The sequence below is a fragment of the Silene latifolia genome, chromosome 9, assembly GCF_048544455.1.
Source record: "Silene latifolia isolate original U9 population chromosome 9, ASM4854445v1, whole genome shotgun sequence".
NCBI classification, from domain to species: Eukaryota; Viridiplantae; Streptophyta; class Magnoliopsida; order Caryophyllales; family Caryophyllaceae; genus Silene; species Silene latifolia.
Window position 1 is genome coordinate 34,340,996 of NC_133534.1, and position 72,089 is coordinate 34,413,084.

Genomic DNA, 72,089 nt, shown 5'->3' on the forward strand with positions numbered 1-72,089 from the left:
GTTTGAATGAGGATCTAACATGTTTGCAACGGGCACATGAGTCACACATTTTCTCTTGCTCGAATTTAATTGATGTCAAGCTTTCAACTAAATCCATAGACTTAAGTTTCTTTAAAATAATTGGACTAATGTGTGCAAACCTCTTGTGCCACAAGCAAGACTCATCTAGGGTTACTTTCATACACGAGAAGGAATTTATATTGACAGCATTTCAGTTAATCATATACACATTCCTCCTACGGTGACCCTCAAGCAGAACATTACTAGTACCTTCAATTATGATACGACAAACATTGGCATGAAAAACAACTTTGTTACCTTTGTCACATAATTGAGAAATACTAAGTAAGTTATGTTTAAGACCACTTACCAGATATACATTCTCGATTGAATGAGAGGTTGAAATTCTAATTTTTCCTACTCCAATGATCTTGCCCTTCTTGTTATCTCCAAAGGTGACCTTGCCACCAAAAAAGGGCTCTAGTGAAAGAAAAAAATTTATGTCTCCTGTCATGTGTCTCGAACATCCACTGTCAAGATACCATAGATTATTTTCTTTCACCACTTCCTGCATATGAATCAAATAAGGCTTTTAGGTACCCAAGCTAAGTTGGGTCCTTTATGGTTAGTGACTCTGTAAATTTGATCCTTTCTAACCCATACTTATCTTATTATTCTTTTGGCTTTAACATAGGGTTGTCTTGGTCTTTGTCTAGGAAATGGAACATGAGATACTCTAGGCTTTGTCCTAGTGTTATGAACTTTAGACTTAAATGTATGTTTTTGACTCTCATTCATTTTGTTTGATTTTGGAGGAAGAGATGAGTAATCGAAAGCCATATCATAAGTCCACCTAAACTCATTTTTACGTTCTTCATTGTTATCAGATTCATCTATAGTCGAGACATCATCTTCAACTATGAAATCACAAGATTCAATAGATTCGACATTCTTTTGCTTATCCAAAGCAAGTTTGACACAATTGACTTGAATATGTCCAGTAGAACCACAGTAATTGCAAATCAAATATTCGGGAAGGTTGACATATTTTCTTTTTCTGAAATCACGATCAGAAGGATTGGATTTGCATTTATCATTGTCTCTACGGCTATAACATTCATGACTAAGTCCCATCTTCATGTTATTATCAGATTGTTCGGTAAGGAAGTTTAAAACTTTTGTGCTTCCTTCCCACTTATCATGAACTTTTCGTGCATGTAAGAGTAATTCTTTCAAGGACTCGATTTCTTTTTCACATTTCGAATGATCTACACTCGAATCCTTGGAAGATTTATCTTTCTTAATATCTTCACGATATTTATCAAAACGTTCATTCAAGATACGTTTCTCATTATCATGTTGCTCTCTAAGTTTAGACATGCTGTCTTTGGCTTCTTCTAATTGTTTAGAAAGAAATGTAATTTCTTTCTTGTGTTCGGAAACCACACTATTTTTGCCATCTAATTCTGATTTTAAAATCTCATTGACTTTCTTCAGCTCAGAAGTTCTAGCATCACTAGCTATAACTTTAGCTTGAAGATTCTTAATGTTGAGTTTTAGCTTCGAAGTTATAGCATCACTAGCCTTAACTTTAGATTCGAGAGCGTTTTTCTCAGCATTTGTCATGTCCGAAGTTATAGCTGAAGTAGCTGTAACTTTAGATTTGATCTTTTTGGCTTTAGCTTTCAGAAGTTGGTTTTCCTCAGCAATGTCTAGGATTTGTTCCTTTAGGTCACTTAACTCTAGACTTTGTTCATGACAATGATCAAGGGTTTGTTCAAAATACTTAATTAAAGCACTCTTAGAAAGTTTCTTAACTTGCTTATTGAGTTCAAGAAAACTTACCTTTTCATCATCGTCTGAGTCTGAATCTCCAACAAGACACATCTCAGCATCAGAATTATTACTTTCATTGTCGCTGTCGGTGACTAGGTCAAGACTAACGTTGCTTAGGCAAAGATTGGCAACTTCTTCTTCTTCGAACTCGTCATCTTCAGCGTCCAAGTCTCCCCAACAATAAGCCATCATGACTTGCTTGAACTCCTTCTTTGTTTTGTCACGTTGATTTTTGTCTTTAATTTTCTTCCATGTAGGGCAATCTTTGATCATGTGATCATTATCACCATACTTGAAGCATCCACAATTTAAGAAAGACTCTTTTGACTCGGAAGTTTTCTTGGGAGTTTGCTTTATTTAGTTATTTGTTTTATTTTGATTTCGATTGAGGAAATTTTTCTTAAATCGTTTGACAAACAACACAGTTTCATCTTCAATATTTGAAGAATCATTCTTTTTGCTAGACTCTGCTTGTAAGGCCATTTTCTTGCTTTTACCAGCATCCTCCTCATCCTGATTCAGAGTAATCTCGTGAGCCATTAAGGTTCCGAGTAGCTCCTGATAGGATAATGAAGTTAGGTCCTTACATTCCTCTATAACAGACACTTTATGTCTCCATCTGCAAGACATACTTCTAAGAATTTTCCTAGCAATTTCCTCGGAGTCGAAAGTTCTTCCTAAGTTCTTTAACTCATTAATGATACTAGAAAAGCGAGAGGACATGCTGTCAACTGACTCGTTTTGCTTCATGGCAAACAGCTCGTATTTTCGCATTAGTAATGCCATACGTTGCTTTTTGACAACAGCGGTTCCCTCATAGGCTAATTCTAGACCATCCCATATTTCCTTGGCAGATGAACTGGTTGAGAAACGATCGAATTCAGTTGGAATAATACCGTTTTGCAACAAACTTATTGCTTTTGAATTCTTCTCAGTCTTTTTATAATCCGCGTCAATATAATCCTTTTCCTTGTTTTCGACGGTAGTGCCATCTGTGGTTGCAAGTAAGATCTTATTCGGACCATTCTTGATAATCAACCAGCACTCCCAATCGTTACCCTTAATAAAATGGGTCATCATATTCTTCCATAAACCATAGTTCGTCCCATTGAATATAGGACACTTAAGGTGTTTGGAATCCATTTGATAAAAATTAAATGCAGCGGAAAAACGCTAAATAGACTCAAAAAAAAAAGATCAGACTCTAGCGGTTAGGCTATCAAGAGCACGAGGCTCTGATACCAATTGTGGAGTCTATTGATCGAATACGAAAAGGGGGGGGTGAATTGAGTATTAAAAATCTAACCCTACTTTTTCGAAATATATGATAGATAATTAATTACTTGATTTTATGAATTAAAATCAACTAAATAATTATTTCAAGCAATATAAAAATAACGAAAACAATAAAATAGAGAGAGACACGGGATTTTGAAGTGGTTCAGTTTCACAAGTCGAAACCTACGTCCACTATTCTCGATTAATAATTTTTAGTACCTTTCTACGGATTACAAAAATTATCAATCCACTCGTATAATCAACACTATGATTATAACTCAGATTGAGTATCGCTAAATACTCTAATTTGCTTCTTACGTTAATAAGAAAAGTACAACGATAAATACTAATCGCACGTTAATGAGTGAGTATAAAATCCTTGTGTACTTAGTATCCTATAACGATTTTCCTTTGAGTGATTGACAAATTTGATGCGCAACTTTTGTTTAAGAAATAGATAATGAAAATGAAAGCACAAGACTATTTTGCTTAAAAATAATTTTTTCAAAAGTCTTTAAATGTTGAGTGAGGAAGAGTATTTATAGGCTTAGAGATTTAGGGTTTTAGGGTGTAAAACCCTAGACGACTTGCTGAGCAAGTCGACGGCTCTCTAGATCCTTCTTGGTTGTGATAGGATGGACACGGTTCTCTAGAACCTTCCGTGTGCTTTGGCCGAACCCTAGGGTTTCCTTGGGTCCAATTCGGCCTCATCTAGCCCACAACAAATCGAGATAGAATTTAAATAAAACCCTAGGTTGCATGACGACATACATATCGTATTACAAACCAATAGTTCATTCAATTTAAATTCTAATTAAATAATTCCAATTATATAAATACTCTTTCATTTTTATAAAACATTTAAAAATATATTTTCCAAAAATTAACGCGTCATTTTTGTCTAGCAGTGAAGTTATAGTTGTGAGGTCATAACTTTACTAACATTTATCAAACAGAGTAAAACCATTACCGGATGACGACCTATACTATCTAATCTTCGGAAGATCTTCGGTACACGAATCGTCTCTTCACAAGTCTCTCATCTTGAGTCTCGTGATTGGTTTCTGATCTTGATCTTGCTTGAATACAATGATCAAGTGTTCTTTGAAGTTATACCTTCTTGGTCCAAACTTCAAGCTTGCATCTTCGAAGTTGTACCTCCTTGGTCCAAACTTCAAGCTTGCGTCTTTGTAATTGTTCCTTTCTATATTAAGACTTGAGCACACAATTACACGCATATGTTTATAATATTAAGTTCACATACAAATCATTACTGTCATTATCAAAACAATTAATTAGGACTAAAGGTCCAACTACCTATCTTTTTGTAGTATGCTGAAAACAAGGGCCAATGCAAACAAGAGGACCCGTGCCAATGTTTAATTTGAGACGGGTCAATCCAGCCAAGAACCTGTTGTTCCACCGGTGGAGGCCTATCCATCGGTAATCTTTTCTGATTTCAAGCAGCGTAAGGCCTTCATAGCCTTAATGAGTCGTCCTTTCCAACCTACTCGGTGTGTGAACCCCGAGAGTTTGGAGACCTTAGGGATTAAGAAAGACATAACCCATATCTTTGAGACCTTGGGAATGAATGGGTCGTACCACCTGAGAAAGAAGTCCTACCCTCACTTGACCTTGGAGTTTTTGAGCTCGTTTGTTTATGATGCAAAGGAGAAGACGGTCTCTTTTCACCTCATGTACGAAGACCATGAGTTGACTTTGGATGAGCTTGCTGGCCACCTGTGCCTAGAGGCATAGAGGACGGGGTATCTGAGTGATGTAGCTAAGAATAGTGGTGCACCTCTTTACCTTCCTTACTTGACTGGCCGACCTGCTCCTAGTGCTAGTGTTATGCTGATTAATGATGTTCAGCACGTGTCCCTCCGTATGTTCCTTAGGATGATGACCTGTCTGTTGTACTCGAGAGATGATGTGAGCAAACTTAATTCTCATGAGGTTATGTTGTTGATGTCTTACCTGAACCTATACCGTAGGAAGCCCTTTTACTATAGCGCTCCGGGGGTGGTTTGTGCTAGCTTGGAGCATATGGCACAGTCCCCGAACTGTCACATTGCTTACGGGGCCATAGTGACCCACTTAGCCCAACGCTTGACTGACTTTGAGGCTCCACCTCCATCGGGGGACGAGCTATTTGAGGCTGTGCCGACCATGAATGCCACATATTGGTGTAACAACAGGTGGTTGCGGAAGATGGATGATGGGTCTTATGCCTGGAGGGTAAGGGGATCATTGTGGATGGTACTTCCTGACCCTGCACGCCTCCATGTGGTTGACCACTTAGCTGAGTGGGAGCTCGTGGGCGGGATACCTAGACCAGGACCTCAGTATTATTTGATCGACCCCACCATCCTTCTGGACTTACATGAGCCTTCAGCGGCATCTGAGGGACAGGAGGCTTCTCCCCCACCTCGTGAGCGCCGTAGAGTTAGACAGCCTAGAGTGGACCCAATTGAGACTGAGCCCTCTTACTTCATGTCGAGCTACTACCCACAACAGTACTCGCCCTACCCCATAGTGCATGACCCTAGGATGCAGGTTAGCGACTTGACTGAGCGGATCTCCACCACCTTGGTGCTCTGCAACATGCATGAGATGACCCATAATCAGGGCATAGGGACTGAGCTAGCACAGCTCGTCTAGTGGAGAGGACCCGGAGTAGACACGGGTGTCTTCCACAACTATGGAGTTGACCCCAGCTTTTGGAGGCCACCTGAGGAGACCGAGTTTGGCTGCCTCGCGGGACCGTGGGGATCCAACTATGGCAGCCAACTAGGAGGAAGAGATTACTCAGCAGCGGGTTATCAGAGAGCTAGTACCTCGGGAGCAGGAGCATCAGGTGCAGGCGGTGATGATGAGATGGAGGAGGGTTCTGGCTTTTGATCGTTTTCTTGTATTTTCTAGACTCGTTTCATTTGGGATAGATACTTATCTTTTGGGTTGAACTTTTTACATTTGGATGACTGTACTTGGCCTTAAGGCCATTACTTGTTTTAGCATACTATGGTTATGACTTGTTAGATTTGGACATGCACTTTGGTTTGGAAATTGCGACTTTTGCAGGTTAGCTCGTGGGTGAAATGGATTTCACTACGGATTTTGCCCTTTGCCCGTGAAAACTCGACCGAGTATACAGCATACTCGACCGAGTAGAGCCTACTCGGTCGAGTACACTCTTATACTCGGCCGAGTATCAGGGTATTGCGTGTAATTTATAACTCGTGTAGTTTTACGTTTAACGCGTCGTGTAGTAGGAACGTTAATGCGTCGTACGTTTGGGTTGAGATGACAGCGGAATCATGATGTTTCATGTTTGTGTAGCTCTTTTAGTAGAATGAATGTGTGCATCTTTCCTTGCTTAGAAGTCGTAGTATAGTTGTGGAATGAGTAGAGACGTGTTGTGGCCGTATACTAAATGCATGATTTGTGATAGTGTCCAATTACGTGTAATCGTTGTCTTTAGGTGCACTGAACTTCGAGGACGAAGTTTCTTTTTAGAGGGGTAGATAATATATCGCGATATAAAAGTTCATATAAATAAAAGTTAAAACAAAGTCCTTGATGTGTTTAGCCCTCTTCCCTTATATGTTTGTCTCTTATGTTCATCTTTCCGGCTATGTTGTCATGAGTTAAAGTGTGGAAACTGACAAGGGGATCAGAAATTGAGGATATATTTGTGTAGTTTGATCGCGAGTTTTGCAATAATCGCAGTCTTATGCGATGAGTATCTTGTGATAATACCTGGAGTGTTGTCTCGTAGTGGTCGAAGCCTGTGGTGTGTCTCGCAGTGGTCGACGTTGGTACGTCTTTATGTATGTAGATCGTCTTCAAGGTGGTTAACCTCGTTGTTGAGTTGTGTGGGCTGAACTTCGGGGACGAAGTTCCTTTTAAGCGGGGACGACTGTAATACCCACGATGTTTAAGGACACTTTTGACCGACCCTTTGACCAGGAAAGACCTTAAGAAGGGATAGGAGAGAGACTAGGTTAGGATAGGTACCTTACGAGAGTGTTTGTACTCGACCTAGTAGGGACTACTCGGCCGAGTATTGTTTATACTCGACCGAGTAGAGCCTACTCGGTCGAGTATGGAAGTACTCGACCGAATATGGTTGCTGTGACGCATCGATATAAAAACGCAAGTTTGCAAGATTTATTTCATTTTCCCATTTTCGACAGTTCCTCTTCCTCTAACCCTAGCCTACCTCTCTCTCACCTATCACCCCTACCTCCATACACTCTCATATAAGTAGCCTACACCTCAACCATGGGAAGGACGGGGTTTGCATAGGAAGGATGCGTGCGTGGTCATCGTCCGTGTCACCGTCGGTCCGCGTTATTAGGTAAGTCGCTGTTTTGTAGTCTCTTTCATTAGATTGTTGGAAGTAGTTTTATAATAGGATGTGTCATCATTATAGGATGCGTCTCGGAGTCTTGCTTGGCTGTGTGTGGATGCATTTTCATGGTTGGCGATAAGGTAGGGTTTCCCTACTCAGTTACTATTAATTGATTTAAGAATGTGATTGTATTGTGTTTTACTGTTCTCTGTTGATCATCGAAGTGTTGGTGTGGTAGTAGTGGTTGTGCCGATGTTGTGATGGTTGTGGTGGAGTCACTTGCGGGAGTGGCTTCACGCCCTAGTTCACCCTCCATGTAACCCGTCACGGGAGGGGATGTACACATTAAGGGACAGGGTTATCGCTCGTTGATGAGCGGGATTTTGGTGGGGATTGGCTGCGGTCCCCCACTGGCGACGTGGGCTACCTGTTGCGATGGTTAGTCTGGCAGGGCTACACACTTCGGTGTGTAGTCGGTTACTGTGTGAGATCGGGAGACCGGAGATGGTGGATGATCAGCTGGTTACTTATCATATTTGTCTTATTTTGATTGTTCAGTAACTGACCCCGTGTTGTGTTTTCAAAACTGTGGTGATCCATTCGGGGATGGTGAGCAGTTGGCTTAACATGTACAGTGGTTGTTGATGTTGGGCATGGAGGGAGTCGAGTCATCATGCTACCGGCTTAGATGTTCTATATACGAGTTCCATAGTAGTCATAGTTATCACATGTAATCAGCTTGTATTTGCTTGTAAAGGATTAAAGTAATTAATTAATAAATGTCCTTTATTGTCTATTTGATCTACTACCTCGGGTGACCGAGATGGTAACACCTTCATACACTGGGATGGTCCTTGGTAAGGCGTCCTGGTGTGCGGGGGTGTTACACATAGTCTTAAGTTCAACATTTTCCTCCCGAACCTTAACAAAATCATTGGCCAAATCTGTCACGATGGTGGTGAGCTTACCGATTTCACCAGCCAAATTATCCAACTTAGCAAGGAGAGGACAGAGAGTTACATTGCCACCCTCCATTCCCTTTTTCTTGTCCCAACGAACCAACCGATCATTGCAGATTCCATGTTCATTTTTGAGAGAAGACCGTTAGCCATTTCATCACCTAGACTGTCAAAGGAGGGGATATCCTTAGCAATTAGCTTCATCTCAGCAAAGATGATGGACAACCATAGAGCATAAGAAATAATGACATTGCGATCATATTTCCCTTTCTGAAAGTCAGAGGCCAGTTCATTTATGTGATAAAGCATGAGGTGGGGTAGGTTGATGGGCTTATGTGTGATCAAATGGTAGAGCAGAAGCATCTCAAGAAGAGAACAACAGCCACGGCTGTTGTTGCTAGGCTGAAGAACCCTAAAAATTAGGTTAAAAAAACGGTGAGGGGGCTTGTAGTTCATGGGCATAGGCGTAGGATGGCCCACTCATGTTCTTAGGGCGAAGGGTTTTGATAACCTGAGTGGAGGTTTCTTCATCAATACCGCCCCAATTTCCTTTTGGGTATGTAGTAAGCCCAACTTGAGAGACTCCAAGGTAGTCAGAGAATTAGTCAATAGTGAGGACCAACGCCTGCTGATTGACAAAAGCAGAGAGGGTACCGGATGCAATATCCACTTGCACTGTGGCATAGAATTGGATAACCTCAGACAAATACTGTAATACCCGCCCTTTTAGAGACCCGTTGACCAGCGGTGACTGACCTTGGGAGCGGTAATAGTCCTTAGAAGTGCGTACCAAAGTTATCATATGCCTTGAGTTAGGGGTGTACTCGATAGAGTAGAGGCTACTCGATCGAGTAGCTTAGATACTCGATCGAGTAGGGGCCACTCGATCGAGTAGGGGCCACTCGATCGAGTAACGGGTTTTCAGCGAGGGTTTATAATCGTGTTTTGTTAAATCCGCAAATCATTTCCGCCTCATTCCTTCAGATCCTTAGGTCGCCTCCTTCCCTTCCCTTCACCATATAACCTCCATGGAAGCCCTTGAAGGTCCTTGTGCCTTAGGAGAGCATAGCTGGAGTCGGGTAGCGGTCCTTTGCCAGGTTTCTTCTTGTAGGTATGTCGTCATCATCATCCGTATCCTTGTCTTTACAGTTAGGGTTTGCTTGGTAGTGATAGATGGTTGTGTTGTGTATATAGGTGTTGCTTGATTGCTGGATATTGCGTGTGTGGATATGGAATGGTTGCAGTTGCTTAAAGGTAGGTTCGCCTACTCAGTCTCTGTGGATGGTCTAGTGTGTCGGTTGTTGTGTCGTGGTTGTTGTGTTGTTGTAGTGTTTGTGTGGCAGCGTATATGCGGTAATTGGTTGGGGTGTACAGTTTGTTGGTTGTTGTTGTATTGCAGCTGTCTGTGATTGTTTGTCTCTAGTTCTCGAGGTGCGTCCTCGGCTGAGTGGAGTCACTTGCGGGAGTGGCTTCACGCCCTAGTTTCACCCTCCGTGGAACCCGCCACGGGAGGGGATGTGCACATTAATGGGACAGGGTTATCGCTCGGTATGATGAGCGGGGATTTGGTGGGTTTAGGAGTGTGCATTTTACCGGTCCGACCGGATTTTTGACCGGAACCGGATAAACCGGTCCGGTTCAGGGGTAGACCTGTTGCGTACAGGTCCGGTTTCCGGGACTTGAATTTATTCAATTCCGGGTTTACGGTCCGGTCTCAGAAAAACCGGATTAAACAGGGTTAAACCGGAAATAGCCCGGTTTCTACTTAAACATAAATCTGCTGACTTCGTCAAAATATCAACTTCTCAAACCCATTATCTTTATCCATTTATCCCACTTTCCCAATTCAACCAACCCTCTACAATCCCTAATCTATCAAAACTCTATCAAATCGTCTTCTTCTGTTAACCTCCAAAATCCAACCCCTAGTAAAACTCAATCTCCTTATAAATTAATCTCCTTCTTATGACGGTCTCTAGAAACATTCCTATAAAATCCCAATCTACTATTCTGCTTCGAATCAATATAGTCGATTTCTGCAAACTGAAGGTAAGTTACATGCTATTTTTTACTTATTTATTCATACGGAGTACTTGATTTAGTAATGATATTGATATACTTCACTTTGTTAATGTCGACTTGTTTTTGATCTAAAGTTAATTTTAATACTTTTGTCCGAGACTTTGTTGTGTTAGTTTATGGAGTACGAATCTTGTGATTAAACATAGCGCATGTCTTCTGATTTTGTTTGTTTACATTTAAAGTGGCTTTAAAATCTTGTTTCAATTGCTGATCGATTGATATGGAGTACGATTATACGGAGTCGAATTTGGTCTATTAATTTTAGCGCTGATTGTCTGATTGATTATGGTTTAATTAATTAATTCAATTTAATTGTTGTTTTGTGAAGTTCTGTTCTAATTGTAAAATTCATATGTTTCAGATGAGCTCCATTCGATCCAAAAAAGCTATTCCGTTCACCGACCTCTCTGTCGATTCCCAGGCGCTCACAAAAGAAGAGCTCTTTGAATTGGAGAGTACATTATGTTCGGCAAGAAGCTTACGGAGGGCCGCTTGTATATCAAAAGAAAAAGCAAGCGAAGAGCAGAGTATTGGAATTGCTTTATGGAGTATTTAGAGGCACAACCAGACGGTACTAAACTTCTTCGTCTTTGAGTGTAAGTTTTGTGATAAGACTTTTTTCTTGAATCTAATGTGAATGGTTCAAAGAATGTTAAACAACATTGGGAGAAATGCATTCGTAATCCTGCTAATAGAGGTAAAGGAAAACAAAGTGAGTTGTTTTTTGAACCTGGGGATTTAGGAAAGGATGGTGAAGAGGGTGAGGGTAAATTGAAATATGGGACGATAAATCTCAAAGATGTTAGGGATGCATTGACTTATATGATCATTGTTGATGAATTGCCATTTAAACATGTTGAAAAGCAGGGTTTTAGACATTTGATGAGTGTTGCTTGTCCTAGATTTCATATTCCCTCACGAACTACGATTTGCACGTGATTGTTCTAAACTTTTTTAGAAGAAAAGTCGAGTTTGAAAGACTGTTAATTAATTGTCAAAAAGTTTCGTGACTACGATACTTGGACATCAATTCAAAGGATAAACTATATGTGTCTTATCGCACATTTCATTGATAATGGTTGGAAATTACGTAAGAGAATTATCAACTTTTGTCCTATATCTAGTCATAGGGGTGAAGATATTGGTAAAGCTGTTGAGACTTGCTTAGAATCTTGGGGTATTGAGGATAAGCTTTTTTTGTCACGATTGATAACGCTAGTTCAAATGATGTAGCATGTGCGTATTTGAGAAAGATGGTTCAACGTTTTGGGAGCATTAATGATGGAAGACATTTACATGTAAGATGTATGGCTCACATTATTAATCTTATTGTTTGGGATGGTATTAACGAACATAGCGTGTGCATTGCTAGAGTTAGAAATCTTTGTGAAGTATGTGAAAAATTCTCTGCTAGACTTCAAAGATTTAAGGATCTGGTTCAAAAGCTTAATATTAATTGCAAATTGTCTTTGTCACTTGATGTGCCTACTCGTTGGAACTCAACCTATCTTATGCTAAAACCGCTTTAAAATATCGGCGTGTTTTTGGTGGGTTTAATTTACCTGATGGGGACAATGTTCCACCTAATGAATTACCTCCTAATGCCGATGATTGGAAAATGGTTGGGAGGCTAGTTGTGTTTTTGGAAGGATTTTACCTGATAACTCGTCGAATTTACGGTTCTTTATATGTTACGAGTAATAAAGGGTTCTTTGAGATTGCATCTGTTTGTGATATGCTAAAAAAATGGGAGAAAAATCCTGAAAAAGAGTTTAAAAATATGGCTATTTCGATGAAAACGAAATATAATAAATATTGGGGGGATGTGCAAAAAATGAATATGATGATATACATGGCTGTGGTCCTTGATCCTCACTCAAAGTTAACGGTTCTTGAGTTGACACTTACTGATTTATATGATAAAGAAAAGGGAGAGGAATTGGCTAGTAATGTCAAAAATTTTGCTTATTCTCTATTTGACGAGTATAGAGCCATGTATTCTTACCCTCAAAGTGGACCAATAAATAATGATCAACACCAAGATCAGGAAGATATGAGGTTAGGAGAAACCATGAACTATGTGCAAAGCCTTAAAGAGAGGGCCAAAAGACTCAAAGGGTCAGGTGGGAATATGAGGAGTGAGTTTGTGAGATACTTAAATGAGGTGTTAGGAGAGGATGAAGAGGGACTTGACGCATTGACATGGTGGCGACTCAATGCCCATCGATATCCAATTGTTTCACGCATGGCACGTGATATATTGGCTATACCATTGTCTACTGTTGCATCGGAATCTGCTTTTAGTGCAGGAGGTCGACATCTCGATTCATTTAGGAGTTCTTTGACCCCTGAGGTAATGAATTAATCCTTCTCTTCTCATTGTTTATTATCATGTTAATTGAAAAGATTTTAAAGTGAAGCTGTTTTTATTGTTGTCTTACATGATGAAAGATGGTACAAACTTTGATATGCTCTTAAGATTGGCTTCGAGCGAGAGAACGAGAAATGACCAGAGAACAAGAAACGAATGCATCTGTAGAGTTGGACGATCATGGACTGGCACAAGAGTTAGAAGACCTTCAAAAAGGTAAATATAGTTGGTGAATTTATAATCAACATGCTGATAGTTGAATTACTTTTTATTTTCTGAAAACTAACCCATTTCCTTTGTTATTTCAGAGTATGACCAGGTCACTTTGGAGAATGACATTATTTATGTGGCGGAATGAAGTTGGCTAGTTGGAACATGGAGACTCACAGATGTGCTTGAAGCCTTGAACGGTTTAGGACTTAGGATTTGAATTTTTAGATTATATTTGTTTGACAAAATTTCTTAATTTGGACTTTTCTAGTATTGAATTTGGACTTTTGTGGTATTGGTAATAAAGGCATAAACATGGTGCCCAACCCCTCATGTTTGCTAAACGTATTGGCAATAAAGGCATAAAGAAAAATAGTTTTAATATTTTTATTCAAGAAGTGTGTGTATCATATTCTCAAACCGGTCTAAAAGGGCTAAACCCGGACCGACCCGGTATTAACAGGTCCGGTTCAGGACTGGACCGGAAAAAATAGGTCCGGTTTCCGGTCTTCAAGAAAACAGCTTTTCCGGTTGCGGTCTAAACCGGTTCAGGACCGGTCCGGTCCGGTTCAGGACCGGTGCACACCCCTAGGTATGGCTGCGGTCCCCCACTGGCAGGGCTGGTCCAGTGGACAGTCGGTGACGGGGATTGATTGGAGTGGGTGTGAATGTGTGTGACTGGTTGTGTGTAATGAGTTGATAATTGTTGTTAGTCCATGTTGAGTCTTGCCTCGGTTACTGACCTTGTGTGGTTGTCTTGTTTGTTTATGTGTCTGCCGTGATCCCTTATGGTGAGCAGTCAGTCTTAGCAGGTGTTGATGTCGTTGATAGCTGGAGTCCTGGCGGGGATGAGTCCTCACGAGTTTTGATAGGGATAGTGCGTAGCTGACGAGTTGTACCTTTATTTTGTTAAGTTGGTTGTAATGCTTGTAATATAACTATAATTGTTCTTTTATCGACTTTTGATGATTACTTACCTCGGGCAACCGGGCTGGTAACGCCCTTATATACTAAGGAAGGCCTAGTTAAGGCTCCTCATAATATGGGGGTGTTACAAAGTGGTATCAGAGCGACCCTGCGACCGTGTGGTGAGCCTGTGCTCGGGAGTACCCGGGTCACACACCTAACGGGGGAGGATTCTGGGTTTGGCCGCGGTCAAGTTGGAGGCACAACGAGGACGTTGTGTTCTTTAAGTGGGGGAGATTGTAACACCCCAAGTTATTGAGAGTAAGGTTGTTCCACATCGGGGAATTGAGGAGGTTGTGATATGTTTATAAGGGATTCCACCCACCACTTAGTAACAAGGCCTTGTGCTTTTGGGCTTAAGTGAGGACAAATAACGGGCCCAAAAGTGCAAACCCATCTTATTGGGCTGTGTTACGACCGTGGTGGGTCGGGTTGTTATAAAAATGGTATCAGAGCGACGATTTTGGAACCTGTGACTAATGAATCTAATGAACGTAGCGAGTCTAATAAAATGAACCTGGTGTATGTGTAATGGGAGCCCCAGCCGATGATAGGTTTTGGGTGAGTAGGCGCCCTCATTTCAAAACCTTGGCCCCATTGTACTTAAGCCAGTCACTGGGTATGGGAATGTGGAGTCCGTGAGTATGTGCTTAACGTGAATGTGAATTGCGTTGGAACTATCCGTGGTTGAGTCTTTGTTAAAGCTGGTATAGGCCGGTATGATAGTGTCGTTTGGATTGCGTATGGTGAAGTTTTGGTAGAATTAGTGAGCTTATGCGATGAATATGAAAAACGTAAAAGGTTTTATTTAATAGAAATGCGTGAAAAGTGTGAAAGTGTATGCCGTAGTATGAAAGAGATCATGTCGGTGTTTGCTTAAGGTTGTTAGAAATGGTGATCCCATATAAGTTTATAAGTCCTACCATAGCTATAATGATGATAGTTAAAGAGATGTTGAGTTACGACGTGAGAAATAGCAAATGGTGATGCAATTGTACAACATTTAATTGCTGAAAGTTTCCGCTTGCGTGGTGATTAATTTGTGTAAAATAATTTGTTATGTTGAAATTGGAACAGGATAGGCTTTAATTTGTTTATGTAGAATATACTTGGGTGACATGAGGATAATTCCGTTAATTATATGTTTTATATTGACGTGAGCATAAGTTTGCTAGCAATGTGGTAAGACGAGTTTAGATATGATATGGTGACGCAATTGTGTATATGAATGACTCAGTAGCAGGTAAACCATGTAGTGTGCAGTTGTTGTAGCGTAATATGATATGAACCTTGTCTAATGAGACGGTAGGATATGTTTGAATAATAATGGTGATATAGAAGTGAGTACGATAACCAGTGATGAATTCCGAACTTAGTTTGGAATCGACACGCGATATTGTTTTTGCAGGAATCTTCAATTAATTTCGTATTTCTGACCGAGTACTCAACTTTACTTGACCGAGTGCGAGTGCTTACTAGACCGAGTAGACCTCACTCGATCTAGTTAGGAAGCTATGACGTTGGAATGTAGAAATTTTCTGCAGATACTCGACGAAATAGCACCTACTCGATCGAGTAGAGGGCACTCGATCGAGTACCCTAGGCACTCGATCGAGTAGGCTACAGTACAGAGGCTCTTACGGGTTTCTTAAAACCCTTATTTCTTCTCATTCTTCTTATTCTATCTTCCTTATTTCGAAACCCTAAGTTCCTAAATCCCTCAAAGCTCTCATATTCTTGTGGTTGTGGTGATTAATTTGGGTTGTTTTTCCTTGTTTAATTGCATTCTTTTACTTTCCATCTAATCAAGGTATGAATCTCTTCCCTATTTACATGTTTTATCACTTTGAACCTATTATAATGATAGAATAGTCCGAAAATTTCAATTCATATGGACAAAAATTGCTTGTAATTGTTGTAATGTGATTCATATACTTCCCTTTCATGATTATTGATGTTGATTGTGCTAAAAATAGAGTAGAAATTGCAAAATTTGGGGGCGAATTTTCTAGGGTTTGCAAAATCAAACTTGATTTTTGGTTGTTTTCTACTTGTTGGATGATGAAATTGAGTACTATATGTTACACATGTTATGTTAGAAGTTGGATTTTGGTAATTTTCACCTTAAAACTTGCCTTAAAACTCCGTCTTAAAAGTGCCCCAAATTGAAATTCGTTTCCTATGACTAAGGTTTTGTGTTGGATATGAATGTTTATGCAAGCGTTAAACTTTTAATTTAGTAGTAGTGATGTTAATTCTTGATGAATGTGTCAAAATCGTTACAGCTGTAAAGACTGTCTGACTAGTCTAATTGAGTTGTTTGCTTCTAATGTTGAAAGTTGATGATGACATGTTTTAAGTTGCATTTCTATGAAGATATATGAATATTTCACATGTTATCAAGTATTTATATGGGGTAGCATTTGAGCCATGCCATGATAGCCGAATTGGTCGCGAGTAGATTATGTTTCTCATGTTAAACCTTTCACAGTCATATAGGTAGTCTGAATGCTATAAACTGAATTTATGTATCAATTGGGAATTTGTTGGTGAAAGTGTGTACCTAGATGATTATTTAATGTTTAGTTGTGTAAATTCTATGTTTTAAGTGCCTATACAAGTTTGTTTAAACCGTATGCTGAAACAGATGCCGAGACTAAACATAGGGACCCGTCAGAGTAAGAGGGGGAGGGCTTCACAACCCGAAGTTGGGGAAGGTAGTGGACCCGTGGTACCCGTTGTGCCGGAATACCCTTCGGTGGTGTTTGTGGACTTTAAACAGAGAGAGAGATTTGTGGCGTTGCAAAAACGCATAATGAGACCCACCCATTGTGTGGATACCACACTTCTTGAGGACTTGGGAATTGAGATGGATATCCGTCACATCTTTGAGACTTTAGGATTTATGGGGCTGTATCGGTTGAGGAAGTATTCTTACCCTTTTCTGACTTTGGAGTTTATGAGCTCGTTTAATTACGAGCCAGCTGCACAAACTGTTGAGTTCCGTCTTATGAACACGAGTTTCGTGTTGACCATGGACCTTTTTGCTTCTCACTTTGGGTTGGCCAAGCCTCCCAAGGATTCCATCAGTGAAATTCCTTCTGAGTGCGGTGTTTGCCGCCTTATGCCTTGTCTTTCCGGAAAGCCAGCTCCCACCTCCAGCAACATGTTGATTAATGATGTTCAACATGTTACTTTGAGGATTTTCCTTCATTCTTTGTCAAACCTTCTTTATGAGAGGCCGGATATGAGTAAGCTGAACAATCATGAACTGTTGCTTTTGATGTCTTATCTGAACCCGGAGCGGACCGAGAGGGTGGTCTTCAATGCTCCTGCCATGGTGTGTGCTAGCCTTGCCTTGATGGCTACTTCCACCACCCGGTACCTGAGTTGCGGTGCTATCGCCACTCGGCCCTTTGAGGCTTCTTCTGAGTACGTGCCTCTATCTACACCGGTGCCTACCATGGACAAAGACTACTACCTCGACCTGAAGTGGTTGAGAACTTTAGCTGATGGTGGCCTAACTTGGAGAGTGTGGGGTATGAGCTGGATGAGGATCCCGGCTCCTGAGCACCTCCCACTGACAGAGCCGTTAGACCCGATGGTGGTGGCTGTTGACTCCGATGAGGAGGAGGAGGATGATGATTTGCCTCGGCAGTTGCAGACATACCTCATTGATGACACGATCCTTCAGGTGATGCCCGAGCCGAAGAAGGGGGAGAATGTGGCGGTGGTGGAGGAGAGATCCAGGTTGGGGAGAGGACCTCGTCGAGTGAGGGAGAGGACAGCTGAGACTAGACCACGGCCGGCAGCACCATCGCAGCAGCACCCTTTTCCTTGTTAACCCTACCTCGACACCCCGGAGACGCGCTCGAGCTACTTGGCAGAGAGAGTGTCATCCACTTTGACACTCCGGAACATGCATGAGATGGCGTATGCTCAGGGGATTGGCACCGAGGGACCACATCCAGTGTGGTGGAGCGGAGTTGGGGACTATAGTGGGGTTTTCCACTCTTACGGGGTGGATCAGTCAGCCTGGGGGACACCACAGTCCTTTGCTTTTGGCGGTTTGACCCCATGGTATGTGAGTCCTGGAGCTGGAGCAGGGGTTGATGCGGGTATTGGGTCATCGGGAGCAGGCACCTCGGGAGGAGATGGTGGTGGAGATGAGTTGATGGATGAGCAGCAGCAGCAGCAGGAGTGATACTCCTTTTCTTTATCCTTGTTTATGGTTGATGATGTGGGATGATGGTAGTCGTTCTTAGTTAGAACTTTTATTTTGGATTGTACGGATGGCCATAAGGCCGGATTTATTTAGCTTGAGCTTGTTTGCAGGATTTTGGGGGTCGGTTGTCATCCCGACTCGTGTTTCGGTGACGTTTTATATATATACACATGGTGTTATGACAGGATTTTCCAAGATTTTGACCTGTAGGTACTCGACAGAGTACCTCATACTCGGCCGAGTAGCTGCAGGTGTGACAGGGTTGGAGTGTTCTAATCTCAGGGCTACTCGATCGAGTAGCCAAGTCACTCGATCGAGTAGCGGGCACTCGATCGAGTACCCTATATACTCGATCGAGTAGCACTGATACAAGAACTTTTCATAAAATTAAAATTGTTTAATGGTTATATAATTACATGTTTGGTGTTTAACATGGTTATTGATGATTAGTAACACGTTTGAACCGTTAATTTCATATGTTGGAGGTCGTGTTTGGATTTTAGATGCGTACTTGTAACGAATAGTGAGGTAGTAAGTGTTTCTTATTGCATTCATTTTACATCCGTAATGTCTACTAGTTATATTTCACCGGAAGTGTGTCCTTCCATATATACAAACACAAATGATATATACATGCATTCTTGAGGGAGGCTAGTTATTCGAATATGGTTGCCTATGTTTTATGGTTTAATGGTTGTCTAAGTAATGAGTAATGTCAATAATGAATAAAAGGGGTTGGATATATGTCATGATGCAAGTAGTAGGTAACATGTGTAGTGATTTGGTGGTGAACTTCGGGGACGAAGTTCCTTTTAGAGGGGAAGAGTAATGTCGCAAAATAAAAAGGCCGATATTGCAATTATTTTGTTGTTTGTTTATAAGGTTTTCTATTACTTTGGTTACATTTCTTGCATGAAGTTATAATTGTCTGCACTTGTTCGTTGGGTAATTTGTGTGTTGAAGTAAAAGTTGATAGCGTGCTTTAAAAGACGGTCATAAAAGACAAGTTATGATGCCATGTGTTGGAATAGAATCGTATCTTTGGAGAACATAGTGGTGTTAATGTGATTTATTTCGTGTTGATGGTTGTTGTTAATGAAAGTGTAATCTCGTAATGTGTTGGGTAATCGTTGGTTATGTTGGCTCGTGTTGTGCGGTTGGTATTCCAAGTGGTAACTTGTAGAGGTCGATCTATATGGAGCATTAGACAGTTGATGATGATGACATGGGGGATGGTATTTCCAGGGAGTAGTGACCTATGTCGAAAGAGTAGTGATGTCGTTTTGTCCCGTGTCTTGTGCTTTGAGATAGGTGAGTTGAACTTCGGGGACGAAGTTCTTTTTAAGAGGGGAAGACTGTAATACCCGCCCTTTTAGAGACCCGTTGACCAGCGGTGACTGACCTTGGGAGCGGTAATAGTCCTTAGAAGTGCGTACCAAAGTTATCATGTGCCTTGAGTTAGGGGTGTACTCGATAGAGTATAGGCTACTCGATCGAGTTGCTTAGATACTCGATCGAGTAGGGGCCACTCGATCGAGTAGGGGCCACTCGATCGAGTAGGTGGGCCACTCGATCGAGTAACGGGTTTTCAGCGAGGGTTTATAATCGTGTTTTGTTAAATCCGCAAATCATTTCCGCCTCATTCCTTCAGATCCTTAGGTCGCCTCCTTCCCTTCCCTTCACCATATAACCTCCATGGAAGCCCTTGAAGGTCCTTGTGCCTTAGGAGAGCATAGCTGGAGTCGGGTAGCGGTCCTTTGCCAGGTTTCTTCTTGTAGGTATGTCGTCATCATCATCCGTATCCTTGTCTTTGCAGTTAGGGTTTGCTTGGTAGTGATAGATGGTTGTGTTGTGTATATAGGTGTTGCTTGATTGCTGGATATTGCGTGTGTGGATATGGAATGGTTGCAGTTGCTTAAAGGTAGGTTCGCCTACTCAGTCTCTGTGGATGGTCTAGTGTGTCGGTTGTTGTGTCGTGGTTGTTGTGTTGTTGTAGTGTTTGTGTGGCAGCGTATATGCGGTAATTGGTTGGTGTGTACAGTTTGTTGGTTGTTGTTGTATTGCAGCTGTCTGTGATTGTTTGTCTCTGGTTCTCGAGGTGCGTCCTCGGCTGAGTGGAGTCACTTGCGGGAGTGGCTTCACGCCCTAGTTTCGCCCTCTGTGGAACCCGCCACGGGAGGGGATGTGCACATTAATGGGATAGGGTTATCGCTCGGTATGATGAGCGGGGATTTGGTGGGTATGGTTGCGGTCCCCCACTGGCAGGGCTGGTCCAGTGGACAGTCGGTGATGGGGATTGATTGGAGTGGGTGTGAATGTGTGTGACTGGTTGTGTGTAATGAGTTGATAATTATTGTTAGTCCATGTTGAGTCTTGCCTCGGTTACTAACCTTGTGTGGTTGTCTTGTTTGTTTATGTGTCTGTCGTGATCCCTTATGGTGAGCAGTCAGTCTTAGCAGGTGTTGATATCGTTGATAGCTGGAGTCCTAGCGGGGATGAGTCCTCACGAGTTTTGATAGGGATAGTGCGTAGCTGACGAGTTGTACCTTTATTTTGTTAAGTTGGTTGTAATGCTTGTAATATAACTATAATTGTTCGTTTATCGACTTTTGATGATTACTTACCTCGGACAACCGGGATGGTAACACCCTTATATGCTAAGGAAGGCCTAGTTAAGGCTCCTCATAATATGGGGGTGTTACAAATACACAGGACAATATTTGTCAAGAAGGGTCATCCATCCTTGTGCCGAAATATCGTCTTTAAAAAATTTAAAAGCGGGTGAAGTGTCATACCAGGATATCTTGTACCGTCTCCCACTATGAAAGCTACAATTAAGCAAACCAACACATGCCTTGAGAGTGTCCTCGAGTAAATCAAGCGAATTGAGATAATCAAGAGCTTGATTTTTGTATGCATCCGAATAGGAGGTCATAACGAGGTCCATGCAAGCGTTTGGAGCGACCTTTGTTTCGACATCACCTTCAACCTCATCGTCTTCCATGGTGAAGGATTTATCGACCACCACATTTCTGCTCCTCCTTGGATATTTGGTCCGAGAGGATGTTTTGGAGGGTGTGGTGCCCTTTCTTTTCCTTGTAGCAATGGTAAAAATGGAAGAATCATCACCAAAGAGCTCGATGAGCTTTGCCTTAGTGGTGGTCATGGAGAACAATGGGTGAATCCCATTATCAAACACCTCACATTCATTGTTGGTGACCCCATCATTCGGACCAGAAGCTTCATTTTGGACCATTTTCTCTACTTCCTCGGACACTCATATTTCTCCCTCATTCTGTTTTTCCTTACTTTCTTTTCCTCTCTCTTTTTCATTTTTCTCTGTTTTGTTCACTTAAATCATCATTATCGTTTTGGTCTTTTTCTTTGTCACTCACATCAACACTCTCATCTTTCTCTTTTTCTTGTTCACTCACGTCAACATTCTCATTTTTCTCTTTTTCCTTTTTCGCTTCTCACATCATTATTTTCCACTTCATTTGTATCAACACTTTTCTCCCTATCTTCAGCAACTTCTTCGTTCTCTTTCTCTCCTGCCTTTTTAGTGGTTTCATCATCTCCGGAGTCAAGATCAACACCTGAATCCAACATCAGAGATAGAGGAGGTTTCTTTATAAGACCACCACGACAACCTCTTCCTCTGCCTCATCCTCGAAGTGGGGCGGATTATTTTATGCGCTTGAGAGCAGATGGTTTCGGTATTGTTTTAGAAGGGGATTTTTCAGAGGGTAATGGACCTCTGGTATCAGCGGGTGCAACGGAAGTGGGGGGGAGGACGCCATTTTCTTTTGGGCAATTATTTTTTGATCAAATGAATATCTGAGTCTTTGAACTTCTCGGCTAAAACACTTTTTAGGAGGCATTTTTGACGGTTTTGATGAGGAAGTTGAAGGATGGTTGAAATTTTTGACGGTTTTAATGAGGATGGTGAATGGGGTTTTAATTTTTTTGAAATTGGAAAAGTGATGAGGTAAAGGGTGTTGGTTATTGTGTGGAGAATTAATGAGTTGGTTGGGTAAAAAGATGATGTGAGTTAAGGGAGTTGGTTGAGTGTAAGGTGAGAGTGAAGGAAAAGGGCGGCAAAAGTGGGAGGTGAGTGATTGGACAAGACATGTTTATTGGCTCAATGTAAAAAATAAAGTGCACCAATTGTTTATATTCAGTTGTACAAAAATTTTGCAAAAGGTAAATAAATCTAGTGGCTAGAGTAATGTATATATTTTCTTTTTAGTCAATCATTTAAGGAAATTAATTTAAAAGCGAATCACATATCACCCTATAAACTAATTTCCCACCGAAATTTTACGAATTGTTCTATTTCCAACGGTTTTGTAAAAATGTCGGCTATTTGATTTTCCGTTCTACAAAAGCTAAGACAAATATTACCTTTTTCAACTTGATCACGTAAAAAATGATGTCTTATATCAATGTGCCTTGTTCTAGAATGTTGTATCGGATTTTTCGAGATATTAATTGCGCTTATATTATCACAAAATATGGGAGTGGTTTCAAAGATAAGACCGTAATCACGCAATTATTGTCGTACCCAAAGAATTTGGGCACAACAAAGAGCGGCACTTACATACTCACTTTCGGCCATGGATAGAGCAACGGTATTTTGCTTCTTGGAAGCCCATGAGATGAGACACAGTCCTAGAAATGTAGCAATACCCAATGTGCTTTTTCTATCCAATGAACTACCCGCATAATCCGCATATGAAAATCCTACAAGATCAAGATCATAATTACTTGGATACCAAAGATATAATCCTTGAGTTCCAATCAAATACCTAAAAATCCGTTTTAACGGCTTTGAAATGTGATTCCTTAGGATTTGATTTGAAACGAGCACATACACTCACACACACTAAATTGTATGTCGGGCCGACTAGCGGTTAAATAAAGCAATGAACCGATCATACCTCGATATACCTTTTGACTAACACTCTTACCATTTTCGTCTTTGTCAAGACTAAATTTGGAGATCATTGGTATAGGCATAGGATTCGAGTTAGTCAACCCAAACTTACTTATCATTTCCTTTAAGTACTTTTGTTGATGAATCATGGTTCCTTTCTCACTTTGCTTGATTTAAGTACTTATTCCTTACAAACAACTTAAACATCAACAAAGTAAACAAAAGCGACTCGATACTTGTAAAACCAGTATCCCTAACCACATGTTACTATCTACAAAAGCCAAACACTAGCACCCATCATGCTCATACAATATTCAACTTATCAATCATGTATTATCCACATGTTTTTATTCTATAACTTTACGTAAAAACAATAACATAATATACAACATCAAATCCCCTATTCACATGTTATTAACATAACAACATTAGACTACTAAAATGTGGAAATGTTGTAAAAAGGTAGCTTGTAATAGCTTGTTTTGTGCTTAATGGAAGTTCTTACATTTCACCCAAAAAAAAAAACATAACAACATTATAAAATCACTTACATCATAAAACATGCTTAACCATAAATCATATTATCATGCAACGATTATTCATCTTTTTTTTTTTCCACCAATTCATCCATCATACTCATCCGACGTATTCATCCAACGTATTCATCCAACATATTCATCCAACCTATTCATCCAACATACGCACATGAACAATAGTAAACGCGTAGCGATCCCATGATACCCCATAGTGACCGGTTCAAAGTTGTAGGGCGAATTCGCGATTATAGGACGTCTCCCAAGTCTTTGCATTAGCTCCTAACAACTTCTACCTGGGTTCATTTTAATTTGACTCCCTAGGTTCATTAGGTTCATTAGTTAAAGATTCCAAAATCGTCGCTCTGATACCACTTTGCAACACCCCCATACACCAAGGTGCCTTACCAAGATCACCTAATGCATGGAACTGCTACCATCTCGGTTACCCGAGGCAATGTATATCAAAAAGACCATAAGAGAATGTACTTTATTAAATAAGTTTAAGGCGATACATTTCCAAAACATAAACTGTGCACATAACCTACGACTCAAAACAATGTAAGAACATAGCCGCGGACTCAAAATGACCGCCCAAAGAGGTACTCGGTCGAGTACATGACGTACTCGATCGAGTACAGGACACTCGGTCGAGTAACTATACCACTCGGCCGAGTTCTCGACTCCAGAAGCTGAACAAAATTATCACAGAAAGATTACTCGGTTGCCACTTTGTAACACCTTTACATACCAATGTGCCTTACCAAGGACCACCCTAGCATGAGAAGTTGTTACCATCTCGGTTGCCCGAGGCTAGTATATCAAAAGTAACCATTCTAAAACGTTTATTAAAATATAAAGTTAAACGATTACACTGTCTCAAAACCAAACCAAAGAAATGTATATGAATCTCAATACAACTGAAACCAAAATAGCTAAACTCGTAACAGCGGAAGCTAGACTCGAAGTGATGACATCCCATCTCGTTCCCGTAGCTAAAGACAACCATCACTTGTCACAATCTGCTCACCATCCCCGAATGGATCATCACAGTTTTACAAAACAACGGGGTCAGTTCACTGCATAATTAAGATAAGCAAAATACAACAATATCAATAACAACTATTTCACAACCATACTCCACTTCCCATCATGTCACATAACTGACTACACACTGTGTAGTCCTGCTAGATTACTGCCGCAACAGATAATCCACACCGCCAGTGCGGGACCGTAGCCTTGCCCACCTAAGCCCCGCTCATCGCAACGAGCAACAACCCATGTTCCTTAATGTGCACATCCTCTCTTGTAGCGGGATCTACAAGGGGCGAATAAAAGGCATGAAGCCACTCCTGCAAGTGACTCCACTCAGCCGAGGACGCACCTCACAATCATAGTCAATCCACCACAACTCCAATACTCCAGATCACAATCAACAACAATACTAATCATATCAATTAAATCACAATAATCAATCTTAAATCAATTACGCAATCAACTGAGTAGGAAAACCCTACCTTAGCACAGATCACTAGTCAACAAGGAAGCTAGAACTGCTCTTCTACGAATTCCCCACCTAACAACAATCATACAATCCAATCACAATATGCAAAACATCCTCTTTTCCCAATTTCCAACACTAGGTTAAAACCCTAAAAGACAAACTGACAAAGCTATAAGATTAGTGACTTACTGACGCAATCGATGCAAGAGAGAAAAGAACAAGGACTCACGAACAATCGACAATATCGGGAGAGATTAGAGATGATTAGAGTTACTCAGCCGAGTATTCCTGGACAGTAGCCTGACCAGAAACACACGACGCATTACTCGGCCGAGTTAGCCATATTCGGCCGAGTAACAGAACCCAAAAAACCGTAGTACTACAGTTCTAGTGGGGGAAAATGCCACTATTCGCATTTTTCATGCTCTAGTGACGTTTCAAGGATGCATATGATAGCTCACATGAAGCGTACAAGCTCGTATGAAGTAAAGGCTAGCTCCAAGAAGCTCAATGATAGTCTACTCCGACTTACTCAAGTATACTCAGCTCACTCTTAGTCGGGGCCACTCATTCTTAGTTGAGGTTAGCTGGACAAGCTACTATGAAGTCCACAAGTCCAAGCAACGCGAGAAGGTGCGACTATCCCAAGAGATATGACCAAGGGCCATGTACCAAGTCTGTTGTGCACATTCATCCGATCTAAATAACTACCATACCCCCCCCCCCAGTGGATCATTCCCCTTGTTTGTAACCACCCAATATAACCTCCCTTTACCCATCCTTCTTAGCGCTAATCCTCAAGTGGAACAATTGGTTCCTACCTCCAACCATTGCCGCCATTCCCAAGGGCACGAAGGTCGCAACCCTTCGTCCCAACCGCCACATTTAGGCGCTTATAAATAGGAGGCATTATGCCTCATTTTCATTCATTCAACCACATTCAAACACACACATATATACTCTTAAGTGTAATCAAATATTCACACAACCTTCAATATTGTAATCTTTATTTCCGCATTGCAAGCATTGTACAAACTCTTGTAAGTTATCAATGACATTCAATCTTTCCATTGCACTCTTGTACTTTGTTATTTTCTATTTCGGAGGCCTGACTCGTACCAAGGTTATCGCCTTGGCACAAGTGGCGCACGCTTATTTCCTACCCCAAGAAATAAGAACGTGACAATCTGCAGTCATGTCCAAGTTAATATTGATGGAAAATATGGGATTCAATTGTACAATGAGACATAAGGATTTGGCCATGGTGACGGGAACATCACATAAGTGACACGGGTAATCCGTCACAAAAGTCAAGATTTGTGTCGTATTATTTGTCACATGTAGGGATGTCAATGGGGAGGGTTTTGGCGGATCTCACCCCGCACCTGCCTACTTAGGACGAGGGCGGGTAATGATTTGATTGGGGGGTTGGGGGGGGGGGGGTATCAAAAGTGTCATCCGTCGCGGTTCATGGGACGGGTGTGGGTATCACGTATCTAGTTAAATATATATATAATAACTTTTACATATAAAAAAAATTAATAACTTAAAAAGATAAAGCCTAAACTGATGATTCATCAAAACCCATGTATTTGTTCGCCCAAATTATATTAGGCCACTTTGTGGTAACTTATGTGTATAAGTTGTACGAGATTAGTATGTTTTAGATTCAAGAAGTACATTTTTGAAAATTGTTTTATTACTGGAAAGGTAATTTGGTGGGTACTCGCAGGGCGGGGGCGGGTTTGAAAAGTTCCACCCGCACGGGTCGTGGGGCGGGCGTGTGTACGCATTATAGTTCGCGGACGCGGGTGCGGGTGCGGGTTACCCTACCCCGCATCCATCTCGCCCCATTGACATCCCTAATCACATATCTTGACTTCTGTTGACCTGGAAGTTGGCTTGTGACGACTATTCCATCACAAAAATTAAGATTTATTTTTTATGTGACGGTCTGTGATGAATTACGCGTCACAAATACTTTTCCGTCACAAACCCGTCTCATCTCAACAAAAAAAGTGACAGATTTCTTTCCCGTTACAATTAGTCAGTCCGTCACGAAACCCGTATTTTTTTATGTAGTGCTGATTACTTGTGCATGAAAACGAAGAAAGAATGAGGTAATTAATAAGTTAATAGTCAGACTTGTTTAGAAAGTTGTGTACATGACTCTTTGGAAACTCCCTAGTAGAAGTAGCAGCTAAATCGACTCTTCTTCTCATTTCATTTCCCATGCATTCTTCATCATTACGTCCGTGATTCCATCAATAATACAATTATTTACCTGCCCTTTGAATTATTTTACAGAGTACTCAGTATTTATAGCAGTAAGCGAGTAATTAACATTCTTTTTTATGCTTTGCGGAGTACAATTTAATTAGCATATATCATAAATTCATAACGAAGACGGTAATCGGTTAAAGAAAATGGGAGTTAAAGGATTTTACCGTTGGTTGGTTAACAAGTATCCTAACATTGTATCAAGGGTTAAGGTAGATTCTGAATCAACTGAGTTGGAATTTTGTAATTTTTACTTGGATATGACCGAGATTATCCACTCTTGCTTTCATCCTGATACTTTTGTAAGTTACTCCGTATTACTTTTCAGCCTTTTCACTTCCGAGTAAAAAACTTTGTTTAAACTTTTCGAGATTTACTATACCGCACCATTTTCAGATTAACTTGTTAAGTTGTTATTTACAGATATTTCCTCCAACAACGTTTGAGGAAGTCTTTGAGAACATATACAAATATATCGACCGGCTCCTCAGTTTAGTTAGGCCTCGCAACTTACTCTATCTTGCCATTGGTAAGCAACTATTCTCATTTTATTAATTATTCTGATTTTATAGTTAAATTTATATGCAATTATTTTGGTTGTTTAAGATGCATATTAGTTAGGCCTAGCAAGTAAGTATTAAAATCATTTTTTCTAACTACATTGCTTGGTTGGGATGCGTAGATGGAGTCGGACCAAGAGCTAAGCAAAATCAGCAAAGAGGTCGAATATACTGGACTGCTAAAGAAAACGACATGGCTGTGAGTTGGTACCTCATCAATTAACTAAAGTTTTCAATTTGAATTACTATTAATTTGTTGAATGTAATAATATACTGTAGGAGGAAGAAGAAAAAAAGCTGAGGAAAAAATATGAAAGCAAGGGAAAGAAGCTTCTTCCAGTATTCGAATCTCAAGTCTCAGATTCTAATGTAATTGCACCTGGAACAGAATTCATGTTTGAGTTATCAAATGTATTAAAGTCATACATTGCTAAAAAGCTTAAAACTGATCCTGCATGGCAACAGCTTCAGGCAAGTTCTGTAATTAAGTGTGACTGTGTGAGACCGTCTCATAAATCTCATCGTGTAATGAATGGATAATGATGTTTTTTTCTTTATGGCAGGTAATTCTGTCTGATGCAACTGTTCCTGGTGAAGGAGAACACAAGATCGTGTCTTTTATACACACTCTTCGTTCTCTTCCAGGCTATGACCCAAATACTAGACACTGTGTATATGGACGGGTATATGCACTGAAATATAAACTGGATACTGTATATATCTAACTTTATCTGTTAAGGTATTCGGCTAACGTGATGATTATATTTACAGGATTCTGATTTGATTACGCTTGCGTTGGCGACTCATGAGATCCATTTTTCTTTGTTAAAAGAGGTTATTTCTTTGTTTTATTAACTTTTTGTGGGAATTTTTAATTCATCAAACTAGAGTAATACTCAATCAGTGGTTTTTTTTACGGGATAAACAGGTTTTGCAGGGGCCAGACAATGTAGAAGATCAGAAGCCTGTTCTTGAATCAGCCCTTCTGACAATTTTTCAGAGAGATCTTGACAAATTGACGGAACATCACAAGAAACCCTTTAACATTAGGGATTATTGTCCATCTACTTTGATCCTACCACAGCATTATGAAGTAAGTTGCTGTACAGTATTACAGCATGATGAAGTATGCTTTATTAGTACACACTTTTCCAATGGACAATCTATTGTTTGCAGTTTCTGCATGTCTGGATTTTGAGGGAATACCTGGAGCTGGATATGCAAATAATTGATCCGCCACATAATTTTGTTATTGATTGTGAGCGGATTATTGATGATTTCATCTTCATGTGTTTGCTCATGGGAAATGATTTCTTACCCCCTCTGCCTACTTTGGTAATCGACGAGGTTTGTATAAACTTTCGGGAGATGATTTGTACCTACAGTTCTTATTGATGCAACTTATGATCAATTTATAGTTGTTATTCTGTAAAACAGAATGGGATAGGCTTACTGATGCATGTTTACAAGAACGAGTTTAAGAATTTTGGTGGGTACTTGGTGGATATGCAACAAGTAAGACGCTTAAAACATCGTTTGCAATCTTGTTCCATCTTACTCGCTTTCTTAACCCTCTTTTCTCGTGTGTTAATTATTACTAGGTGGATGAACTAGATGCTAGCTTTATTGAGCTGAAAAGGGTGGAGACGTTCATTCTCTTGGTTGGCAGTTACGAAGAAAAGATTTTTAAGAAAAGAATCATGGTTAGGGAAACAAAGCATAGAAAGATCATTTCTACTTTAGTACAATCTGTGAGTTATTTGTTTCGATAATTTTTACTTCCATTAGAAGAATACCAAGTAACTATGTGTTGAGACACTATGTGATCTCCCTTTATTTCTGTCTTTCTTCCTAAGCAGAAAGATGATTTGGATGAACAAAGTTCTGAGGTTTGTGATGTCCAAAGTCCCGAAGTAGGTACATGTGTTGGGCAAATTGAAGCAACAGAGTCGCAGAATTTCTTAATTTCAGACATTATGGAAGTAAGATATGTTTAGTACTCCGTACTTCATAGTCAGGGTCGACAAGTACGACAACCTGTAACTTTTATGCGATAAGGAAATGATAGAATAGAGAATTATGAGAACGGTTTTTCACAATTAATAAAACCGTTCTCATAATTCTCTATTCTATCAGGAAATACTTGATACTCACACTCTTCAAAATATAATAATTCGCGAGTATTATGGGACCGTTTTGTGATAATCTAACCCTAAAAAATGGGCCAGTCTTGTAATAATTTTATCTCAGAAACGTTGCGTTCACAAATATAACATGCTGCCAATGGTTGTTGCAGATGATTGAAAATACCAAGGAGCTAAAAGATGAGGTTAGAAAGAGTATTTCAGAAAATGCAGATGTTTATAGAGATGGTGATCTTTTACTCTCAGATAAGGTAACAGGTGCATTAGTCTTTATGTCTTGACATCAATATGTAGTTTTGTATGTCCTGAACTTCACAATTTTGCAGGTGAAATTAGGTTCTGCAGGATGGAGGCAAAGATATTACAAAGAGAAGTTTTCAGTTGAGGATCCTGAGGAAACAGAAATCCTGAGAAAAGAAATCGTATGCATTGTCTAATCATCTTTATTGTCATTTTTGTTAGTTATAAAAATGTATTCAGTTGACGGGCATTTTATTCCTGTTCAAACATCACTATGATATGATAATCATGTGACTGACCTTGTAATATACGAAGTAGATAGGTAATCGTCTCCCAGTCGTATGGGTTTAATAACGCGACTGTACGTCACTCAGGGGACAAACTGTAAATCATTACTTTCTGAGTTTCAGGTGCAGAAGTACACTGAAGGGTTATGTTGGATTATGATGTACTATTTCTCTGAAGTGCCATCTTGGAACTGGTAATATAACCGGAAGAATGAAATCAATTCAGTATACAATATAATTCTGAACTGTAATCAATTTTCTAACTCCGTGAATCTCTATGATTAGGTACTATCCCTACCATTATGGTTTGTTTGCTTCAGAATTTGAAGGGCTAGCCCAAGTTAAAGTTAAATTCCATACAGGGTCTCCACTCAAGCCTTTCGATCAGCTGATGGCTGTGCTCCCGCCTACAAGGTTTCTGATGTTGTTTTATGTTCTTTATGATGTTATTTAGGAAATGTCAATTTTCCCTTTATTCAGCAGTCAAATTTTGCAGTGCTCATGTACTTCCAGAAGCATATCGAGACCTTATGATCAGTAGCGATTCCAGGATTATAGAGTTTTATTCCAGGGGTGAGACAGTGAAACGTGTTCAAAACACTGGTTTATTATCTTGATCCCGTGAACATTTTACTAATTACTCTGTATTTTGTTTTGTTTCATGCTTAAGACGTTGAAGTTGATGCAGATGGCAAAAGATATTTGTGGCAGGTATCTGATAATTTCCGTTCTTCCCTTCTCCCAATTTGAGACTTCCCAATTATTATTATTATTATTATTATCAGATTGTCTCATGAAAGTTTTTTATTACTGAAAATGTCATAGGGAATTTTCAAGCTTCCATTTATAGACCAGGAAAAGCTTTTAGACGCGACCTGCCAACTAGAGGCTAAAGTGGAGGTATGGTTTGATCTGAGCTCTCTGATAATTAAAATTTGTCTTTGTTTTTCTCTGATACAAATATGCTACTTTCAGATGCATGAAGCCAAAAGAAATGTCGAAACGACTGATCTGTTGTTCTGGAGAGGTTCAAATAGGTTGAGTTGTCATCTTCATCTTCACTGTTCATGTCATATTGTAGATAAGTAAAACAAAAACTTATCAACCCTTAATGTTTCGCAGCTGCACAGAAGTGATCTTGGACTATATAGTTCAGCATACAGAAAGAAGGGAGGAATTTCAACCTGTTGTGCATGAAGAACCCATTATGTGAGTTCATTTTTATAGTTGAGCATCATTAAACTCTCTGTACTTCTCCTATTGTGGTATAGCATAGTACAGCTGACAGCTGTGTTCTATGACTTGATTTTAATCTTGTGTCATCCGAAAATAGTCTCATTGCTGCGTACATTTGATGATTTGAGGATTTACCCCTATTGAGGCACTAGGGTCTTGTTGTTACTTGTGAGTTGTCTTTTTCTAGGTACTGCAATTTAAAGCTGCCTGTTGAAAGTTTGCGAACACCTCGACTGCTGGAAGGCGTTCTACTCCCGGAAAAGGTAGGAATTAGTCTTGCTAAATTTCTAGTTTTCTTAATCCATTTTGAGTCAGTTGCTGAAGTACTGAGATCATATCCTGCAGACTGTATCTGAAAAAGAGATTTCGGAAACTCCTCTCTGGCACGCGCACATTAGCAAGATACATTATTACAAACAAAATGTATGTTTATCCTCTGCCGCAAAAATGCCCAGTGGTTCAAAAAATCCCAGTTGGAGATCGTCTTCATATGAAAGTCCCATGTCGCGACCTCCAAATGTAGGCAACTATAACAGTTCTCAGGTTACGGCCCCATGGAGAGGACAAAGAAGACGGTATCATCATTATAGGAATAACACAGATAGTAAGGGGTCGTCCCAACAATCTAACCGCTGGTAGTTCATTTTGCCTACTACTATGAAAGTATTCTTGAGCTGTATTTTGTTGTACTTCCAGTATTTCACTCAATTAGCCTCATTAACACACTTTTTGTGTCCATAATTTTGCATGAAAGGGTTAATTGAGTTTAATCGCTACTTCTGTTTGTAGGGATTAGGTTTGGAAAAACGGCAATTATTTATTGTAATCTGGTATGGACAATCAGATCAGTTATACAAGTATGGCAAGCTTAATTTGGATTCTAACATACTGTCATTAGTCATTACTCATTAGTAACAGGCTTACATGCCAAAAACCAATCTTAAACTCGTCCTGCACAAGTGCATTTACAGCTCAAAGAGGCTTAAACTTCTGAAGAATTGTAGATGCAACTTGATGGTACGTATGAGTACCATATTATGTTACTCTAACTGGACATGTTTGGGGTTGTACTCAAGAGTCGCACCTATCAATTACAAAGATCACAAATAATTCTAGAATAAGACGGTCTCATATTGTGAGACGGCCTTTCGAAAAAAGAAAAAAAAAAAAAAAACAGTCTCACACACTAATTACTGAAAAACTATTTATCCAAACTTAATTTAAACTATTTAGAATGAGGATCAAACTAACATTACTTGAATTACAGTGAGAACTTGATATAAGATCCTACCAACTAATTGTTAAATTGATGAATTGTGTAAGTAAGATATTGTATTGATAATGAATGAATATACAACTGACTAATGCATACAAGTATTTATAGGCTAGAAAAAAATAATGCTAATGAAGGAAGGGAGCCTTTAGAATATACAGTTCCTATATTTTACAATATGAACATATCACTTGATTGATTGTGTTGATTTGTTTCTTGTATTTGCAGATTCCGAAGATATGGAAGATATATTGTTAATACGCCCCCTCAAGATGGACGTCGAAGGGAGAAGTCCAATCTTGTCTCGTAGTTCATAGAAACGATGCATGTGGGGTGGTTTGGTGAGAGCATCGGCCACTTGATCTTTGCTTGCAACATGTTGTATACGGATGTGACCAAGCTATAGTTGTTCACGAACGAAGTGAAATGATAGTGCCATGTAGTTCATTCTGGAGTGGAAGACCGGGTTTTTTGCATAGAAAGTGGCAGACATATTGTCACAATAAAGAGCTGCAGGTTTGGTGATGAGTTCGGCGAGGAGGTTACGGAGCCATAGGGCTTCGGTGGTGACAGCTGCAAGCGCCCGAAACTCGGCTTCGGTTGTGGAGATTTTTGGGGGACCATGAGATAGGGTTACGACCGAGATAAATAATGTATCCGGTAGTTGATACGTATGTATCTTTATCGCCAGCGAAGTCAGCGTCACAAAATGCGTGAAGACATAGTGGTTATGTGCGATAAAGTTGAATTCCATAGGTTTGAGTGCCTTGAAGGTAGCGAAGAAGACGTTTTAAGGCTAGCCGAGTAGAAGTAGGATGCTGAAGAAATTGTGCGAGACGGTTCACGGTGAAGGCAATGTCGGGACGAGTTAGGGAGAGATATTGTAAGCTCCCTACAATGGCCCGATAATGAAAGTGGTCTTGAATTGGTTGGTTGTCTTCACGTATTAGATGGGCGTTGGATGTGGCTTTGCATCCGACATTTTGTACTTTACTAATAGATCATGTATATATTTAGATTGGTTAAGGTAAAGTCCATGAGCATTAGGTTGGACCTCAATTCCAAGAAAGTATAATAGCAGTCCCAGGTCTTTGATTGAGAATCGTTGAGCTAAATTAGTAATAAAGTCTTGTATTTGCTGATGGTTTGGACCAGTAATTATAATATCGTCGACTAGACGAGCATATAAATACAAATAGTTTTTGTGGTGAGAATAAATAAGGATGAGTCAGAAATCGATTGTTTGAAACCATAGGTAATAAGGTAGGTTTTGAGCTCATTGTACCAAACTCGAGGAGCTTGTTTTAAGCTGTAAATTGCCTTGTTTAGTTTACATACAAAATCGGGGTGAGAGATATCAACGAAACCTTGTGGTTGGGCCATATAGACATCATCAGTCAATGTGCCTTGTAAGAAGGCATTGTTGACATCGAGTTGACGTAGCGACCAAGAGTTGGTAACGGCGTGGGAAAGAATAAGACGAACTGTCGTTGGTTTGACAACCGTACTAAGTGTTTCGGTGTAATCTATTCTGGGTCGCTGGTGAAAGCCTTTTGCAACTAGTCGTGCTTTATGTTGTTTAAGTGAGCCGTCGGGGTTATATTTAATACGATAGAACCACTTGCATCCTATTATATTTTGAGACGGTTAGCGTGAGACTAAAGTCCAAGTCTTGTTGCGTTCAAGGGTTTGGAATTCATCCTGCATAGCCTGTCGCCATTGAGGTAGTATGAGAGCTTGTTTGACGGTGGTGGGTAGGGAATTGATGGTAGCAGAAGCATGAGCGAGGTTTGCATATCGTAGGTTGGCTTTTCTTATATTGTTGTCTAGTCGAGTAACTACATTCCGACATGGAGGAGGAGGTGTTGTCGGAGGAGTGGTGTTCGACGTAGGAGGGGAAGAAGGAATAGAAAAGGTGGAGGATGACGGTATTGAAAGAAAAGTAGATCTATATACTTACATATTCATATATGTTATAAATTAATTTGTCATAAAATTAACTAATGATCTTATGCAGGCAAACATTTAAACTAAATAAGGAAGAAACTTTGTTCTTACATTGGATTTTCGGTTTATAGGGCACAAGAGAGATCACCTTTCTCTCTTGTTCTTGTGCTTTCCTTTTGGATGAACAAAGACCCAAGTGTAGGATCTCTCCCAAAGTTTTATACCCAAGGTTTACTCTTAATTAAAATTAATATTATAGATACTAGTACAATATTAATCTTGTATGAAAATTGACCCAAAATAATTTTGGTATTTGTCACTAAAAACCGGTTTTTAGAGAGAAGAGAAGAGGAAAAATATTTTTATCTCTCTAAAAATATTTTATGAGATGAATGAATGAATAATCAATAACATTATTGAGTATAAGGTAAAAAAGAGAGGAAAAACCAATTGGTTTTTTTTGCCTCTAGAAAACCGGGTGGGAGAGAGGGCAAAAAGGGAGTCAATGCATGCATAAATTGTTCTTTACAATGAGCAATAGGTTGCAAGGCTAGTCTATAATGCAAATGATTGTGTTTTCCACTAATTTAAACAACACAATATTTTGCCTAATCCCCTCTTAATTTCGGTACACTCATAAAATGGAACCCATTTTATTTTTGTCAAATTTGTCAATATGTCACATGTCATATGTTACATAAATTTGTTATGTATTTTTAACATATTAAAAATCAACGTATTAATAAAATACGTCATATATATAAAAAAAACGACTTAGTAATTCATAATTACTTGTACCAAAATATTTCTCCAATTATAAATCACAATAAATTGTATTTATAATAATTCATTCAAATTTAATTGTTTCCTTAAACAATAATTTCATCTGAGTAATGATACAATTCGATTACTCAGACCGTATCTCATTTAATCAAATTTCAATGTGATACGTAAATTTTACCTCCAAAATTGTCCGTCAATTTTCAAGTAATTTAATTAATTCGTAACGTTATACGATTAATTAAATGATCAATTAAGAGTGTTGCCCTATAGGTATGACCTAGGGGATCAACTGATCACCACCGTCGCACGACAGTAATGTCAAACTCTAGTCAGCCAATCATTGCCGATATATGTTGATCAGTTGACAGTAAAATATTACTTCCCAATTGTATTCTTTATGATGAGATTTAAACATGTGATCATCATGATCAACAGTCGTGATCGCATTATTGTCGTAGGACACATTTTCCAACAATCTCCCACTTGTCCTCGACAAGTGTGCGTCACCAATTTTCTTGTCCTATTACTATCTCTCACTCAATGCAAGGTGTCTTTCAGGTCGTACTTGCAAGTGATCATATCGATAGTGGTTTCCTCGATCTGGAGAATAACTGATTGACCAGATTTATCTATCATAGATACCTTCCGAGCGTGGCCACGCATTTCCAGTTCATTACTCCTCGAGTGGCCCTGAGATATTGTTATAACCCTGACTAGGGATGGACAATTCCTATTGCACTCATTCCCTTCGACTAGCCACAGCCATCAGAACCCGAAATATGCCCATTTGACCCCATTTACGAAGGTCGTAGTAACACAAATCAAAGTTAATCTGAAACTGTGCCATCTTAGGTGAATAGTCTTTAGTCAAAAGAATCGACTCATTTGAATACTATAGCAGCTCTCGCCACGACCAGGCTATATAAATTTGCCTGAACTCTATAAGCGGTCATTAGGCCCGACAAAATGTTCCTAACAGTCTGCCTATGTGATCGACTAGTCATCTCACATGACTCTATGGCACTTGAACTTGCCATCAATCGCATCACACTCTAGTCACTTCGAGACGTCACCTCATGTAAGTAACTATATGGGCAAATACAATGTTAATCCATGTTCACTTTAACGGGGTTCAATTGTCTCCACAACCCGTTTGGATGTAACAAAGTGTAAGGTGAGTTAATAATAACTCAAACGACAAATGCCGACATCACACTCGAATAGTCAATACCATATTTCAACCTTGTGATGTATATCGTAAGTGTAAACACTTATTGATTGCAATAGAAGTTTAACATGTCATGTGTCCATGTGTTCAAACTTCTAATACTTGCATTTTCCTTTACATTCATGTTCTCTCTCATAGCATGAACCTTACCAAGTACAATTCAAGGTTCCCGACCTTGGTTTCGGTTCTTTAACTTGAAAGAACTTCCTTATCAATTATCACATAACGAACGAATTTGTGATGAATGATATGACTTGTACTGATCAAGTACTTCATCCATACACAATCCACTAGGTAAATGTTTTGTAGAGTCTTGCAACAATTTGTCAAGATGATTAGCCTAGCACTTCTCACAAGTCCTAGCATATTAGGAAAGATTAGTCTTGAGCAACTTATTCTCTAACTAAGTATCTTTCCAAAAACTTCTTATTTCTCTTTCTAGCTTGAAAGGTTAAGGATTCTCATAAATCCTTGCATGTGCTCGGATTTTCTATAATATGTGCAACCTCTTGACACATAATAGAGCATTCCGTCAAACACCGAAATCGCTCATCGGATTCTACTCGAGAATTCATGACGTTTCTATTGTGGCTTATCAATTAATCATCATGCTCTTATGCATATGATTCACCATTGGACATGTGCATGATTATTCTAATGGCGGAAACATTGGTAACTTTTAATCATGTCATCAACTATATTTAGGTTCAAGGAACGACCATGACTGCTAATGGCAATTCCATTTCATTTAGATGAATAACCTATGTTTCTTGTTGATTCGATGTGTATCTCCCAATACTTATCCGACATCCCTTGATGTAATTGGATTCATCATAGTCCATTTTCATCCAGAATTGAAAACTCAAATCTTCTTCTATGAAGGAAGGTATTAGCTCGTCATTCTTCAATGAGTGGTGAGTTATAAACATTCAAAGGATGATAGCTCCCACTAAATTCCATGTCTTCACATGATAATTTCCTAACTCCCACTCAATTCCACATATTTCAAAATTGACTTCTCAATCGAAACTTTTTAAGAATTGAAATATAAATTGCATTGCCAAGTTATTAAGATAAAACCATATATGTTCCCATCATATCGTTTCAAAATACCTATTTTGAAGTGGTCTCATCTTAACCTTATGGAAAAAGATTTTAATCTCTTCTAACTCACACATATCATAATGATGTGTAGCGATGTCATTATTCAAATATAAATAATATCTAGAACACATCCTTCGAAATACCCTTTCGGAAGAAGGTTTAACCATTTCATAATGAGGTTAAGTAATGACATTTGCGTGGTTAAAACTTGGCCATTGAAAATATCGGTATATCAATCTTTGCAACTCGATCATAACTAGTATGTTACTTTGATTCATTTAGGCTCTTAAGTAAATCTCAAGGTTGAAACTATTGGTCAAAATTTTCATAAACTTAGTCAAAACTCTAGTTAAGACTTTACATTAGTCATTTTGTTCCAAAACTTTCTTTTGGTCTCCTCGTGTAGTTATCTTAAGAATATGTTCTTTCGATTACTTCACTTGGTCTCTTTTGTCATATAGAAGTTACTCGAGACCATAGATCTCATCCATTTGGTATACTATATCATAAAGATATACCTTCATTCAAATCATTCTCTCTTGCGTAGATCTCATTTACACAATCTTATCTTGGTGTGAGTTGTGTCCTCATTTTTCTCCCACTCTATCTTTAGAATAAATACACTAGAGATTCAAAGATAACATATGAGACACAAATAATGATGTTGAAGTATTAGGAGAACTATCTCATAGATTGACTAATAGTTTTAGATTTCGTAAGTGTACTTGGTGATTGACATTCCTTTAAGAGAGTTCATAGACTCAATATAACTTTATAAGTGATCATACACAAGCCTTAAGCATGTGGACATATAATGAATCCCGTCATTATAATTGTCTATTAGATCACTTTAAGTGAACAATCATATGTTTCTAAGAGCAAGCATTTAAATACGGATTTTAGAACAAAAGGATAAAATGATAAAACGGGTGACTTGGGTTGCAAACCAAGTCACCATTATCCAAAATACAACCAATTATCCAAAATACTTTTCCATGTCAAACACGGAAACTTAAGGTTCTAAAATCCAAATCATAATTTAAAATAAGACAATGAAAAACAAAGCTCGATGAAAGCTATCCCTAGCTTCTTGATGGTTTCTCATGCTTGCTTTTCCTTTCCCTTGTCTTTGCTTGGTGGAGGCCCTACTGGAGTAATCTTTCCAGCCTTAATATCACCAAGGTATTTGGAACAATTTCTTTTCCAATGTCCCATACCATTACAATAATGACATTTATCAAGAGGACCCTTCTCACTACTACAGATACAGCCTATAACAACGGGTAAAAACCGTTGTAAAATAAAAAAGCGGCCGTTGTTAAAGCGGTCGTTGTAGAAGGTATTTACAACGGTTTGCTTATTTAGTGAAACCGTTGTCTAAAGTATTCACCACGGTTAAAAGCCGTTGTTGTTGGGTGTTCTCCGTTGTGGAAAGTGTTTCAAAATTTTGGAGGGAATGATATAACAACGGTTGTCGTATGTATAACCGTTGTTTTAACTTTCCCTCCAAAATTGTGAAGTCTTTTGACAACGGGTTTATGGTACATACCCGTTGTTGAAATTTTTTGTAACAACGGTTCTTTGTTTAATACCCGTTGTTGTAATTTTACCTCCAAAATTGTGAAGACTTTTAACAACGGTTCTTTGATTAAAACCTGTTGTTGAATATTATGCGCGGGTATTTGTGAATGTCATTCACAACGGTGTTATTTTTATTAACCGTTGTGAAAGGTATTCACAACAGTTTTTTTTTAGTAACCGTTTTTATTACGAACTCCTATTGTTTTGAAAAAATAAATTTGTTTCATGCCATTCAAAACCTCGCATATGTCGTGAAAGACCATATACCAAAGACTCAAAGATAAATCACAAATTTGGGTTCATCGAACTCAATAGATTCAATTCAACCACAACAAGAAATGATTGCATCATATATATATATATATATATATATATATATATATATATATATATATATATATATATATATATATATATATATATATATACTTACAAGGAGTTGAATTTACATGAACTAATCATTCCCTAACTTCAACAAAAAATTTACTAATAAGTTGATCTAAACTCTGAGTATCATGCATTTCTAATATATTCTAAGACGTAGTTGCCCCACATGTCTCTTACCTCGTCTATATCTACACTTGAGTACTGCTCAATCTGTTGTGACGGGTTGATTGCATATTGCGGCAAAAACATAGAAAAGACATTATGGTATATATAGCAGCAAGCAAGACAACATTAGCAACATCATGGTATATATAGCAGCAAGCAAGACAACATTAGCTCTAATTTAAAAAAAAGTAATAAACACATGTTTAAATTATTACTAACCTTGTCTGGAATAACGAGATATCTTCGCCTAATAATCTCCAACATGAACCGACAAGCGTAGTATCCACATTGTATGCTATCTGGCTGGCGAGGGGCCTATTATTACATAAAGAAAACAGACGAGAGAAGGCTCACATCAGAATCTTGAACTTTAGGTATTGTATTAGTATTAAACACAGATTTTGCACTTAATGTTATTGTATTTGAGCACGTACCCCTGTTATCGTAATAAAATCGGGGCCAACATCGAATCTTCCGTGGGTTGATCTGCTCGTTTGCTCTTTTCTTCTTAAAGGCCCTTTTTTAAAAAATAAAAAAGGAGGCAGAAACTAATTTTTTTAGGGGTAAAAATATGAAAGAGCTTTTTTCTATAAATAAAAAATGAAAATGTTATTATAAATAAATCAGTATTATAAACTTACATATTAATCAAGTGCTTAAAAGTCTCGCTTGGTTGATGATGTAAAGAGTCCAACCAGAAAACTTTATTCCTTGTTGGCATGATGGCTGCTAGCACCCAATGAGCCCTACATCAAGAGACATCATCATTATTAACAAGTACATATATTAGGTATGAAAATGCAATTGTAGGGGGAAACGTAATATTAATTTGTTTATTACCCTTTTTCATTATAAGCGCCAAAAATCAACTTCTTGGTTGTCGCCAATTGCTGAGCAATATAATCTACCCGTTGTTCGAACGAGAAATCCGGAATAAATAAAGATAAAACATAGGGGCACAGGAATCCGTATAGATCAGATGGAATATTCTTCTCGGGGATCACTCTCAATTTCAATATCCTACATTATTACGGTATTAATTCCGGTATTTAAAACACTATCTAGTAGTCAGAATATTAGACTATGAAATTATTTATTAAGAAACTTACTTCATCCAAACAAATATGTGTTGGATATCAACAGTCTAGGCCAGCCCATACGGCTAGCACATCCCATGATAGATGTGCTTGGCGCTCAGCCCCTAGAATATCCTCCTCGAGCGGAATAACTATCAATTGCTCGGTGGCTATGCGATGGCCAGCCTCCTCATGCAGTCTCTTCATCGTCACCGTTCTTACTTTTTGCATGTAATCCTTCCCTTTATATTGTGTGAAGTTTAAAGTCCTAATTTTCAGGTCCGGGAAAGAATGAGTCTTTGATTTTGTGCTACTACCACCAGCCTACACATGTAGTAGATAATTAAAATAATAAAAAATCCAAAGGTAACATATCCTAGTTGGAGTAATAAAAATAAAAACGTACTTAATTAAATACCTCGTCAACCTGCTCTTTCAATGATGAGGTAGTAGTAGCGAGTAAGACTGGTGGGGACTTAGGCTTATCGGTCTTTTTGTCCCCTACACAAAATTACCATGCTTTTTATAAATACAGACAAAATATAAATAAAGGGAGCGAGGTTAATTTTTAAAAAAATGGAGAAGTTAATTAAATATCTCATCAAGTTGTTGTGAAGTCGAGGTCGTTGGCATGTCTGTGGACTTAGGCTTATCCGCCAAAGCCGCCTTTTTTGTTCCCTACAAAAAAAAAATAACATATAAATTTAACATATAAAAACATTCAACAATTAAAAATGTAACATATATATAAAGGTATTTCTTCTAACCCCAACTGCTTTCCGCTGCTCAGGCGGCGGAGATATCTTCGCCAAGTAGATGTGAGTATCAAGCCATTGGATGAAACTTCCAAGCGCATCTCCCAGAATGGTAATGTCGTCTGAATGGGACAGCGGTTGAAAGTTTTCATGGCCTGGATTGATTTGTAGTTATCTCTACTATTCTATGATTCGGCAAAAGTTTTTCGCCATGAACTACGATTTCATTGCTGCAGATTTGTTTTCTACGAGACCCGGCCAACACGCACATGTGGCTTTTCGATTCTATTAGGGTCAGCAAGAATAATTGGCCTCTTGTTTACGGCCTGAAAAATATACACATACATTATTATATCTTTGCAAAAACGCTTCAGCATTCAAAAGATTTTGCAAAAACGCTTTTTGTCTCAGGCCGATTTTTGCACAAACTTCAGCATTCATATAAATTTAACTAATTAAACACTTCATGCATACCTTTCTGAAAACAGGGAACTGACTTGAAGGGGATGTATCTTTGTTTTCCATCAGCCGTCTTCTCAAGTTGCATCTCCTTTTCGGACCCATTATTTACCTAATAAAATTAACCAATTCAATGGCACCATGTCGAAGTTGGCGGTGAACACACCCCCGATCTACCCAAAAAAAAAAAAAAAAATAAGGAAGTATTAGGTACCTGATCGGCTTTAGTTGTTACAACTTGAGAAGCATTATTAGGTACCGATCTTTCTGAATCTCGTTGACCGATACTTCCTTCTCATGTATTGCCAAGGTAGTAGCGGCCTCTTCACCAATTTGTTGTACCTTATTATTACCCCCTTTAGAAATGACATCCTCCATCATCTTCACTTCTTCTTCGGAAAGCTTACCTCCAACATTCAGCTTTAGTAGTACGGATGCCATTAATCAAGTCGCTTGCCAAGAATGTAATGTGTCGCAATTTTTATCCCAACAATAACATGTGAATTGAACTTAAATGAAAATAATAGAATAAATGTTACCATGTCAGCCTTCTCAGACTTAGTCTTCCTTTTCTTCTTTATCTGGGCAGTTTTCCCATAATATTTCGTTACTCCAACCCGTAACGGACGCCCCTCAAATGACTGGATGTTCGGGTCGGCCGATCGCTCTAGCAAGAACGTCATTACGACCACTGGGAGTGAATTTCCCTTCTTCTACCTCTTTCAATACGTTGTCCTATAATATATTAAATAAACTTCAAATTATATTTGTGACTAAAATAATAAAGTTAGTAATGAACTCGTCTTAATAAAATAATGCTTACTATGTTGGCCAAAACTTCCTCATCATATTTGTCACGCGACGACCGGGATCCTTTAGGCGTGTGCCCTTGTTTATAAGTTACATGCCGATCCACCTCTATCACTCCCTTTGTCACCTACACATTAACATGGTAACATTTATACACGTAAATGTGTATCAATGCAAGTCCAAGTGTGATTAAAAAAATAAAGTCCCACATGGGAATAATGCATGCTACTTACGAGGTCCTCTTCTATCTTTCTGTAACCGCCTCGAGAACCATAGAATTTTCCCTTCTTGCATGAAATGTTAGCACGATTTCTTCTGCTAACGGCCTTCAAATAATTATATAAAAGCGCAAGTAGATGAGATAATAAAAAGATTATATAAACGACTCATTAATTAAAAAAATGATAGGTAAATCGTTAAAAGGCGAGGATATTTAACCTGAAACTTCTCAGTAGTTCTCATCTTTTTGAAAAGATCCCATTCTTCCTGCTTGATGGTGGGACACTTGTTTTCCGGTGGGCTCTTACGCATCTCCCCCGTTGCCTTGTCCACATACAACCAATCCCTAGCAACGCCACACCTCCACTGCCTGTGGACATCCGCTGCCTTATGCATTAAATACTCATCATGACTTTTATCGGGTATAATAAAGCCTTCCTTTACACGAGCCAAGTATAACTCCGCCAATTTTGGATTCAAAGTTCTAACATCATCTAAATGGATAGGCACAAACTGTCTAGTGCAAGCACCAATCCAATCGGAGAAAAGACCCGCATTTGGACGAGGGGAAACCCATCTCACTCCATGTTATTTCGAACTACTGTTTTTAGCGGCTATAGCCGCAAGGACTTTCTTGCACTTCGTAGCACCCCTCTCACCAGGCTTATTATCACCAGGCTCATTATTCTTTTGACTTCTTTTACGTTTTTCACCCATGATAATCCTAAAACCCAAATATGAATGATATAGTAAATGAACAACTTAACAACGTACATGCAGAGTATTATCTAAAACCCTAAACCCTAATAGGAATGAAAATTTAAAACAAATTGATTGAACTTCTAAAATCCTAAACCCTGATAAGAGGAGTAAAGTAGATGATGCGGGATGATAAAGATAACAAAGAAGACGAAAAACAAACAGATGCATGAAAAAGAAACAAGATGATCGTCTTAAAACCCTAATGGCGAAACACAAAATTAAAGTGAACATACCTGTTGATGAAGATGATAAAGAGAACGAGCAGGATGATAAGGGAAGGCAACGGAATCGGGCTTTAAGGCGGGCGGCGGCGCGACGAGAATGTAAAAAGCGAGGAAGAGAGAAGAATTAACTCAGGATACCAACGGTTGAACTAATAATGTTGTGTGTGTTTGTATGGCATGCTGTATTGGTTTCTATATTAGTTTTTTATTAAGACAAACTATTGACAACGGGTGCTCAAAGAAGAACCGTTGTTATATGTTAATAACAACGGGTCAATAAAAGTAAACTGTTGTCAAAAGTTTATTACAACGGTTAAAATATACCCGTTGTAATATATTTTCACCAAATTTGCGCCAAAATGAAATATGTCAAAAAAATAATTGACAACGGGTAAAGGTACTACACCCGTTGTTGAAAGTATTAACAACGGGTAATTTAAATATAACCGTTGTTATTGTTGAACCTCTTTTTTTTAAAAATTATCGTAATTCCATTACGGTCCAAACTCAGAATAATACATACATCTTTGTAAGTAACAACAAAGTAGCACCATATCTTTGCAACATTATTCAGCAATTTCAACACCAAGCATCCACATCTAATAATAAGATCAAGAAAATAAGACAACACCAAAGATGCATGCATGCATCTTTGTGTCCCGATGAACTATCTCAGGATCGGGGACGTTTCTTGGATGTCATAGTTTCTTCGTTAACCCAAATACCTTCACCATGGTCATCACGCATATAGATGCTTTCAGTGTCCTCATGATCAGTGTCAACATCGTCGAAATAAGATACAGTGTGTAGACACCTCGTTTCTGCACCTCCCGCAAACCACCCGGTGATGATTGGGCCGCATGTTTGATTCGCGGAACGATTTGTGACAGTTCGTAAGATTATCGTCAAGTGATTACTCAAATATTAATGTCAACCTCTTAGTTGTCATCTACGTCCGGATACGGTCGTTTTGGCGATAATTAGAGTACATTCGAGTCCGGTCAAAAACCGTCTCCATTTTCTGATAATTGTTAAATCCCGAGTCAGAATGTTCTGGAATGTTCCGGATATTTCTATTCCATATTTCACAAATTTTATCTTTTGGCAAATAATATTCCGTAATATTCACAAGATAATCGGATTATTTCCGTCCTACCATAACTCAAACGCGGAAATCTTTCTTCGGCAGGAGGAAACCTCCTGGGAATAGACGCAGCAGTCTTTGCGCCTCTTCCAAGGGACGCGATGGTACGCCGCGCCTCTTCCCGTGCCCTTCTTTGCATGATTTACGTATCTTTTTATATCTTTCCGAGATTCACTTCCAAAGAGTCTCCGAAACCCTACTCCTCCGTGTGATTAGTATAAATAGGAGCCTTCGTTCCTCATATTTCTCACGTGAGTGTCCGCCCTTCTCTTCTCCCTTTGCATTCTAGACTTCGTTCTTACTAATTGGCGCCTACGTGCTTGGACTTCCGACCACGTAAGCTCGGATCTTTCCAGGTACCAGCCTCTCCGTTGCATGACCGACCAATTTGACCAACTACACTCAATCAATCTTAATTAATTAATCGTTTTCCTCTTACGAGGGCACTCTCTTTGCATTCGCGTCGAGCATTCACTAGTCGATACTTAGTTCATCTCGTTCCGTCAACATGTAAGTCTGAGGGTGTATAATTCTCTTTATTTATTGTATTTTACTTATTGTATCATCGTTGTAAGGTTTATGTCGAAAACATCTTTTAAAATCGATTTCTAAAAATATGCTTTAAAACCTGTTTTTTTGCGGATTTCCAGTAGACAGACGTCGATAAAAGACGCAGCAACTGCTGCGCCTCTTCGAAGGAGCGCAGTTCCTGCTGCGCCTCTTCGTGAGGCTGCCGCAGTTCCTGCTTCTTTTCTTCTTCCTCGTCCTCTGTAATTCGTCTTTTCTATTTGTTTCTGTTCGTATTTCGTCAATTCGTTCGCATGATAGTTTAATAATCATATGTATATTTAATCATCATCATGTTCATGTTTTAATTCATCATTGATCCGACTTAAATCTCAAATAGTCAATATTTGCGGGTTTTCGTTATTAATATTCAATCCGGGTTTTAGAGATTCGATTCATTCATATTGAGTTTCTGGAATTCATTGTTGGTATATTTGCATCCGTATTCATTGTCAATTCGTCATATTCATCATGTTTAGTCTAATCAATTAATTAGTTTGTTTAGTTGTTTATTGATCTCATTCATTAACATCGTCCCTTCATGTAATTAATTCATTAGCATCCGTCTCATTTATATTTTACTGCTTTTATGACCCCTTCATATGTAAATAATCCTGTTAATCACTTCTATCCGAGTAATATCATCAATCGATCCATTAAAATTACCAATTAACATTAACGATTTGCAGTTCCGGCTTCACAGCCAGAACTCACCCTTGGAACAGACGCAGCAACTGCTGCGCCTCTTCCAGAGGGCGCAGCTCTGCTGCGCCTCTTCCAGGTTGAGTTCTGTCTCTGAACTCCTTTCTGCTTTGACCTAGTTTAATTAACCTACGTAATTAATTAACTAATATTCGTAAGGTCACCTGGTTTCTATTCGTTAATTTATTTAATCCTTTCTTTTATTTCTTTTATCCCTTTTTCTCAAATCATCCGTTTTAAGGGTATTTTCGACATAAATCGCCTAATCCGTTGTAATTATTGTATTTATTATTTTAATTCTCTTTATTGTATTTATTGTATTTCTTTTATCATTTGTATGCTTTCACATGTCAATTAACGTTAAATCCAACTTCGACATCAATTGTATGCCTAATTAATTGTTCAACCGACTTAGTTAATTTTCACATGCTAGGATTAATCTAATGGATGTTGCATTGCATGCATATAGCCGACGATATATCGAGTATGAATAACTTCCCTAATCATTAGTAGAGGCCGCTATCGAGGCGGGCGGGATTAGGTGTTCGATCAAAAGAGCTTCCTAATACGTACCCTCACCCCTTACTCCAGATCTCCGTGAGCACCCGTGTTCATTGACATCCACGAGAGTCATTCTAGACATAGAATGCTAAGGGTAACGATTGCTTAGTGTTCATGTCACTACTTTGTGTCTTGACATGACACGAGGTATTCGAACGGTTCCAATTTCCCATAAAAATTGGTGGCGACTCCATACAAAATGCAAACGCTTGTCCCCGTTTCTCACCAATCGCCCCCGTGGGCGGCCCGCTGTCCACACAGTGGTAGACTGATCCATTCCCTCAAAAACGACATCCTGATCATCATCACCATTATCGGATGGACTACTTCTTCTTTTCCTTATAGACAGTACAACAGACCACTTCTTATCCATAGGATCGGTGACATAGAACACTTGTTTAGCTTGGGATGCCATTATGAAAGGATCATCCTTATTATTGCCAACCTTACCCAGATTGACCAACGTAAATCCCATCTTATCCTTTCGGACACAATGGATGTTGTTATCAACCCAGTTACATCGGAACAAAGGCATTGTGAAATCAATGTAATCTAGTACCAATATTTCTTGAATAACACCATAATAAAGGCATTTTCCCCAAATAGGCTTTTTATCTTTTGAAGTAGCAAAGTGCATTGCCTCAAATTCAGAACTCACACCACTATTTTGCATTGTGCTCACCTCATCTTGCTCGCGGGTGTAAAAAGTATATCCATTAATGGCAAAACTGTTGTAAAAGGTGACCCTGGCATTTGGACCTAAACCAAGACGTAGTAACCTAGGAGAGATGTCATCACCGGTTTGATCGATACTTTCGTAAGACAATATTCCTAAACCACTGGGAAACGTCTTCGTATGCTCGTTCGCAATCCACTTCTCGGTCTTGTTTTGGTGATCGTATTTGAGCTCATCTTTGTGTTGTTGAATATAAGGTTGCACCTCATCTTCGTTGTTTAGCACATACATGTGTGCTAAATGCAACATTTCACGTGTCACAATTTTTTCAACCCGGCCCCTAATACCTTTTCCGGTCATCCAGTCACTATGACGATTCTTAGAAACGCCAATCAACTCCTCAGGGAGAGATGAGCGTAACAATATGAAAGAGCTTCGTCTAAAATAGCGCGTTCAGCAATACAACCTTCCTGACGATACCGATTAGATGTATAGTCCTTGTAGACTTTCATCAATCTTTCGAAAGGATGGTATCTCAAGTACACGGGCCCAAGGTACAAAATCTCCCTAACCAAGTGAATGGTCAGATGAATCATGATAGTGAAGAAAGAGGGTGGAAAATACATTTCCAACTGACAAAGAGAGGTTACAACGAGGTCCTGCAATGAATCCGCGTCATCGGGATCGATGACTTTATCGCATATGGACTGGAAGAAGAGACAGAATCTAGTTATAGCATATCTTACCTTTTCAGGTAAAATGGAACGAATAGCCACAGGTAGTAATTGTTGCATCAAAGTGTGACAATCATGTGACTTTAACCCGGTGAGTTTTAGGTCTTGCATCGACACTAGGCTTTTGATGTTCGACGAATAACCATGTGGCACTTTAATTCCATTCAAGCATGCACAGAACTCTTTTCTCTCATTCCGTGAAAGGGTAAAAGCTGTTGGCGGTAAAAATGTACGATTACCTCTCTTCTGTGGTGCCAACTCTAGCCTAATACCCATCATTTTCATATCTTCCCTAGCTGCGGCGTTATCCTTTGTTTTACCAGGAACATTCAGAAGGGTATTGATAATATTATCACAGACATTTTTCTCAATGTGCATGAAATCGAGGCAATGCGACGACCTCCGGTCAGCCAATATGGAAGTTTATCAAAAAATATGGATCTTTTCTTATACCCACGAGTAGACAATTTAGAGCCGCTCTTCTTCCCATAATCTATCTCAATATGCTTTACTTTTCGATAAACTTCATACCCACTCAAAATTCTAGGAGGTTGACGAAGTTCTTGTCTTCCATTGAATGCTTTCTGCATCTTGCGATAACAATGGTCATGAGACAAGAACCTCCTATTTCCCATATACACATACTTACGAGAAGACTTCAAGTATTCAGACTCGATATCCTCCCCACACAATGGACAAGCCTCTTTCCCATGAACTGTGTGCCCAGAAAGGTCGCCATAAGCCGGATAGTCAGTTATTGTACACAATAACATCGCTCTCAAATTGAAAGTTTCGTTCTTATATGCATCAAATACTTCTATCCCACTATCCCACAACAATCGCAAATCATCTAGAAGAGGTTCCAAATATACATCTATATCATTTCCAGGTTGTTTAGGGCCGGAAATTAACAACGACAACATCAAATACTTTCTTTTCATGCACACATATGGAGGTAAGTTATAAATAGCCAACACTACTGGCCAAGTACTATGTTGGCTACTCATGTTTCCGTGTGGGTTCATTCCATCGTGGACGGCGCTAGACGTAAGTTTCTAGGTTCATTGCCGAACTCGGGATACTTAGCGTCGAACGATTTCCATTGCTTACCATCTGCCGGGTGTCTTAGCTTTCCATCATTTATTCTTCCTGTTTCATGCCAAGTTAACATTTTCGCATCATCGGGATTCGCATAAATCCTTATGACTCTTGGTATCAATGGACAATACCACAACACCTTAGCCGGGATCCCTTCCTTATCCTTATAACGCCACTCCAAACATTTAGGGCAATTGGTTAAGTTTTGATATAATTTCCGATACAATATGCAATCATTTGGACATGCATGTATTTTCTCATATTTCATACCCACTCCTCTTATTAGTTTTTTCGCCTCATATGTCTTAACAGGTAGAACATTACCATCAGGAAGCAACTCCTTTATCAAGGCTAAAAAACTAGTGAAACACATGTCACTCACCCCATTTGCGCCCTTGATATTATACAACTTCACCACAGCCGACATTTTTGTGAACTTACAACCAGGATACAGAGGTGCTTCAGACTCACACAACTTCTCATACATGTTGTTAAGGTCATCCCAATTACTAGTGTCATCACCTACATCTTCAAAAGCAATGGACTCATCATCATTCTCTTAATTATCTATAGACCCAACATTCAACTTCTCTACTTCCAACTCTTCCAACTCAAAAAACTCGGCAAACTCAGGATCATCAGTTAGCCTTTCGTGTACCTCAACATCATCTTCTTCAGAGTTATTCTCTTCCTCTAATGATTCCCCATGAAAAATCCAAAGTGTATAGGATCGACTAAATCTCCACTTTTCTAGGTGTATTTTAACGTCCGGAAAAGCCATATAGCTAATATTACCACATCTTTCACAAGGACATGCAATACTAGAAGAACCTTTCAAATTGTTCGAAACGAATTCATAAAATTCAGCTAAACCATCCTTGTAGGTGCGGTCACTCATATTTGCATCAATCATCCAAGTTCGAGTCATTATTCTACATTCGTAATAATAGGCAACTAATTCAGAAAATACAATAATAGGCAAACAAATAAACGAAATTCAGGAAAGCAATTAAGCTAAATTATTAACAAATTAGATAAGAACCCAAAAAATCCTATATCTAGTTATAAGCGTTGCTAAGAAACATATATATACCTGATTGATAAACACGATGAGGGAGAGAAGACGTGACAACAGTGACGGAGATGAAGACAGAGAGACGATCAGGGAGGAATGGAGGATGATATAGTAGCAGTATTAGCTTGTGTTTGTGTTTGTAGCGTATAGCAGAATAAAGCAATATGTTGTTCTTAAGATTTTCATAATATTAATAACAACGGTTATTGAGTCTACAACCGTTGTTAAAACGTATTAAAAACGGGTTCTAATATAACCCTTGTGATTACTTTTCACTAATTTGGCGCCAAACCATTAACAACGGTTAAATTTTAACCGTTGTTATTAGTTTTCTCAATAACAACGGTTGTTTAAGTATGACCCGTTGTTAAAACCAATAACAACGGTTAACAACACATAACCGTTGTAATTAAGTTTTGTAAAATTCGCGGAATCAATTCTACAACGTGTTTTGATGATTTTCGTGAATAAGCGTTGTTAAAGGGCCGTTGTGGTTGCCTGTATTTGTAGTAGTGTCTTGATCTTTGAAGTGCTAGCATCATTAGCCCTTGCTTTGGTGAAAGTGGGAGCTTGCTTCTTACCCTTCCTCCCATTCTTCTTGAACTTCCCCTTACTCTTAGTGCTTATGTTAAGCACATCCTTTGGTGGGTTCACATTTAACCCCATGTCCCTCTCGGCTTGCACAAGTAACTTGTGCAATTCTTCAAGAGACACATCCTTATCTTGCATGTTAAAATTCACCCGGAATTGAACATACGATTTGACTTTGGACAAGGAGTGTAGAATCCTATCTACAATGAGTTCTTTGGGGATTTCAACCTTTTGAATTTTCAAGGTCTCGACAAGCTCCATAAGTTTGAGCACATGAGGGCTAACCTTTTGGCCCTCTTTGAAGTCGAGATCAAAGAATGCCGCGGCCGCCTCATATTGGACGATCCGCGGAGTTTGTGAAAACATTGTCACAAGTTTGGAGTAAATCTCATTAGCATTGCCCATTTTAAAGGCTCTCCTTTGGAGATCCGCCTCCATTGCAAATATCAAGACGTTTTTCATTGCGGCGGACTCCTTTTGGTAAGCCTCATATGCTTCCCTAGAGGCGGCGGTCGACCTAGTAGTAGGTTCGGGTGGAGAGGCCTCGGTAAGGTAACGAAGCTTGTCGTCACCTTGGGCGGGTAATTTGAGTTGGGCATCCCAATCGGAGAAATTTGACCCATTCTTTTCAAGTTTACATCGATCCATGAAGGATCGGAGCCATGAGGTATTAGCGAGAGGCGTGGCGTTAGGGGTTGGTGTTGCCATTTGTTATGAGAAAAGAAGTGGTCTACAAAACAAAATAGAAGGAGTAAAACAAATGTCGTTTTAATAATAATACTCGTAAAAATTATAATTTAAACAAGTTTTATGCATTTTTCTAGTGACCTCTACCCAACTAGATAAATGATTCCAAGACCCAAATTCATATCGACTTAGGCACGGTGGGGCCGATTCATCCTTTATCAATATAACTTGGTGGATTAACGTTTAATTGATTCTACTTTTAGAACTCTTGGTCGATAATATTACATTAACAATTATCTTTAGCCCAAAACACATCCGACAAGGGCACGGTGTGGCCGATACATCCCATATCAAAAAAACTTTTGTTGAGTTCAATCCAAATTTCGAATAAATGTGTCCATTATCCAAACCCATATTAACTTAGGCACGGTGTGGCCGATTCATCCCTTATCAACATGAATTCGGTGGATAGACATTTATCACCCACTTCCCCTACGTAACAAGGTTTGTACCCCGGTGTGGCCGAGTGCACTCCCTCGCGAAATAGGTTTTCATGGTTTCTACTATTGGGTAAGGCTATGTCTCAATTAATTGTTTTAGCGAGAGGTCATGTCAATTTATTATCTATCACGTTTTAAGTGAACTAAAGCGGTGAACTACGATAATTTTAGTTGACACGGTCGATAAACTCGATGAAAGAAGATGCATGTTTTAGTTATGGCGATTTAGCGATGCATGTGACATAAAAATAAAATGCAAGCATAAAATAAATCCTAGTATGACCTTTCCTAAAATAAAAAACTATTTAACTATTACATATTCGGAAACCAACTCCATTGGTCCCTTGAACTTCGGTTGTGGCACGCATCTCGAGGTAACACCGTCTTTATGTATCGCCATCTTGAAGAAATCCGTCTTTGGGAACTCCGAGATAAATTAAATTACATAGCAAATTACATAATTTCCTATTATACATTTGTAACTAAAATAAAATAAATCTATTAAATTACAAAACGGTGATACGAGATCACAATAAAAATACAACCGAATCGATATTCCCATACATTTCGGGTAATACCAATTAAAAACTAAGGCCATACTAAGTAAAATTACATAATTCAAAAATTACATAAATTAAATTATGACAATCATAAAGAAAATGCAGCATTATAATGTGTATGAACATGCCCAATTTTATGCTAAATCGTCTTTAATTAGCCAATATCGTATATTACTCGGTTTTTACGGATTTGCGTGATTTCAACATTTTACAATCACAAAAATTACATAAATTCATATTTATGCATAAGTTAATTACCCTAACCTCTTAGGACTCAAAATTTAGTCTACACTAATTATTTGACCATAATTAACTCATATTTCTAAAATTGTTCATTAATGGACCAAAAATTACAAAAATAAGCTATAAACTTCAAATAAATCACAAAATTTCAAATAAATTCAAAATTTGAAATTTAAACTCATGAACATTCTGGAAAAATACCATGACACTCATAATGTTCAAAAACTTAGGTTAAAAATTTTGAAATTTTTCCGGAAAAAACAATGTTGCGGTTTATCGGTTTTTAACAAAATAATCATAAAAACATGAGAAAAATTATATTTATTAACTTTTCAATTTTAGATCTGATAATGACAATAAAAAGCAACATATGATGTTTTTCTTTAGTCATAGAGTATGTTTTATTAATTTTGCACTAATAAAGTCACTATTCATGCCATTTTTCTTCAAAAATCCATAAATCATGCAAAAAACTTCACTATAGCCCATTATTTTACACACATCTTGTAAAATTGCATGTGACATCATACTAAATTTCTATGACCAGATTCGAAATTTATCTCATATTAACCTATTTTTCACCTAAAATCGATTTTAATAATGAAAAATCCATTTTTCGAGCATAACATATCCAAAAATTATGAAAATTTACAGGTTATCTCAAAATAATATATGTGACAACATATCCAAAAATCACTGGAAAATTAGAAGTATAGCTAATTTTAGACCGAAAATGACATTTTTACTCATAAAATCATATTTAAATGCCATTATTGTATAATATGAACAATAAAAATCCGTAAATTAACCAAAATATCCTAAAACATTTTAGGACCAGAAATTTAACATGCATAAATTAATTTCGTGATATCTCATAATAACACAAATTATTCAAGTTTTATATGTTATTCTTATAACTCGGAAAAACTTTTAACCGATTTGCATGCAAACAACCATGGCGCTCTGATACCGATTGAAAGAAAAGTAGATCTATATACTTACATATTCATATATGTTATAAATTAATTTGTCATAAAATTAACTAATGATCTTATGCATGCAAACATTTAAACTAAATAAGGAAGAAACTTTGTTCTTACATTGGATTTTCGGTTTATAGGGCACAAGAGAGATCACCTTTCTCTCTTGTTCTTGTGCTTTCCTTTTGGATAAACAAAGACCCAAGTGTAGGATCTCTCCCAAAGTTTTATACCCAAGGTTTACTCTTAATTAAAATTAATATTATAGATACTAGTACAATATTAATCTTGTATGAAAATTGACCCAAAATAATTTTGGTATTTGTCACTAAAAACCGGTTTTTAGAGAGAAGAGAAGAGGAAAAATATTTTTATCTCTCTAAAAATATTTTATGAGATGAATGAATGAATAATCAATAACATTATTGAGTATAAGGTAAAAAGGAGAGGAAAAACCAATTGGTTTTTTTTGCCTCTAGAAAACCGGGTGGGAGAGAGGGCAAAAAGGGAGCCAATGCATGCATAAATTGTTCTTTACAATGAGCAATAGGTTGCAAGGCTAGTCTATAATGCAAATGATTGTGTTTTCCACTAATTTAAACAACACAATATTTTGCCTAATCCCCTCTTAATTTCGGTACACTCATAAAATGGAACCCATTTTATTTTTGTCAAATTTGTCAATATGTCACATGTCATATGTTACATAAATTTGTTATGTATTTTTAACATATTAAAAATCAACGTATTAATAAAATACGTCATATATATAAAAAAAAAAAAGGACTTAGTAATTCATAATTACTTGTACCAAAATATTTCTCCAATTATAAATCACAATAAATTGTATTTATAATAATTCATTCAAATTTAATTGTTTCCTTAAACAATAATTTCATCTGAGTAATGATACAACTCGATTACTCAGACCGTATCTCATTTAATCAAATTTCAATGTGATACGTATATTTTACCTCCAAAATCGTCCGTCAATTTTCAAGTAATTTAATTAACTCGTAACGTTATACGATTAATTAAATGATCAATTAAGAGTGTTGCCCTATAGGTATGACCTAGGGGATCAACTGATCACCACCGTCGCACGACAGTAATGTCAAACTCTAGTCAGCCAATCATTACCGATATATGTTGATCAGTTGACAGTAAAATATTACTTCCCAATTGTATTCTTTATGATGAGATTTAAACATGTGATCATCATGATCAACAGTCGTGATCGCATTATTGTCGGAGGACACATATTCCAACAGGTATGGTCGTGGATGGTTCGTTGGTAGTGGGGTTCGTTGATGGTGTGGAGGTAGGAGATGATTGCGGTTGGGAGTGGCGTCGAGTGTATACTTGGGTGATGGGTGGGCGAGGTTGGGGAACGTGCGTGAGAGGAGGGGAGGTGGGAACGGTGGGAGGAGATGGTAAGACAGGAAGAATAAGTTGACACCAATCATCTGGACTGGTGTATGTAGAAGAGGATGGCACGGTTGTAAGAAGTCGAGTATAGGCAAATTGGTCTTCTACAAATTTAACATAACGGGAGGTATATAGGCGATTGGTTTTCGGGTAAAGACAATGAAAAGCACTTTTAGTGGAAGAGTATCTTACGAAGATGCTAGAGGTGGATCGATAGTCAAGTTTATGTTTTGTGTAAGGCCGGAGCCATGGATAACAAAGACAGCCGAAGTTATGTAGTTTAGTATAGGCGGGTTGAGTGTTGTGCTTGAGAAAGTATGGTGTAAGACTGTTTAACGTTTTAGTAGGAAGGCGGTTGATGAGATATGTTGCCGTATTAAAGGCAAACGGCCAAAATGTGGTGGGTAGGCCGGCGTGAGCTAGGAGAGCGAGGCCAGTTTCAACTATGTGACGGTGTCGTCGTTCGGCATACCCATTATGTTCCGGGGTATGGGGCAGAGAGGTAAAGTGGCTTATGCCATTGTCGAGTAAGGTTGGAGTTAATTTTTGAAATTCTCCACCATTATCGGAGAACAATTGTCGTATTGGTTTTTGAAAATACTTTTCGACTAATGCTTTAAATCGAAGAAATACTTGTTGGTTTTCGGATTTTTGTTTTAGCGGGAATAGCCATATGTATTTACTAAAGTGGTCGACAAATATTACGAAGTATTTATATTTTTCACAAGAGTAGACTGGAATAGTCCATAAATCGGAATAGACTAAGTCGAGTGGGGCTGTGGTTTTAAAAGTCGATGTCGCGAATGGTAGCTTTTTGCTTTTGCTAACGTGACACGATTCACAAAATGTAAAATTGGATAAAATAGAAATAAACGGTGCATTTTTATCAATAGCTTTCATAACATCAAGAGAAGGGTGGCCTAATTTATGATGCCATGAGATGGGAGTTAAGCCTTTTTGGTTCGAATAGACTTGCGGTTGCTTCAGACTCAACTCATAGATGTCATTTTTAGCCCGTCCCTCGAGGAGTGTTTCACCCATCGAGATTGCCTTAATAAGAAAAGAAGACGAAAATATAGCGTAAGCATTGTTATCACGACATGATTGTGAAATAGACAAAATATTACGTGAAATTTGTGGTACGTGCAATACATTATTTAATTGAATAGAAGAGTAAGGTAATTGAAATGAACCTATATTAGCAATGTCGAGGGTAGAACCGTCACCAATTATGAGCGCACCAGGGCCATTGTATGGCGAGTGGAGAGTAAGGGTATCGAGATCGTGGGTGACGCGGTAGGAGGCTCCACTGTCGAGAAGGTAATTGGGGTTGGGGTTCAAGACGGCGTGGGTGGCGGTGTGGGCTTGGGGCTAGTTTTGATGCTGCCGGGGTAGGGGGTTCGGGGAAGATGATGGTTGGAAAAAGCTTGCGAAAATATGGGCAGTTGGCAATGACGTGGCCAATCCTGCGACACCCTTGACAACGACCTTTAAAGGGACGGGGTTGGGGTTGGGGTTGGTAGAGGACGAAGGAGGTGGGTTGTTTTGGTTGTAGAGAGGGACGTTGGGTGTGGTGGTGGTGTGTTGGTTGCCACAGTAGTGGTTGTTGTGACGATATGAGGGATTGACAGAGGGTTGAAATAAGTCCGTAGATGGTTGTTGTTTTATGAGTAATTCATGTTGAAGCAATTTTTCGTGTAAAGCTTCAAAGGTGATCGGGTTGTCACGGGCACAAACCGTGTCCATGACTGGTTTGTATAAATTATAGTCAAGGCCCTTAAGAACCTTGGAGACAATGTCTTCCGGATCAAGAATTTTGCCCATTAAGGCGAGTTGGTCGATGCATGCCTTTATAGCATTCATATAATCGGTAATGGATTGATCCATGGTTTTAACAATTGAATCAAGACGATCCTTGATTTGCAAGATATGTGCTCGGGAAGGGTTTGCATATGTTCTTGCTAATATGTCCCAAGCCTCTTTTGAGGTTTTGGCTGGGACAATTAACGCTTGAATGGCCGACGACAAGGTACCGATAAGGGCACCAAGGATCAGACCGTCCTGTTTTAGCCAGGTGAAATATGCAGGGTTCGGTTTGTCGGTTTTGTCATCACCGGTGATGGTGGGTGATGGGGATGGGTGTGAGCCGTCGAGAAAACCGAGTAAACTATATCCAAATAGGATGTGTGTGAGTTAGAAGTGCCAAGAAGTATAGTTGAGAGGGGTGAGTTTGACACAATGATTGAGGTTGAGGGAGGTTAGTGGAGCAGTGGTTTCGTGGGGAGTTTGGGATAACGGTGTCTTGGTTTGTCATGGTGGTGTCGTGAGTGGTGATGGCTGGGAGGGCTAGGCAGACGCGTTTGAAGGCGGTAAGACGGGTTGAAAGAGGGTTTTTGGAGGATCTTTTGTGACTCCTTGATACCATGTAAGTAAGATATTGTATTGATAATGAATGAATATACAACTAAACAATGCATACAAATATTTATAGGCTAGAAGAAAATAATGCTAATGAAGGAAGAGAGCCTTTAGAATATACAGTTCCTATATTTTTAAAAATGAACATATCACTTGATTGATTGTGTTGATTTGTTTCTTATATTTGCAGATTCCGAAGATATGGAAGATATATTGTTAATAAATTGAACTTGTCAATCTCGTCAAGTGGATCAGGTGAAAATGATCACAGTCATGTGAGAATGCTAGTCAAATAAGTTATTTTATTTTTTTTAACATATAACTAAATATTTAATTATGATGTAGGAAAATATAACTAATGCGTTTTTTAAGAATATTACACACTAGTATTGGTGCCCGGCTTCGCCCGGGCTACCTCTACTTACCATTAATTTTTTTTTCATTAAATAAAATTACTTAAAAGTGCATAACCCATAAATTTATCATTAATATATTACTTAAAATTGTATAACCCATATCCTAAAATTACGATGAAATAAAATTTGAGACAAATTCACTACTCCCGCTATTAATATTTTACTCTTATTAATGAAACAATAGTAATAACATTTCACTACTTGCCCGTAATCATTGTTACTTTCACTACTTCAGTCGTAATTATTGTTACTGTCACTACTGCCGCATTAATATTGATAATTTCACTACTCCCGCCGTAATTATTGTTACTTTCACCATTGCCGCATTAATATTGATTATTTCACTATTCCCGTTGTTGTTTCTACCACTCTCACTAATCTCGTTGATAATATTGTTACTTTTACTATTCAAATGAGTGATTATTATCATATAACTATATCCAATGTTACTACAATTCTTTTCTTTACTGAAGAAATTACTTTTACTATTTAGGTATGCAATTTAAAGAGGATTATATATTTATATAAATATATTACATATATGCATTAAATCAAATCGAAAGAATTATGCAATATTATATATTATGGATTCTAACTTGAATTATTTATAACCAACTTATTATATTTTTGTATGTTAAATAATTAACATCTCTATACATCTAATAAACTATAAAGTTTAATAAAATTGCATAGATTTTAAATTTAATATATAATTTTATGATGATAATAATTAATACCATAAGTGTGCATATTTATATTAATTAATTATTTTATTTTAAGGAAATTGACTATCTTCTAGTCTTCTATAAATATTTAGAAAAATTACCAGGGATCTCATTTCTTTTAGTTTCCTTGAAATTGACCATCTTAATTAATTATTTTATTTTAAGGAAATTGACAATCTTAATTAATTATTTTATTTTAAGGAAATTGACCATGTTTAGGAAAATTACCAAGCTTCTATATAATTTAATTTTAACCCAAACTATGTAATATTTGCATTGAGATCCCTTAATTGGGTCCATCACCCGGTGCTATTGATTTAAAACTATATAGTATAATTAATTTGTATAACTTTCTTTAATTCCATTAAAGTCCCTTGGTTTCTGGATTTAATATATAGTACTAGGCTTGGTGCCCGGCTTCGCCCGGGCTACCTCTATTTACCGTTAAACTTTATTTTCAATGAAATAAACTATGTTGGAGTTGTCTAACTCACACATTTACTATTAGTAAAATATTTTTCTATGACATATTTTGTAATTATAATGAAATGTAAAATTTATTTTCAAATTATGAGACACGTTCACTACCCCGCTATTAATATTATTACTTTCACGATATTTTTTTGTTAATATCATTACGTTCACTACTCCCGTGGTTACTATTGTTTCTTTTACTAATTCCTCTATTTTTTTTTTTGTTAAATTCATTATTCCCGTTAATTTTTCCGGCCTATATTTAAATAAATAAAATATTTCCTTGAGACGATTGGTTATTTAATTGTTCATACTTTTTCTCATTGTTACCACTGTTACTTTCACTACATTCGTTGTTACATTCACTACTTCCACTGTCATTATTATAACTGTCACTACTCTCACATTAATACTGTTAATTTTATTAATCTCGTTGCTGCTACTATTACTTTTACTACATTTAACTTAATTTATAATTCTATGATGATACTAATTAATTCCATAAGTGGGGCATGTTCATTTTAAGGAAAATCATTATATTATTGTGTTTTCTAAATTTGATTACTTTAATTTAATGTAGTTTCCATAAATATTCTTCATCAAGGCATGTTTATATTATACTTTTAACCAAAACTATAAAATATTTACATTGAGGTCCCTTTATCAGGTCCATCACACAGTGCTATCGATTTAAAACTATATAGTATATTTAATTTGTATAAATTTCTTTAATTACATTGAAGTCCCTTGGTTTATGGAATTAATATATAGTACTAGTATTGGTGCCTGGCTTCGCCCGGGCTACCTCTACCTACCTTTAATTTTTTTTTCATTAAATAAAATTACTTAAAGTTACATAACTCATAAATTTATCAATAATATATTTTTTATAACACATCCTAAAATTACGATAAAATAAAATTTTCGACAAATTCACTATTCCCGCTATTAATATTTTACTCTTATTAATGAAATAATAGTAATAACATTTTACTACTTGCCCGTAATCATTGTTATTTTCATTACTCCCGCCGTAATTTATGTTACTGTCACCACTGTCGCATTAATATTGATAATTTCACTACACCCGCCGTAATTATTGTTACTTTAACTATTGCCGCATTAAATATTGATTATTTCACTACTCCCGTTGTTGTTTCTACCACTCTCACTAATCTCGTTGATAATATTATTACTTTTACTATTCAAATGAGTGATTTTTATCATATAACTATATCCAATGTTGCTACAATTCTTTTCCTTACTGACGAAATTATTTTTACTACTTAGCCATGCAATTTTAAGAGGATTATATATTTATATAAATATATTACATATAAGCATTAAATCAAATCGGAAGAATTATGCAATATTATATATTATGGAATCTAACTTGAACTATTTTATTTTATTGACCATCTTAATTAATTATTTTATTTTAAGGAAATTGACCATGTTTAGGAAAATTATCAAACTTCTATATAATTTAATTTTAACCCAAACAATATAATATTTGCATTGAGATCCCTTAATCGGGTCCATCACACGGTACTATTGATTTAAAACTATATAGTATAATTAATTTGTATAACTTTCTTTAATTAAATTGAAATCCCTTGGTTTCTGGATTTAATATATAGTACTAGTATTGGTGCCCGGCTTCGCCCGGGCTATCTCTACTTACCATTAATTTTTTTTTTCATTAAATAAAATTACTTAAAAGTTGCATAACCCTTAAATTTATCATTTAATATATTGTTCTATGACATATCCTAAAATTACGATGAAATAAATTTTAAGACAAATTCACTACTCCCGCTATTAATATTTTACTCTTATTAATGAAACAATAGTAATAATATTTCACTACTTGCCCGTAATCATTGTTACTTTCACTACACCCGTTGTAAATATTGTTACTGTCCCTACTGCCGCATTAATATTGATAATTTCACTACTCCCAATTATTGTTACTTACAATATTGCCGCATTAATATTAATTATTTCACTACTCTATTAGTGTTTCTACCACTTTCACTAATCTCGCTGATAATATTGTTACTTTTACTATTCAAATGAGTCATTACTATCATATAACTATATCCACTGTTATTACAATTCTTTTTTCTTTACTGACGAAATTACTTTTACTATTTAGGCATGCAATTTTAAGAGGATTATATATTTATATAAATATATTACATATATGCATTAAATCAAATCGAAATAATTATGCAATATTATATCTTATGAAATCTAACTTGAATTATTATAACCTACTTATATTATATTTTTATATGTTAAATAATTAACATCGCTATACATCTAATAAACTATAAAGTTTAATAAAATTGCATAGATTTTAAATTTAATATATAATTTTATGATGATAATAATTAATAAAATAAGTGTACATGTTTATACTAATTAATTATTTTATTTTAAGAAAATTTACCATCTTCTAGTCTTCTATAAATATTTAGGAAAATTATCAAGCATCTTCTTTATCTTAGTCTTCTTGAAATTGACCATCTTAATTAATTATTTTATTTTAAGGAAATTGACCATTATAATTAATTCTTTTATTTTAAGGAAATTGCCATGTTTTAGTCTCTTACAAATGTTTAGGAAAATTACCAAGCTTCTATATAGTTTAATTTTAACCCAAACTATATAATATTTGCATTGAGATCCCTTAATCGGGTCCATCACACGGTGCTAGTAATTTAAAACTATATAATATAATTAATTTGTATAACTTTCTTTAATTACATGGAAGTCCCTTGGTTTCTGAAATTAATATATAGTATTGATTGATTGATTGATTGATTTATTGATTGATTTAATATATATGAGTATATTAATATATTAATAATAATAATAAATAAATGAATTATTAATATTTGATACATTAATTATAAATCAATATATCTATCTATCTATCTATATTAATAAAGGAAGCTTTTTTCGAGCGATTATAGAGAGTCCAATTTTTCTAAATGACTTTAAACTAGGAGATTATCATTGTGAGGAATTTAACTCTAAAATAATACTACTACACAAGTTAATACGGGTATGTCATACGTCTTTTTTAGCTAGAGTAAGAGTCATATAGCTGTAAAAGTGTTAAGTGTATATAGAAGTCAAATTGCTAAATACTTCTACCACGATATTAGAGTTTATTTAAGCTCAAAACACAATAAATTAATTTTAAATCATTAAAGCTTGATAATTCCGTCAGTGTTCACATAATACTAAATCTCACCTAATTATATATGGAGAATTTTATAATAAACAATAAAAAAAACTTGAGTTTTACTAGGATTCAAACAATTTGTATAGTGCTACGTATAAAACTTCATAATACGCAACAATTTTGGTACTATTTTTTTCTCGAGCTTTCTACCTTCGTGAATGCATTGTCTTTTTATTTCCTAGCATTGTGATTGAGTACATGTGTACAACTGTACAATTATTTTGATTGCATGAGTATATAAATAGTATATATAATGCATATTATGTTTCATACCAATTTAGTAATTTTTGTTATGTTATACTAATTCATGTTTTGTTGTTCTACAGGTATTAATGATGAGCAATCGCAAAGATTCAAAAATCATCTTTTTTTTCCATCAGAACGGTTTGAACAACAAACCGATTTTCCTTTTAGTTATAGGGTTCAATTGGTAAGATTTTTTCCTTATGTTTTTTTTGTATCTAGGTCGAATTTATTTTAAATAGTATTCATCTATGCTATTAGTTAGTTATGTGGTGTAGTAGTTTATACTACTTTTGCAGGCCTGATGTAACAAAGAGAATAGTATAAAATTTTTAACGATTTTTTCTTCGTTTTCACCTTATTAATTTCATTTTATGATTATGTTGTTGGTTTTTATGTGTAGGAGTAAGTAGGAAGCAAGAGGGTATTCATCGTCATATAAAAACCACTTCATCTACGTACTATTGGTTTTCTAATAATTTTTTTGTTATTATTGACTAATTAATGTGCTTCACTTACGATTTAACCACGGCGATGGTAAAAGAAATTTGTATGCTAATGTTATGCCAGTGATAAGAAAGTTATAGGCAATAGTATTAGTAGAATGTTTCTCTCAAGTGTTAATATATTCAATAGTCATGTACTCTTTGTATCTATATAATTAAGCATGTATTTCATGAAAAGTGATGGTAGAAGTCTAATGTAATACCGTATAATTGATGAATGTCACCAAATTAGTTTTAATAATTTCCTTTTGTAGTAATCTTTTTTATAAGTGCAAGTGATTGGATGGGAGTGTTAATGTATGAAGAGTGAGGTATTTGTTTGTGAGTTATAGTAAAATTTTCACTTAATTAAAGTTTGGTTTGAATCTAAGATATGTGAATAATTGTTTTAAGCTTAATTCAAGTTTTAAATATGCTGAAATATGTCTTCTAATACAAATTTTCATTATCCGTCATTCCGTCTTAACTTTTAGACGGGTCGAATAATAATCCGCATCTATAAAAATAGAGATAATACATCAGTACTATAAAAAATTTCAATGTTAATTATAACTTTTAAGAGATAGATTTACATATCTAATATATTCGCATGATACCGAGTACGACTTAAAGAAAAAGGTATAGTAATTTACTAATTTGTATAAGTTGGGCTCTTTCGCTTCGTTTGATATTCTAACTTCCACGGTAAATATTTATCTTTGAGTAAAATATCTTTCAAAAAAATGAATCAATACATATATATAAAGCAGAAACTTTTCGAACGATATTAGAGAGTCCAATTTTTTTTAGAAATCCTATAATTTAAAGAAAAATTTAATAAATCATCCTAATAAGAGTAGATTTCTAAAAAAAAATATTAAATTTATAAAATTATCCTAATAAGACTAGATTTCTTAAAAAAAAAAAAATTTATTTAATTTTATATCCTAATATAAGTAGATTGAATTTATTAAATCACACATATATGTAGATTTTAGTGATTATAAATTTATATATAATTGTGAGTAACAACTTCTCATTTTATCTTAAGTTGAAAATGAACTAAAATGTCATTCAATGTATCCTAATAAAAGTAGATTTATAAAAAGAACAAAAAAAAAATTATCCTTATAAAAGTAAATTTCTTAAGAACAAAGCAAATTTTATTTAATTTTAAATAAATGAACTAAAGTGTTATAGGAGGCAGTTTAGTACTTTATATTCCACGAGTATTTGTGATATTGGCATAGTGTTTTCCGAGTGGTAAAGCAAGAACCAGTTGTTGTATCAATAGGACCCACATTATCATTATCATATACGGAGTACTATAAAATGCAATTGTTCCTTCAAAGTACCAAATATATATTGATGAAACAAGCGTGTAAATGAGTAATAATGTATGCCGACAATTGTTCTTATTTAGAGTCTACAAAAATGAGTATTAGCATGAAATAATTTCGTATATCTAGGTTATAGGTACAAGATTCATGTTAATAATTACATACTGAAGTTTAGTTCATTTAAAAAATTACACAAATTCTCAATTAAGATGGACACTATCCATCTTAAGTTTAAAACGGGTCAAATATATACCAAATCACATGACAAATTGCCTAAAAAATGTCAATTTTTTTGTCTTTATTACCACTATGTGGTAGTCTTTGACCCGTTTTAAGATTTAAGACGGATATTCCATCTTAAACAAGACGTACTTTTTCAATCTTAAATATTCCGTAAGTAATCCTACGGTGACACAAATTTTTATCTGGTCTTGAACTACTATAATATGATCGCTTGAGCTTCAAAATTAATTTTCACTAGAACGTTCAAAGAAAATCAAATAGTTACCTTATCTAAGCAATAAAAAATTAGAGTATACTTAGTGTAAGATAATAGTTATTCATTCCATTTTTATTGTTTTATTTTCATTTTGAAAAATTTAAGAAATATAGGTGATATTACTACTCTATCCCTTAATTAAGAAGAAGGGAGAGAATGTCATCTTAATAGAATGAATAATAGTATAAGATTAGGGATAATAGTAATAGTCCATTGATTTTATCATTATTAGAGGATGGTTGATTTGTGATAAATTTTGGAGAAAAAAGGTCAATAAAAATAGAATGAGTGGATTATTTAATGCTCCGTATGAGACTATAGTGACGTTTATGTGCATAACATCCCACTTTTGCCGACCATTTTCAAGTTATGTTAGCAAATCCAATATCTGCAAACTACTTAAACATAAATGAGAGCATAAAACTATAAATAAATACCCCGTATATGAGTTTTGAGTAGAGGTATGATTTTGAAGTGCCCTAACCATGTTAGACGTTGATCTGATTCTACTACTAAGTCAGGACGTATTACTACTACGTATATAATTTAGTTTAAGTGGACTATAATACAAATTTGACTCCTAATTCTATAAATAATCTTTTATTACATTATTGATGTATACCAATAAGGTAATTATATTAGTGCATTGAAATAGTATACCAAATGCACAATTCGCTTAAAATTTAGAAAGATAAACTATTAAGTACGGTGTATATAATAGAAGAGGAGAACCAGAGTGAGTTCTAATGTTTAAAAGAATTGATACGATTCGATAATTTTCGGCCAACCTTAAATTTGTAACCAAAAATAATATATTCAGCAAGTCACAGAAAAAAAAAATCAGCATTTGGCAGGGTATAACAAAATTTTGGTAAATAATTAAGATAGTAGGGGAAAAAATGTTTAAATACAAAGTACTTTAGTTTATTGGAAACGAGAGAAATGTTTAATAATTTTTTAACAAAAAAAAAACGCTTATAAAAGCAAAGTCAAAATCAAAACCAATTAGACATTGTATATTTTGTAAAAAAAATTGGGCATATAGCCAAACAGAGCTATATAATGATGGTGGTAAACATTATTAGTAGATTAATACAGAGGAACATACGTATATACTCCATAATTGTGATGCATATAATAAATAAGCAATTGGTCAAATAAATGTTATTTATCGTAAATATAAGAATAGTTAGCACTATAATAAGAAAATCACTTTTATTAGAAAGCAAACTCTATTAAAAGTGTTCAATTATATCAGTGCATTTGTTTTGGTTGGAGTGAATGTAAATGGCGATTTATTAGGCCGGTATTAAATTGTACATCGTGTCAACTATGGGCGTTAAGACATACATAAAGCTAATATTTACATCTTCATAACTCTTGAGGCGGTTATGGTTTCAACCATCGTTCATGCCCCTTCTCCATATGACATCCTTGCTTTTAAATGAGTCATTTTTTACTTTCATTATGCGTGACTTTGACTAGGTATTTGAGTTGGACTCCGCAAGACGAAATTTGCTCTTAAAAATTTCACAATAAAGTACATACCCAATGAAGTTAATATAAATCATATTGCCAGATAACTAATCCTATAATCAATTTTTTTAATAAAACTAATATAGATCTAATCGGATTTACAAGTAATACCTACTATCTATCCTAAACTCTAAAAAATTAAACATTTACTCCCTCCGTGGTCAATAGTTTACACTATCCCTTTTTGAGTGTTTTAGATAATAGTTTACGTTTCTGTTTTAGGTATGTTTATACTCTCTACTTTATTTTTTAAAAATATAAAATTAATTCCCTCTCTTTGTACCTTGGTCTTTATGTATATATTTCCTCCGTCCCGATCAATAGTTATCTATTACTTTTGGCACAAAGATTATGGAAATAAATATGAGTGAATTTGGACCACATGCACATGAGCCACAAAAGGTTGCCAAAAATGGAAATAAATAACTATTCAATGATACACTCAAAAATGGAAATAGATAACTATTGACCGGGACGGAGAGAGTATATGAAGCATATGTAAACATTTTATTGAGACAGATGGAGTATTTAGTTATTGGAGTAGTTAGTTATTCTCTAAGATATAAAGATACATCTATATAATAGACATGCAACTTTAATGACTCATATCTTCATAGATGTACACGGGGATAATGATGGATTTCAGATACAAAAATATATTTCGTGTTTAACCGGAGACAATATCCATTGAGGTCATGCTACGCCATGACGATAAATAGAGGCAAGGGGCAGTCACTTAATCATGTTGAAATTTATATGAACTCAGATTTTAGTCATGGTTAGCTTTAAGTAACAACGTAAAGAAACAACATCACTAAGGGATGAATGCTCTACATTGTTGATAGGGAACAAGTATACCAATGCCCCGCGAAAGATATTGTTTACATGAAATTCATAGGAAATAATCAGTCTTAATTGTAAATTATGAAAACAAATTCTATTGGTTAAAGATATAACAAATTCTCCAAACATGCTACATATATGATCGAGATACCTGTTGTTTTGCGTACCCTCATTCAGCTTTTACACCGTCTTATGCTTACAGAGTCGAATATATGGGTAGATATTGTAGGTTAATCTAATTTGCGAAGCACATAAAGATTAGCTTCAATTATCACATGTTTATTTTGGTAGAATTAAACCACATTTGGCAATACCGTTTTATGTTAACTAAAAACTGATGGTACCTACAACAATAAAAATAGGTAACTACATAATTAAATAATACAACTGTCTATTTGGATGTTATACAACTGATATAATTAATACCAAAGAGAGTAACTTTTACGTTACAGGGGATGAAGATCCAGCAGTAATCAACTAAATCAACCAGAAGTTTTATGCGTTCCAATTTTTAACATATTTGGATTTTTTTTATATTTAGTTTAGTTGACTTATGCTACCAAACATGGCAATGTAAACCAACGTTTACAATATGTTGTTCAACAAATTCTTGGAACATTCAACATGCACATTGTTAAAGATAATCCTAATTGGAGCCCCGTGCATCGCACGGGCTTTCCAACTAGTGGGTAAATAAATGATGAGACGGAGGGACTAAAAATGGAAAAAATAAGAAATCTACCTTTATCAAGCTTATACTGTTTGCTATATTAACTCTCATTCTCAGTGTTACATTGCTAACAAATAATGTCTTAATCGAGGTACAAACTACAAACCCTTACAATCGAGCTCCCAAAATGTTAGACTTGGAAGAACAACATATAATCAAATCAAATGTTTGCTTATTAACGTCTTAATTTGGATGTTAATATAAATATGCTAAAGTACAAGTAATACGGTTAACTGAGTACTTAGATATTTTCTTGGTCAGATAGTTATTAATGATTTTATAAGTTCAGTTCAGTTTAATTCTAAGTTCAGAAACGTTCAGTTCATCTTCTATAAATTCAGAAATAATTCAGTTAAGAAAACAGAAACTCATATACATAAGTTAAGTTAAGTTCAATTCAGTTCGTCTTCTACAAATTCAGTTAAGAAAAGAGAAACTCATAAGTCATATACATAAGTTAATTTAAGTTCAGTTCAACAAAATAATTAAGTCCAAAAAACAGAGTCTAAATTGGTGAATATGGATATCCTCAACTATGATTTAAACTCTCAGAATTCTACATTTAGGCCCGTGCATCGCACGGGCATTAAATCTAGTCTATATTATTAAAGGAAGTTTTTTTCGAACGATTATAGAGAATCCAACTTTTACGAAATTTTAAAAATTAATAAAATAATACTTTTCTTAACCGCACATTAAATCTATATAACTCAAGAATTTTTTATTGAGTCAACCTCTCATACACTTTACCAATTACTTATAAAGTCAAATTCTATCATAATTCTATCAAAACTAGGTATTGTTGTTGTTGTATGGGTTAGATAGGGTTTGCAGGAAGCAACCTAATTGTATTCATATACATGCACTTGATAAACTCCAACTCCTAAACTAACACAAACACTACCTCAAGTATATAAAGAGAAATTTTGTATGTATAAACGTATCATATTTTTACCCTATTTTTTTCCCAGTTTGTTGTTTTTGTCACTTTTATTGCGTGTACGTAATTTTCATGGTGATTACTTATGTGGTGAATCGTGATTGTACTTCTTAGTACTCTGTATTACTCCAGCTGAATGTTTGTTCTATAGTGCCAACTTTTTTGTGTTTTGTATCTCAATTCCCAAATATGATATTTTTTTGTTTTCTGTTGCTGGTCATGTTTTTGGAAAATTGTTGCATGCAGATGAAGAAGGTGTACACTTACATTGCTCAAAGGTATGTTATAGTAGCCGACCAGCATTATTTCAAGTGATTTCCAAATATTCATAGTGTTTTGCATTATGTTCCTGCTCTAACCTTAGTATTTGAATTTTTTACGGTTGTATATTGTGTTTGAATATTTTTGATTAATAGCTTTGAATAAGTTTATGTAAGACTTCATTTGGTGTAGTCATTAATTTATCTTTGATTGAGCCGATGGGAGTATTAGACTATGTAAACGGGTTAGACCACATTCAAATGGAGGAGAGACAGAGCACTCGGCTGAAAACACAAGGAAGGTTTCATCCTAAAATATGAGAGTATCTAAATATGTCATATAATACCTTCTCCATTAGACACCACCTTACCTATTTGTGTTAATGCTTTTGTGCGATCTCCAAGTTACAATAGTATGTTTCAAGCTACTTAATCGAATTAAATGGTAATGACTACAAATCACTTCTGCAAAATTATGAAATCCTTTAATTTGGACCATTATTTACACTTTGAAAGAACTTTATCTACTAATCATATCGACAGTATATTCAGCCACAACCCCAAATGAGCAAAAGAAAACAACAAAGAATTACGTACATAGTTTTGACGTGTCATGAGCTATCGTAGTTATACTTGCTGCAAAATTAGTGAAGTACTTAATTTCTCAATGTTTTCAATAAAGTGAGTAGTAAACATATAGACCTTTCATTTAATGAGTGTGTAACAAAAAATTACTAATCCGGAATAATGTCACCACCACTTTAAGCCATTAATGATGGTAGAAGTGTAGAACCGTAGAAAGTGATTTTTTGCAATGGAAAATGAGATAGCGCCACCCGGTGACACTGAAATTTAGTGTCACCGAGGGTATAATCGTAAAATACTTTGAATATTTCATTTCCCACCTTGAAATTTTGATTTTCAAACAAATTTTAACTAAAGGGTAATTTGGGAATTAACTAATGCAATTAATAACATATAAAAAATCCAATTATCCAATCAACACCCATGAATCAGTTGTTCGTTTGCTATATTTGCTCCACCAAAATCTGAAATGTAAAAACAAATATCACAGTTTCATGCTTCCATGGATGCATTGCTTGTTCCTAAGAAATATCAACATTGACAAAAATTTCACAGTTCCGTAATTCGAAAGTATAAATAAAATCGCGATTGTAGAAAAAATGAAGATTAATGATATGGCTGCTACGGAGTACTTTATTATTTTTTATTTGCAGAACTTTGTCATATACAAGAAGGTAGTCGTTATAAACAAGTTCCTCGAATTGAATTCGAATCGATTTATATCAATTGCATTATGCGGAGTATATCCGTGATGTCGATAATTTTTTTATCACAATCTTAAAATTAATACAATGTGAGACCAACTCTTTTTAACTTAACCTACAACTCAAAGATTACACTTTCCAATTCACATCCCGGTCAAGTTTATGATATTATTATCAACAATCCGTCTCAAATTAATTTGATACTCCATATTATATAGTGTAACTTTTATCGAGTTTAACCATGTAAATTACTGTTTATGGCGGTCTGTCAACATTTATGCCATTTTGAAATGAAATTTTTTGGCATTGGCAACC

At 36.8% G+C, this 72,089-nt stretch overlaps 2 protein-coding genes across 2 annotated transcripts; both read left to right on the top strand.

Moving 5' to 3' along the window:
- The first annotated feature begins 12,361 nt into the window (after nucleotides 1-12,361).
- Nucleotides 12,362-12,874, top strand: LOC141600843 (zinc finger BED domain-containing protein DAYSLEEPER-like). The gene has a single exon (XM_074421099.1). The coding sequence runs from the start codon at nucleotides 12,362-12,364 to the stop codon at nucleotides 12,872-12,874; it is 513 nt and encodes a 170-aa protein (XP_074277200.1).
- Nucleotides 12,875-27,680: 14,806 nt separating this feature from the next.
- Nucleotides 27,681-33,584, top strand: LOC141600844 (5'-3' exoribonuclease 3-like). Its single transcript, XM_074421100.1, has 24 exons — nucleotides 27,681-27,836; nucleotides 27,958-28,063; nucleotides 28,217-28,293; nucleotides 28,374-28,565; nucleotides 28,658-28,777; nucleotides 28,866-28,928; nucleotides 29,023-29,187; nucleotides 29,271-29,441; nucleotides 29,532-29,609; nucleotides 29,696-29,845; nucleotides 29,954-30,076; nucleotides 30,391-30,489; nucleotides 30,565-30,660; nucleotides 30,889-30,959; nucleotides 31,051-31,179; nucleotides 31,262-31,338; nucleotides 31,436-31,476; nucleotides 31,591-31,665; nucleotides 31,741-31,802; nucleotides 31,888-31,974; nucleotides 32,189-32,264; nucleotides 32,347-32,544; nucleotides 32,791-32,858; nucleotides 33,503-33,584. Exons 1-24 carry the CDS (start codon nucleotides 27,681-27,683, stop codon nucleotides 33,582-33,584), a joined length of 2,562 nt encoding a protein of 853 aa, XP_074277201.1.
- The last annotated feature ends 38,505 nt before the right edge of the window (nucleotides 33,585-72,089 follow it).

Excerpts from the sequence above, each read along its gene's own strand:
- LOC141600843 (XM_074421099.1), top strand. The coding sequence starts at position 12,362 with ATGGCTGTGGTCCTTGATCCTCACTCAAAGTTAACGGTTCTTGAGTTG.
- LOC141600844 (XM_074421100.1), top strand. The coding sequence starts at position 27,681 with ATGGGAGTTAAAGGATTTTACCGTTGGTTGGTTAACAAGTATCCTAAC. Across the intron at positions 31,803-31,887 it reads TTCTGGAGAGGTTCAAATAG|CTGCACAGAAGTGATCTTGG; the intron begins GTTGAGTTGTCA and ends AATGTTTCGCAG. Across the intron at positions 32,859-33,502 it reads CAATCAGATCAGTTATACAA|ATTCCGAAGATATGGAAGAT; the intron begins GTATGGCAAGCT and ends TTGTATTTGCAG.